Here is a 72,089-nt window from a genome sequence, read left to right as displayed (position 1 = left end):
CACCTTCCCCAACTATACAGACAGCCCCCCCAACACACCATATCTCCTGAAACACCTTCCCCAACTATACAGACAGCCCCCCCAACACACCATATCTCCTGAAACACCTTCCCCAACTATACAGACATTCCCCCAACAAACCATATATCCTGAAACACCTTCCCCAACTATACAGACAGCCCCCCCAACACACCATATCTCCTGAAACACCTTCCCCAACTATACAGACAGCCCCCCCAACACACCATATCTCCTGAAACACCTTCCCCAACTATACAGACAGCCCCCCCAACACACCATATCTCCTGAAACACCTTCCCCAACTATACAGACAGCCCCCCCAACACACCGTATCTCCTGAAACACCTTCCCCAACTATACAGACAGCCCCCCCCAACACACCGTATCTCCTGAAACACCTTCCCCAACTATACAGACAGCCCCCCCAACACACCGTATCTCCTGAAACACCTTCCCCAACTATACAGACAGTCCCCCCCAACACACCGTATCTCCTGAAACACCTTCCCCAACTATACAGACAGCCCCCCCCAACACACCGTATCTCCTGAAACACCTTCCCCAACTATATAGACAGCCCCCCAACACACCATATCTCCTGAAACACCTTCCCCAACTATACAGACAGCCCCCCCAACACACCGTATCTCCTGAAACACCTTCCCCAACTATACAGACAGCCCCCCCCAACACACCGTATCTCCTGAAACACCTTCCCCAACTATACAGACAGCCCCCCCAACACACCGTATCTCCTGAAACACCTTCCCCAACTATACAGACAGCCCCCCCCCAACACACCATATCTCCTGAAACACCTTCCCCAACTATAGAGACAGCCCCCCCAACACACCATATCTCCTGAAACACCTTCCCCATCTATACAGACAGCCCCCCCAACACACCATATCTCCTGAAACACCTTCCCCAACTATACAGACAGCCCCCCCAACACACCATATCTCCTGAAACACCTTCCCCAACTATACAGACAGCCCCCCCAACACACCATATCTCCTAAAACACCTTCCCCATCTATACAGACAGCCCCCCAACACACCATATCTCCTGAAACACCTTCCCCAACTATACAGACAGCCCCCGCAACACACCATATCGCCTGAAACACCTTCCCCAACTATACAGACATTCCCCCAACACACCATATCTCCTGAAACACCTTCCCCAACTATACAGACAGCCCCCCCAACACACCATATCTCCTGAAACACCTTCCCCAACTATACAGACAGCCCCCCCAGCACACCATATCTCCTGAAACACCTTCCCCAACTATACAGACAGCCCCCCCAACACACCATATCTCCTGAAACACCTTCCCCAACTATACAGACAGCCCCCCCCAACACACCATATCTCCTGAAACACCTTCCCCAACTATACAGACAGCCCCCCCCAACACACCATATCTCCTGAAACACCTTCCCCAACTATACAGACAGCCCCCCCAACACACCATATCTCCTGAAACACCTTCCCCAACTATACAGACAGCCCCCCCAACACACCATATCTCCTGAAACACCTTCCCCAACTATACAGACATTCCCCCAACAAACCATATATCCTGAAACACCTTCCCCAACTATACAGACAGCCCCCCCAACACACCATATCTCCTGAAACACCTTCCCCATCTATACAGACAGCCCCCCCAACACACCATATCTCCTGAAACACCTTCCCCAACTATACAGACAGCCCCCCCAACACACCATATCTCCTGAAACACCTTCCCCAACTATACAGACAGCCCCCCCAACACACCATATCTCCTGAAACACCTTCCCCAACTATACAGACAGCCCCCCCAACACACCATATCTCCTCAAACACCTTCCCCAACTATACAGACATCCCCCCCAACACACCATATCTCCTGAAACACCTTCCCCAACTATACAGACAGCCCCCCAACACACCATATCTCCTGAAACACCTTCCCCATATATACAGACAGCCCCCCCAACACACCATATCTCCTGAAACACCTTCCCCAACTATACAGACATTCCCCCAACACACCATATCTCCTGAAACACCTTCCCCAACTATACAGACAGCCTCCAACACACCACATCTCCTGAAGCATTTCCACACATTTTATGATTCTATAGAACTCAAACTCAACCCTGAGGCGCGCAGAGACCATCCCATTAAACAATAGTAAAGGGTCTGTTATCCCCCCACCTTTGACCCTGTTCTTCCTTGTTAGCCAAATAGCCAACTTCGCCTGAGCAAACAGATAATTCAACAAAACACATTTGGCCTTCTCCTTATTTGAATACCTGTATCCCAGTATAAACACCCCAACAGTAAAAACCACCCCAACCTCTCACACAGGCATTCCAACAGAGACATTAATGGCATTAACCTGACGCACACAGAAAACACATGAATCACAATTTCTTTCATTACACCGAAAGGACACCCCTGCCCGATTCCCGGTTCAACCCGTACCAACCAGCTGTTAGTGACCAGTGCTCCATGTAGAACCCTCCACTGGAGGTCCCCTGAGCTCTTTGGTACTGGGTGTTTGTAGAACCCCCTCCATCTAAAACCTACCATACTCTCTGCCCCACATACCTACTGTCACTGATGTGCCTTCACTCCTGTTAGGCTCCTAATGTTCCTCACCTTAACGCAGAGGTTGTAGAGGGCTTTACCTCCCACCCCCTCAAACTCCCCCAGGCTCCTAATGTTCCTCACCTTAACACAGAGGTTGTAGAGGGCTTTACCTCCCACATCCTCAAACTACCTCAGGTTCGGAGTGTTAAAATCTAACAAGTCCTCCAGACCCCCTTGCCAGTCTCCAGTCTCTGCCGTCACCTGCAGTGGCAGAAATGTTGGTGGCCCCTCCCCTTAGGCCGCTCAAAGATTCCCCTTACCGGCTCAGACAGTACCTCCTGTACCTCCTCCAGGAATCTCTCCAGCAGCCTAAGATACGTTATTCCTGTTTGTTTTGCCAGGACTTCCAGGGATTTTGCACCCCTCTCCCAGCAGTCGCAGGTCACCCAGCCTTAGTGAACCCGCTGCCATCAGTTGCCTCTGCAGGGTGGCCGACTGAACCAATCTCAAAGGGATGGCTGGGTTGTGGAAGATAGGCTCCTCCCACATCCCAGGCTCCACCCCCCTTCTCGAATGGGCCTTAGCAGCTGCCAGGCCCTCAGCACTGCAGAGTAAAAATCAGAGAGACCTGCTGTACTCAGCCTCTCCAGCTTCATGAGGAACAGCTGCCGGTCCAACCCTAATCCACCAGCTCTCCTTAGCAGCGCGCATGCTGGTTCCCTCCAGCCAACATCAGCATGGTACAGCAGTCTCTGCACCGCCTTTAGCCTGAAAGCAGCCACCCTTCTCTCCAGTTCCACCAGGCCCTGTCCTCCTTCGTGAATGGTCATGTACAACACTGCCACCCTCAGCCAGTGATGGCCCAACCAGAAAAGTCCACCAGCTTGCAATGCAGGTCTGCGAGCAGCTGGGGGTTGATGACAAGCCAGTTTATTATCGGCACCCTCCCTCTATATGACACTTGGGACAGGAGCCACCTCCACCTGGCCAGTCTTGACACCACTGCCTGTGACAGGCCCTCCCAGTTCTTCCTGACCCACCACTCTGAGCCCAGGTACACCCCCAACACTTTAAGCCCTTCACAACCCCCTGGAAGCAGAGGAGGGGCACTATCCCCCCATGCCCCATATAACAGAGATTTGCTCTTTCCCCAGTTTACCTTAGCTGACGAAGCTCCCTCGTACACCTACAAACTGGTCTCTAGTGCCTGCATATCCTGACCATTGCTGACCATCACAGAAACGTCATATGCTGACACTGCTATGCCTGTCACCACACCCATGCCTGTCCAGCACACTCCCTGCAGTCTCCTACGTAGCGGTCTCAAAAAAGGCTCAATGGCTAGTGTATATAACTGCCCAGATAGAGGGCATCCTTGTCTAATGCCCCGTCTCACCCAGACTGACCTACTGAGCCCCCCTCCCACCTTGACCATACATGACACCCCAGCATACAACAGCTTCACACAGGTCAAAAACCTCTCCCCAAACCCAAACACAGACGTCACATTAAACAGATACTCATGGTCCACTCTATCAAAAGCCTTGTCTTGATCTAAAGAGACCAGTCCGCAGTTCACATTAGAACCTCTCGACAAGTCCAACATGTCCCTGATTAAGAACAAGTTGTCCGTGATTGAGCGTCCCGGTACACAACATGTTTGGTCCTTATGTACTATCGAGTCCAGGTGGGACTTCAGTCTGTTAGAGAGGACTTTGGCAAATATCTTGTAGTCCGCACAGAGCAATGCCACAGGTCTCCAGTTCTTAAGTTCACACAAGTCCCCTTTTTTTGGGCAACAAACCTGTTCTACTAACACACTGAAGCCTCAGGACTAGAACATCCAATCAATCAGGATAAACCAAATTACAACACAGTCAAAACAAAACTACATTGCTTATTGGGAAACACAAACACAAAGCAAAATGCAGTGCTATCTGGCCCTAAATCGACAGTACACCATAGCTAACTATTTGACCATGGTTACTGATCAAAACCTTAGAAAAACCTTGACAAAGTACAGGCTCAGTGAGCACAGCCTTGCCATTAAGAAGGGTAGACAGGAAAACCTGGCTCCCTGTAGAGGAAAGGCTGTGCAACCATTACACAACAGCAGAACCTGAGGCAGAGCTGCATTTCCTGACAAAATGTACAAAATATAAAACAACTAGTGTAATTTCCCAAAATGCAAAACTCTTATTCAAGGTTTCAAAGACCTCTCTGATGAGAGTAGGCTACCCGTCCTGTTGGGGGAGAATATAGAGAACTGTGGGTAGGCAGTGCACTACATTGGTGCCTGCCTTAAGATGAGGGACAGTGTCTGACAGACCAGCCAACCTGTACATGTCCTCTATGCTTATTGTTATTGGTCAATGTACAGTTGTTTTGACCCTTGGTTATTGTCTTACTGTTGTCCTGTTGACAATTTTGATTCTTATTATTTTAATATTGTAAATATCCAAAGTAAGCTTTGGCAATATGTACATTATTACGTCATGCCAATAAAGAGAATTGGAGAGAGAACGAGAACTGCTGATAACTCAGAGATGGTGAATATTTTTATTGGGGAACGAACAGGAAAATGGCTTCTATGCCTAATTATACATTCCCATTAATCATTTCTCGTGATATTCAGAGTTGTGATGAATTACATTTGGGTGCATTAATAGAAAACCAGACACTCTCCTTTTTCTTTTCTCTCATTTTCTCTCTCTCTCTCTCTCTCTCTCTCTCTCTCGCTCTTCCTCCTAATCTCTCTCTCTCTCTCTTCCTCCTAATCTCTCTCTTTCTCTCTCTCTCTCTCTCTCTCTCTCTTCATCTCTCTCTCTTTATCTCTCTATATACTGTATATCCCCCCTCTCTCTCTATCTCTCTCTCTATCTACCCCTCTCTCTATCTAACCCTCTCTCTCTCTCTCTTTATCTATCTCTCTATATCTCTCTCTGTCTCTCTCTCTCTATCTACCCCTCTCTCTCTCTCTTTATCTATCTCTCTATATCTCTGTCTCTCTCTCTCTCTCTCTCGCACTATCTATCTCTCTCTCTACATCTCTCTCGCTCTCTCTCTCTTTATATACCTCTCTCTCTCTCTCTCTTTTTTGCATGTTTTTATGTCGGCGTGTCATTAACGATGAGGCACAGCATAGATCTTTATCACACACACACACACACCACAGGCAGACACACCATGATCAAAGAGAAACCTGAAAAGCAGCTCATCCAGAGGATATTCATTTTCCCTCTTCCTGTTAAAAAGGGAAGCTACACTAGCGGTCAAATGTTTTAGAACACCTACTCATTCAAGGGTTTTTCTTTATGTGTACTATTTTCTACATTATGGAATCATGTAGTAACCAAAAAAGTGTTTAACAAATCAAAATACATTTTAGATGTTAGATTCTTTAAAGTAGCCACCCTTGATGACAGCATTGCACACTCTTGGCATTCTCTCAATCAGCTTCATGATTAATGCTTTTCAAATAGCAACCCTTTGCCTTGATGACCCTACTTTTGACCAGATCCCATTCAAATGGAAACACTCTCAGGATATACTGTCCTCGTTCATACAGCCAGCTGGGTTCTCAGCACATCGCGCAGACAGGAATAATGAACTCTCCTGGAAGAAGAAAGGCACCACTACTCATGATGTGATTGTGATAACATACAGCAACTCAAGTCCTTTTGTTCACCCAACCTAGTATACCTCACAATCAAATGTTGAGCGTATTACCTTCCAATATAATTATCTTCGGTTATTGTCACAGCCATGTATATTCCCCATCGAGTCGATACCACGATGGCCCTCAAAGGACTACCCTGGACTTTATGCAAACTGGAAGCCATATATCCTGAGGCAACATTTATTGTAGCTGGGGATTTTAAACAAAGCAAATTTGAGGAAAACACTATCTAAGTTCTACCAACACATTGACTGTGGTACTCGCTCTGGAAAAACATTGGACCACTGCTACTCAACTCTTCGAAATGCCTATAAGGCCCTCCCCTGCCCTCCCTTCGGCAAATCAGATCACGACTCCATTTTGCTCCTCCCTTCCTATAGGCAGAAACTCAAACAAGACGTACCTGTACTAAGGACTATTCAACTCTGTTCTAACCAATCGGAATCCATGTTTCAAGATTGTTATTGATCACGTGGACTGGGATATGTTCCGGGTAGCCTGAGAATAATACCAACAAATACATGGATCCGGTGACTGAGTTCATCCGGAAGTGTATGGGAGATGGTTTACCCACTGTGACTATTATAACCTACAGAAACTGTGAAGAAGATGCAAAACTAAAAGCGCGAACCACCACATTTAACCATGGCGAGGTGAGTGGGAATATGGTCGACAACAAACACTGTAGTTACCCGGCAAAACGTCAGTACAGACAAAGAGTCGCAATTTGACGAAACGGACACGAGACGTATGTGACAGGGCATACAGACAATCACGGATTATAAAAGGAAAACCAGCCACGTCGCGGACACCAACGTCTTGCTTCCGGACAAACGAATCACCTTCTTTGCCCGCTTTGAGGATAACACTGTGCCACCGACGCGGCCCGCTACCAAGGACTGTGGGTTCTCGTTCTCCGTGGCAAACATGAATAAGACATTTTAAACACCTTAGCAGGGCTGCCGTCCCAGACGGAATCCCTAGCCGCGGCCTCAGAGCATGCGCAGACCAGCTGGCTGGTGTGTTTACGGACATATTCAATCCCTCCCTATCCCAGTCTGCTGTCCCCACATGCTTCAAGATGGCCACCATTCTTGTACCCAAGAATGCAAAGGTAACGGAACTAAATTACTGTCGCCCCGTTGCACTCACTTCTGTCATCATGAAGTTCTTTGAGAGGCTAGGTTTTTTTTCACCTTTATTTAACCAGGTAGCCAAGTTGAGAACAAGTTCTCATTTACAATTGCGACCTGGCCAAGAAAAAGCAAAGCAGTTCGACACATACAACGACACAGAGTTACACATGGAGTAAAACAAACATACAGTCAATAATACAGTAGAAACAAGTCTATATACGATGTGAGCAAATGAGGTGAGATAAGGGAGGTAAAGGCAAAAAAAGGCCATGGTGGCGAAGTAAATACAATATAGCAAGTTAAACACTGGAATGGTAGATTTGCAGTGGAAAAATGTGCAAAGTAGAATTAAAAATATTGGGGTGCAAAATAAATAAATAAATACAGTAGGGAAGAGGTAGTTGTTTGGCCTAAATTATAGATGGGCTATGTACAGGTGCAGTGCTCTGTGAGCTGCTCTGACAGCTGGTGCTTAAAGCTAGTGAGGGAGATAAGTGTTTCCAGTTTCAGAGATTTTTGTAATTCGTTCCAGTCATTGGCAGCAGAGAACTAGAAGGAGAGGCGGCCGAAGAAATAATTGGTTTTGGGGGTGACCAGAGAGATATACCTGCTGGAGCGCATGCTACAGGTGGGTGCTGCTATGGTGACCAGCGAGCAGAGATAAAGGGGGACTTTACCTAGCAGGGTCTTGTAGATGACATGGAGCCAGTGGGTTTGGGGACGAGTATGAAGCGAGGGCCAGCCAATGAGAGCGTACAGGTCGCAATGGTGGGTAGTATATGGGGCTTTGGTGACAAAACGGATGGCACTGTGATAGACTGCATCCAATTTGTTGAGTAGGGCATTGGAGGCTATTTTGTAAATGACATCGCCAAAGTCGAGGATTGGTAGGATGGTCAGTTTTACAAGGGTATGTTTGGCAGCATGAGTGAAGGATGCTTTGTTTGTCGAAATAGGAAGGCAATTCTAGATTTAACTTTAGATTAGAGATGTTTGATGTGGGTCTGGAAGGAGAGTTTACAGTCTAACCAGACACCTAGGTATTTGTAGTTGTCCACGTATTCTATGTCAGAGCCGTCCAGAGTAGTGATGTTGGACAGGCGGGCAGGTGCAGGCAGCGATCGGTTGAAGAGCATGCATTTAGTTTTACTTGTATTTAAGAGCAGTTGGAGGCCATGGAAGGAGAGTTGTATGGCATTGAAGCTTGCCTGGAGGGTTGTTAACACAGTGTCCAAAGAAGGGCCAGAAGTATACAGAATGGTGTCGTCTGCGTAGAAGTTGATCAGAGACTCACCAGCAGCAAGAGCGACATCATTGATGTATACAGAGAAGAGAGTTAAGTTAAATTAAGTTAGTTAAGGATCAGCAGGGTAGCCTAGTGGTTAGAGCGTTGGACTAATCAAATCAAATCAAATGTTATTTGTCACATACACATGGTTAGCAGATGTTAATGCGAGTGTAGCGAAATGCTTGTGCATCTAGTTCCGACAATGCAGTAATAACCAACAAGTAATCTAACTAACAATTCCAAAACTACTGTCTTGTACACAGTGTAAGGGGATAAAGAATATGTACATAAGGATATATGAATGAGTGATGGTACAGAGCAGCATAGGCAAGATACAGTAGATGGTATCGAGTACAGTATATACATATGAGATGAGTATGTAAACAAAGTGGCATAGTTAAAGTGGCTAGTGATACATGTATTACATAAGGATACAGTCGATGATATAGAGTACAGTATATACGTATGCATATGAGATGAATAATGTAGGGTAAGTAACATTATATAAGGTAGCATTGTTTAAAGTGGCTAGTGATATATTTACATCATTTCCCATCAATTCCCATTATTAAAGTGGCTGGAGTTGAGTCAGTGTCAGTGTGTTGGCAGCAGCCACTCAATGTTAGTGGTGGCTGTTTAACAGTCTGATGGCCTTGAGATAGAAGCTGTTTTTCAGTCTCTCGGTCCCAGCTTTGATGCACCTGTACTGACCTCGCCTTCTGGATGATAGCGGGGTGAACAGGCAGTGGCTCAGCTGGTGGTTGATGTCCTTGATGATCTTTATGGCCTTCCTGTGACATCGGGTGGTGTAGGTGTCCTGGAGGGCAGGTAGTTTGCCCCCGGTGATGCGTTGTGCAGACCTCACCACCCTCTGGAGAGCCTTACGGTTGAGGGCGGAGCAGTTGCCGTACCAGGCGGTGATACAGCCCGCCAGGATGCTCTCGATTGTGCATCTGTAGAAGTTTGTGAGTGCTTTTGGTGACAAGCCGAATTTCTTCAGCCTCCTGAGGTTGAAGAGGCGCTGCTGCGCCTTCTTCACAATGCTGTCTGTGTGAGTGGACCAATTCAGTTTGTTTGTGATGTGTATGCCGAGGAACTTAAAACTTGCTACCCTCTCCACTACTGTTCCATCGATGTGGATAGGGGGGTGTTCCCTCTGCTGTTTCCTGAAGTCCACAATCATCTCCTTAGTTTTGTTGACGTTGAGTGTGAGGTTATTTTCCTGACACCACACTCCGAGGGCCCTCACCTCCTCCCTGTAGGCCGTCTCGTCGTTGTTGGTAATCAAGCCTACCATTGTTGTGTCGTCCGCAAACTTGATGATTGAGTTGGAGGCGTGCGTGGCCACGCAGTCGTGGGTGAACAGGGAGTACAGGAGAGGGCTCAGAACGCACCCTTGTGGGGCCCCAGTGTTGAGGATCAGCGGGGAGGAGATGTTGTTGCCTACCCTCACCACCTGGGGGCGGCCCGTCAGGAAGTCCAGTACCCAGTTGCACAGGGCGGGGTCGAGACCCAGGGTCTCGAGCTTGATGACGAGCTTGGAGGGTACTATGGTGTTGAATGCCGAGCTGTAGTCAATGAACAGCATTCTCACATAGGTATTCCTCTTGTCCAGATGGGTTAGGGCGGTGTGCAGTTTTGTTGAGATTGCATCGTCTGTGGACCTATTTGGGCGGTAAGCAAATTGGAGTGGGTCTAGGGTGTCAGGTAGGGTGGAGGTGATATGGTCCTTGACTAGTCTCTCAAAGCACTTCATGATGACGGAAGTGAGTGCTACGGGGCGGTAGTCGTTTAGCTCAGTTACCTTAGCTTTCTTGGGAACAGGAACAATGGTGGCCCTCTTGAAGCATGTGGGAACAGCAGACTGGTATAGGGATTGATTGAATATGTCCGTAAACACACCGGCCAGCTGGTCTGCGCATGCTCTGAGGGCGCGGCTGGGGATGCCGTCTGGGCCTGCAGCCTTGCGAGGGTTAATACGTTTAAATGTCTTACTCACCTCGGCTGCAGTGAAGGAGAGACCGCATGTTTTCGTTGCAGGCCGTGTCAGTGGCACTGTATTGTCCTCAAAGCGGGCAAAAAAGTTATTTAGTCTGCCTGGGAGCAGGACATCCTGGTCCGTGACTGGGCTGGATTTCTTCCTGTAGTCCGTGATTGACTGTAGACCCTGCCACATGCCTCTTGTGTCTGAGCCGTTGAATTGAGATTCTACTTTGTCTCTGTACTGACGCTTAGCTTGTTTGATAGCCTTGCGGAGGGAATAGCTGCACTGTTTGTATTCGGTCATGTTACCAGACACCTTGCCCTGATTAAAAGCAGTGGTTCGCGCTTTCAGTTTCACGCGAATGCTGCCATCAATCCACGGTTTCTGGTTAGGGAATGTTTTAATCGTTGCTATGGGAACGACATCTTCAATGCACGTTCTAATGAACTCGCTCACCGAATCAGCGTATTCGTCAATGTTGTTGTCTGACGCAATACGAAACATGTCCCAGTCCACGTGGTGGAAGCAGTCTTGGAGTGTGGAGTCAGCTTGGTCGGACCAGCGTTGGACAGACCTCAGCGTGGGAGCCTCTTGTTTTAGTTTCTGTCTGTAGGCAGGGATCAACAAAATGGAGTCGTGGTCAGCTTTTCCGAAAGGGGGGCGGGGCAGGGCCTTATATGCGTCGCGGAAGTTAGAGTAACAATGATCCAAGGTCTTTCCACCCCTGGTTGCGCAATCAATATGCTGATAAAATTGAGGGAGTCTTGTTTTCAGATTAGCCTTGTTAAAATCCCCAGCTACAATGAATGCAGCCTCCGGATGAATGGTTTCCAGTTTGCAAAGAGTTAAATGAAGTTCGTTCAGAGCCATCGATGTGTCTGCTTGGGGGGGGATATATACGGCTGTGATTATAATCGAAGAGAATTCTCTTGGTAGATAATGCGGTCTACATTTGATTGTGAGGAATTCTAAATCAGGTGAACAGAAGGATTTGAGTTCCTGTATGTTTCTTTCATCACACCATGTCACGTTAGTCATAAGGCATACGCCCCCGCCCCTCTTCTTACCAGAAAGATGTTTGTTTCTGTCTGCGCGATGTGTGGAGAAACCCGTTGGCTGCACCGCTTCGGATAGAGTCTCTCCAGTGAGCCACGTTTCCGTGAAGCAAAGAACGTTACAGTCTCTGATGTCCCTCTGGAATGCTACCCTTGCTCGGATTTCATCAACCTTGTTGTCAAGAGACTGGACATTGGCAAGAAGAATGCTAGGGAGTGGTGCACGGTGTGCCCGTCTCCGGAGTCTGACCAGAAGACCGCCTCGTTTCCCTCTTTTTCGGAGTTGTTTTTTTTGTTGGGTCGCTGCATGGAATCCACTCCGTTGTCCTGTTTGTAAGGCAGAACACAGGATCCGCGTCGCGAAAAACATATTCTTGGTAGTACTGATGGTGAGTTGATGCTGATCTTATATTCAGTAGTTCTTCTCGACTGTATGTAATGAAACCTAAGATGACCTGGGGTACTAATGTAAGAAATAACACGTAAAAAAACAAAATACTGCATAGTTTCCTAGGAACGCGAAGCGAGGCGGCCATCTCTGTCGGCGCCGGAAGTCGAAGTCTAGTAACTAGTAACCGAAATGTTGCAAGTTTGAATCCCCGAGCTGACAAGGTACAAATCTGTTGTTCTGCCCTGAACAGGCAGTTAACCCACTGTTCCTAGGCCGTCATTGAAAATAAGAATTTGTTCTTAACTGACTTGCCTAGTAAAATAATGTATTTCATTTTAATATCACCTCTACCTTACCTGACACCCTAGAACCACTTCAATTTTCTTACCGCCCCAATAGACTCACAGGCGTTGCAATCGCCGTCACACGTCACACTGCCCTATCCCATCTGGACAAGAGGAATACCTATGTAAGAATGCTGTTCATTGACTATAGCTCAGCATTCAACACCATAGTACCCTCCAAGCTCATCATTAACTTTGGGTCCCTGGGTCTGAATCCCGCCCTGTGCAACTGGGTCCTGAACTTCCTGTCGGTCCATTCCCAGGTGGTGAAGGGAGGAAACAACACCTCCACTTCACTGATCCTCAACACAGCGGCCCCACAATGGTGCATGCTCAGCCCCCTTCTGTACTCCCTGTTCACCCATGACTGCGTGGCCACGCACGCCTCCAACTCAATCATCAAGTTTGCAGATGACACAACAGTACACAACAGGTCTGCCCAACCGGGGGCAAACTACCTCCCTTCCAGAACACTTACAGCACCCAATGTCACATGAAGGTCAAAAAGATCATCAAGGAGAGGACATCAACCACCCAAGCCACGGTCTGTTCACCCCACTATCGTCCAGAAGGCGAGGTCAGTACAGGTGCATCAAAGGTGGGACATCAGACTGTTAAACAGCCAACACTTCCACCTGGTTACTCAACCCTGCACCTTAGAGGTTGCTGCCCTATAAACATAGACTTGGAATCACTGGCCACTTCAACAATCGATCACTAGTCACTTTACGTGAGAGTACCCCCTCCCTGACATGTGGCTCCAGCCGTAGGACACAGACCAGAGGGACGATCCCGGGGACCAGGAGCAGGTCGATTGCTTCTGCTGAGGCGCGGGAACCTGACGAACCTGCCAAAGTGCGGGAGCCTGATGAGCCGGCTGAGACCTGGGAGCCTGATGAGCCGGCGGAGGCCTGGGAGCCTGATGAGCCGGCTGAGGCCTGGGAGCCTGTCTAATCAACCGAGTCTTGTGAACCTGACGAACCTGACGAACCTGCCAGTGCGAGAGCCTGATGAGCCGGCTGAGGCCTGGGAGCCTGATGAGCCGGCGGAGGCCTGGGAGCCTGATGAGCCGGCTGAGGCCTGGGAGCCTGTCTAATCAACCGAGTCTTGTGAACCTGATGAACCAGCTGAAGCATGACAAGCTAGCTTAAATATCCTCGGTAGACTCCGCAATGGACTCTTGATGGGGGAACCGAGTCTTGTAAACCTGACGAGCCAGCTGAGGCATGGAAGCATGATGAGCTAAGGCATCCCTGGTTGCTCCGGTAGCGGTACCCGGACCTGACGTCACCTACACTCACACTTTTTTTTAAAACTCCCTGATGCTCCCCTTTGGTGAGGGAGCATTTTCTGTAATGTGTACGCTGGGAGTCGGGAAGCAAGTACAGGGAGTGAATCATTTAATAAATTAACACGGAATGAAACACGAAAGCGTACAGACATGAAACACAGAGTCAATAACTCCTGAGAAAATAACCAAAGGGAGTGACAGATATGGGGAAGGTAATCATGCAGGTGTTTGAGTCCAGGTGAGTCTGACGAGATGCTGATGCACGTAACGATGGTGACAGGTGTGCGTAATAATGAGCAGCCTGACGACCTCAAGCGCCGGAGAGGGAGTGTACATGACAGTATTGATGTGAATTGTTAGTAACCACTGCACTGTTGGAGCTAGGAACACAAGCATTTCGCTACACCCACTCCTGACCAATTCTGCTACTTTTCTATTCCTTTTCGCTGATCTTGACTTTTTTGAACAAGCAAAAACTCAAACAGAAAGTGGTCTGATGAAGAGGATGGTAAGCTACAGGACTGTTTCGCTATCACAGACTGAAATATGTTCCAGGATTCATCCGATGGCATTGAGGAATCAGTCACCGGCTTCATTAATAAGTGAATTGAAGACGTTGTCCCCACAATGACCGTACGTACATATCCCAACCAGAAGCCATGGATTACAGGTAACATCTGCACTGTTCCAAAGGCTAGAGCTACAAGTAAGCAACACTGAACCACACATGAGAGCAAAAGCTGTTCCGGAGGACTGTGTGATCACGCTCTCCGTAGCCAATGTGAGTAAGACCATTAAACAGGTTAACATTCACAAGGCTTTAGGGCCAGACGTATTACTAGGACGTGTACTCGGAGCATGCGCTGACCAGCTGGCAAGTGTCTTCACTGACATTTTCACACTCTCCCTGACCCAGTCTGTAATACCTACATGTTTCAATCAGATCCCCACATTCGCTGTGCTCAAGAACAGCAAGGTAACATGTCTAAATGACTATCGAAGGTAATTAAATAACTTTACGAGAACATGTTTCAATGACACTTCTAATAACACTACTATCTTAGTTTGGGTTAACTGTTTTGAACTCCTAACACCGATAAACACATGGAAATTAATTTGCTTAGGCACTAATCATGCAAAACAATTTTTTTTTTGTACACCGTAAGCTAAACATTCCCTTCCGTTCACAGAACGTTTTAGAAAGCTTTCGATTTGGATGAGGACGTCAGGCTTGGTTCCCAGAATCAATGGGAAACCAGGAAAAACGTACATTCCTTCATCTTACAAGGAACCAACTGTACTAGCTGGGACACACATACACACGCCAATACACACATCATAATCAGAGGAAACAAAGCATCCTAGATCTGGGTGAGCCCCGGTGAAAAGACGAGAGAGCATGCGATAAGCCCTCAGGGTGGCTGTCCCAGTTTCTAATACTGCAGCAGATTCATCATACACACACACACACACACACACACACACACACACACACACACACACACACACACACAGACATTCATCATACCAGAGAAGGAGGAATATGATAATTCATGGAATGAAATGATCGTATCGCGTTGAAGATGACAGATCATGGATTACCGGCAACCGCTGAAGAAGAACATTAATTTACTAGTGTCACTGCCAACACTGGCTCCATATACCGGCTACAGTACGTGTGTTTCATTCAGAACTCGTGGTCTGGTTTTTTCATACTCTACTTTCCTAGACTCATGGTCTGGTGATTTCATATTCTACTTTCCTAGACTCGTGGTCTGGTGATTTCATATTCTACTTTCCTAGACTCGTGGTCTGGTGATTTCATATTCTACTTTCCTAGACTCGTGGTCTGGTGTTTTGATATTCTGCTTTCCCCACTTATTCATTCTACCACTTATTCACCCTGTCACTTTTTTACTTATTCACTTATTCACTCATTCACTCATTCACTCAATCACTTATTCACTTATTGACTCTAACACTTATTCACCTAATCACTTATTCACTCATTCACTTATTCACATATTCACTCTATCACTCTCACTTATTCACTATTTAACTTATTCACTTATTCACTATATAACTTATTCACTTATTCACTATCACTTGTTTACTACATCACTTATTCACTCTATTTTTAACAAGTTCTTAGTTTATATGGGGCGCTGCCAACTCATCTTAGGTACAGCAAGGCCCTGTTTTCATGTTCACAGGTGGGCGTGTCCTTAGGGATACCTGAGTAAAACTCTAGTCTCCAAGCAATGGAAAGTTAGGACCCCTGCTAGTTTTTCATACATTAATTCATGATGAACGACGAGTGATTCTTCTTTCTTCAAACGTATTTTGGGAGATCTTAAAAGTGACACATGCTAACCAAACTTTGTGCTTGCATCAACATCGTTTTTTTACCCGAAAAAACTATTCAGACAACCTTTATGTAAAACCAGGAAAGTCTAAAATTATTCTCCCTCTGTCATCAGTAATAGCTGCCTCTGACTCCTCAGCATCGTTACACAAACCAAAGAACACTCATATTCAGAGAGGGAGAGACAGAGGGAGGGAGAGAGAGAGAGAGACAGAATACCTAACCACTGTGACTGACCCAAAATTAAGGAAAGCTTTGACTATGTACAGACTCAGTGAGCATAGCCTTGCTATTGAGAAAGGCTGTCGTAGGCAGACCTGGCTCTGAAGAGAAGACAGGCTATGTGCACACTGCCCACAAAATGAGGTGGAAACTGAGCTGCACTTCCTGATCAACTGCCAAACGTATGACCATATTAGAGACACATATTTCCCTCAGATTACACAGACCCATAAAGAATTCGAAAACAAACCCAATTTTTATTAACTCCCATATCTACTGGGTGAAATACCACAGTGTGACATCACAGCAGCAAGATTTGTGACCTGTTGCCACAAGAAAAGGGCAACCAGTGAAGAACAAACACCATTGAAAATACAAAACATATTTATGTTAACATATGTTTCCCATGCCAATATAGCTCCTGAAATTGATAGAGAGAGAGAGAGAGAGAGAGAGAGATGTGCAAAACAGAAGACATAGAAGAAAGTAGAGAGAGAGTGAGGTATGCAAAACAGGAGAGAGAGAGAGATGCAGAGAGCAGTAGAAAGAGAGATGCAGAGAAAGAGAAGAGATGCAGACAGACAGATGTAGAGAGAGAGAGAAAACAGAGAGAGCGAGGGTAGAGAGAGAGATGCAGAGAGAGAGAGAGGGTAGAGAGAGAGAGAGGGTAGAGAGAGAGATGCAGAGAGAGAGGGTAGAGAGAGAGAGATGCAGAGAGAGAGAGGGTAGAGAAAGAGATGCAGAGAGAGAGGGTAGAGAGAGAGAGATGCAGAGAGAGAGGGTAGAGAGAGAGAGATAATCGAGGGATAGAAGCTGGGGGGGGGGGGGTAGTGTGGGTGTTAAAGAGCTAAACAGGTGTGACAGAACAGAAAGGTTCCTGTGTCCTCGTGGCGATGCTAAACTGAGCATGACCCCTCTCCTGACCCTGGCTAGTGCTCTCACCACTATGCCTTTTTGTCCTTTAATGGGAGGTGAAGGGGAAGACTGTGCTTATTCTTTATTTTTCATACAAATGTCAAATTCAAGAACATTAACTTTTCAAGTCTGCCCTTGTTGACTTCTAGCACCCTTGCTGACTTCTCTGTGAGGACCTAATTTACAGAGTGAAAGGGAGTGAAAGAGGATTATTAAGGGCAAGACTGAAGGCAAAGGAGAGATTTATCTGATTTGGGACTGTACCCACCAGCCAAGGAAAAAGTAATTCCTCGTTTTATGAGCCAATTGAAATTCAGTTCCATGCAGGCCACCCGTGATACACTGAAGACCGGACTAATAAATCATAACCCCCCCCTTCACGGCACACCATGACATTCTGTAAACAAATCTGTGCACCAAAATGTATTTCGATATGTAGTAAAGCCCCTTTATAATAAAACAATACTTTTTTATTTTACTAGGCAAGTGAACAAATTCTTATTTTCAATGACGGCCTAGGAACAGTGGGCAAACTGCCTGTTCAGGGGCAGAACGACATTTTGTACCTTGTCAGCTGGTTGGTTTGAACTTGCCGGTTGCTAGTCCAACGCTCTAACCACTAGGCTACCCTGCCACCTCTACACTCTAACCACTAGGCTACCTGCCACCTCTACACTCTAACCACTAGGCTACCCTGCCACCTTTACACTCTAACCACTAGGCTACCCTGCCGCCTCTCCACTCTAACCACTAGGCTACCCTGCCGCCCCTCCACTCTAACCACTAGGCTACCTGCCACCTCTACACTCTAACCAGTAGGCTACCTGCCACCTCTACACTCTAACCACTAGGATACCTGCCACCTCTACACTCTAACCACTAGGCTACCTGCCACCTCTACACTCTAACCACTAGGCTACCTGCCACCTCTACACTCTAACCACTAGGCTACCTGCCACCTCTACACTCTAACCACTAGGCTACCCTGCCACCTCTACACTCTAACCACTAGGCTACCTGCCACCTCTACACTCTAACCACTAGGCTACCTGCCACCTCTACACTCTAACCACTAGGCTACCCTGCCACCTCTACACTCTAACCACTAGGCTACCCTGCCGCCTCTCCACTCTAACCACTAGGCTACCCTGCCGCCCCTCCACTCTAACCACTAGGCTACCCTGCCGCCCTTCCACTCTAACCACTAGTCTACCTGCCGCCCCTACACTCTAACCACTAGGCTACCTGCCGCCCCTACACTCTAACCACTAGGCTACCTGCCACCCCTACACTCTAACCACTAGGCTACCTGCCACCCCATTATACTGCTCCCCAATAGGCTACCTGCCGCCCCTACACTCTAACCACTAGTCTACCTGCCACCCCATTATACTGCTCCCCAATAGGCTACCTGCCGCCCCTACTCTCTAACCAATAGGCTACTTGCCACCCCTACACTCTAACCACTAGGCTACCTGCCGCCCCTACACTCTAACCACTAGGCTACCTGCTGCCCCTACACTCTAACCACATTGCTACCTGCCGCCCCTACACTTTAACCACTAGGCTACCTGCCGCCCCTACACTCTAACCACTAGGCTACCTGCCGCCCCTACACTCTAACCACTAGGCTACCTGCCGCCCCTACACTCTAACCACTCGGCTACCCTGCCGCCCCTACACTCTAACCACTAGTCTACCTGCCGCCCCTACATTCTAACCACTAGGCTACCTGCCGCCCCTACACTCTAACCACTAGGCTACCTGCCGCCCCTACACTCTAACCACTAGGCTACCTGCCGCCCCTACACTCTAACCACTAGGCTACCTGCCACCCCATTATACAGCTCCCCAATAATGTTATAAACATAATTAGAATCATCTTACAGATCAGATCACATTTACACATCTCCGTACGTTGCATTGCAAGCGCTCTACGGACGTTGTCACCAGGAAGGTGAATCATTCTAATTGCTAATTGGTGTTGGAATTCCCTCCAAGCAGACCTAAAACTACAGGACCTGGTGTCCCTAGACGAGGTCAAAGGACAAATACATGAAGAGGTTGTTGAGACATGTAGCTGTCACTAGTTTGTGTTGCCTTATGTAAGGAAGCGTGTTGTTTTACTTCACACACACACACACACACACACAAACACACACACACACACACACACACACACACTGTTTGTTTCCTGTAGTATTTGTGCGGTTGTCTTCTGTCTGTCTTGTCCATTTGTCTTACGTTGTTTGTGTTTTTTATTGTTGTTGTTTTTAAATCCCAGCCCCCCCGGTCCCCACAGGAGATGTTTTGCCTCTTGCCAGGCCGTCATCCTAAATAAGAATGTGTTTTTTAATCGACTAGCCTGCTATAATAAAGATTACGTTAAAATAAGTGTAACTGGGGAGTAATGACTGTTTTGACCACACAGCGGCAGCTTGCATTCTAATATGCATTTTGTCTGAGGCTTCCTGGTCAGGCCCCCAGTCATACTGTAGCCTACCTTGACAACACGCTAGGGTTTAAATCCTGGGGGCGCCGAGGGTTGTTCAGTCATACTGTAGCCTACCTTGACAACACGCTAGGGTTTAAATCCTGGGGGCGCCGAGGGTTGTTCAGTCATACTGTAGCCTACCTTGACAACACGCTAGGGTTTAAATCCTGGGGGCGCCGAGGGTTGTTCAGTCATACTGTAGCCTACCTTGACAACACGCCAGGGTTTAAATCCTGGGGGCACCGAGGGTTGTTCAGTCATACTGTAGCCTACCTTGACAACACGCCAGGGTTTAAATCCTGGGGGCGCCGAGGGTTGTTCAGTCATACTGTAGCCTACCTTGACAACACGCTAGGGTTTAAATCCTGGGGGCGCCGAGGGTTGTTCAGTCATACTGTAGCTTACCTTGACAACACGCTAGGGTTTAAATCCTGGGGGCACCGAGGGTTGCCCAGTCATACTGTAGCCTACCTTGACAACACGCTAGGGTTTAAATCCTGGGGGCGCCGAGGGTTGTTCAGTCATACTGTAGCCAACCTTGACAACACGCTAGGGTTTAAATCCTGGGGGCGCCGAGGGTTGTTCAGTCATACTGTAGCCTACCTTGACAACACGCTAGGGTTTAAATCCTGGGGGCGCCGAGGGTTGTTCAGTCATACTGTAGCCTACCTTGACAACACGCTAGGGTTTAAATCCTGGGGGCGCCGAGGGTTGTTCAGTCATACTGTAGCCTACCTTGACAACACGCTAGGGTTTAAATCCTGGGGGCGCCGAGGGTTGTTCAGTCATACTGTAGCCTACCTTGACAACACGCCAGGGTTTAAATCCTGGGGGCGCCGAGGGTTGTTCAGTCATACTGTAGCCAACCTTGACAACACGCTAGGGTTTAAACCCTGGGGGCGCCGAGGGTTGTTCAGTCATACTGTAGCCTACCTTGACAACACGCTAGGGTTTAAATCCTGGGGGCACCGAGGGTTGTTCAGTCATACTGTAGCCAACCTTGACAACACGCTAAGGTTTAAACCCTGGGGGCGCCGAGGGTTGTTCAGTCATACTGTAGCCTACCTTGACAACACGCTAGGTTTTAAATCCTGGGGGCGCCGAGGGTTGTTCAGTCATACTGTAGCCTACCTTGACAACACGCTAGGGTTTAAATCCTGGGGGCGCCGAGGGTTGTTCAGTCATACTGTAGCCTACCTTGACAACACGCTAGGGTTTAAACCCTGGGGGCGCCGAGGGTTGTTCAGTCATACTGTAGCCTACCTTGACAACACGCTAGGGTTTAAATCCTGGGGGCGCCGAGGGTTGTTCAGTCATACTGTAGCCAACCTTGACAACACGCTAGGGTTTAAATCCTGGGGGCACCGAGGGTTGTTCAGTCATACTGTAGCCAACCTTGACAACACGCTAGGGTTTAAATCCTGGGGGTGCCAAGGGTTGTTCAGTCATACTGTAGCCTACCTTGACAACACGCTAGGGTTTAAATCCTGGGGGCGCCGAGGGTTGTTCAGTCATACTGTAGCCTACCTTGACAACACGCTAGGGTTTAAATCCTGGGGGCGCCGAGGGTTGTTCAGTCATACTGTAGCCTACCTTGACAACACGCTAGGGTTTAAATCCTGGGGGCGCCGAGGGTTGTTCAGTCATACTGTAGCCAACCTTGACAACACACCAGGGTTTAAATCCTGGGGGTTGTTGGATATTCCCGTTACATATCAGGGGTATATTTAGATGGGGAGCAACATTACAGATCATTCAGATAGAAGTGTATTAAAAGGTAGAGACAAATTTGTGTAGGAAATGGAATCTTGTCAGCTATGTACATCACATACTAGATACAGAGAGAGAGAGGAGCGAGAGAGAGGAGAGAGAGAGAGAGAGAGAGGGAAGAGGATAGAGAGAGAGGAGAGAGAGAGAGAGAGGGGGCAGAGGATAGAGAGCAACACAATTTGTTACCTGTTGCCACAAGAAAAGGGTCAACCAGTGAAGAACAAACACCATTATGAATACAACCCATATTTATGCTTATTTATTTTCCCTTTTGTACATTAACCATTTGCACATTATTATAACACTGTACATAGCCATAATATGACATTTGCAATGTCTGTATTCCATTTAAACTGTTGTATGTGTAATGTTTACTGTTAGTATTTAATTGTTTATTTCACTTTTGTTTATTAGTTATTTCACTTGCTTTGACAATGTTAACGTATGTTTCCCATGCTAATAAAGCCCATTGAATTGAATTGAGAGAGAGGGAGTGAGAGAGAGAGAGATTGAAAGAGAGAGAGAGAGAGAGAATTGTTCTGAGAGAAGGAAATATTTTAAATGTTCTAGATGGTGCACATACCTAAACACACCCCAAGGCATTCAGGGCCCTGTATACAATCATTGTTTGACTTGAGCTGAGGAGCTGCTCTCTGGGAATTCCCTGGACATTACTGTGACATTAGAGTTGACCAGTGGCTTAGAGGTAGAGTTGACCAGTGGCTTGGAGGTAGAGTTGACCAGTGGCTTGGAGGTAGAGTTGACCAGTGGCTTAGAGGTAGAGTTGACCAGTGGCTTGGAGGTAGAGTTGACCAGTGGCTTAGTGGTAGAGTTGACCAGTGGCTTGGAGGTAGAATTAACAAGTAGCTTGGCGGTAGAGTTGACCAGTGGCTTGGAGGTAGATTTGACCAGTGGCTTGGAGGTAGAATTAACAAGTAGCTTGGCGGTAGAGTTGACCAGTGGCTTAGAGGTAGAGATGACCAGTGGCCCATCCTCGGATGGGGCCACAGTGTCTCCTGACCCCTCCTGTCTCAGCCTCCAGTATTTATGCTGCAGTAGTTTATGTGTCGGGGGGCTAGGGTCAGTTTGTTATATCTGGAGTACTTCTCCTGTCCTATTCGGTGTCCTGTGTGAATTTAAGTGTGCGTTCTCTAATTCTCTCCTTCTCTCTCTCGGAGGACCTGAGCCCTAGGACCATGTCTCAGGACTACCTGACATGATGACTCCTTGCTGTCCCCAGTCCACCTGGCCATGCTGCTGCTCCAGTTTCAACTGTTCTGCCTTATTATTATTCGACCATGCTGGTCATTTATGAACATTTGAACATCTTGGCCATGTTATGTTATAATCTCCACCCGGCACAGCCAGAAGAGGACTGGCCACCCCACATAGCCTGTTTCCTCTCTAGGTTTCTTCCTAGGTTTTGGCCTTTCTAGGGAGTTTTTCCTAGCCACCGTGCTTCTACACCTGCATTGCTTGCTGTTTGGGGTTTTAGGCTGGGTTTCTGTACAGCACTTTGAGATATCAGCTGATGTACGAAGGGCTATATAAATACATTTGATTTGATTTGATTTGATTTGCTTAGAGGTAGAGTTGACCAGTAGCTTAGAGGTAGAGTTGACCAGGGGCTTGGAGGTAGAGTTGACCAGTGGCTTGGAAGTAGAATTGACCAGTGGCTTAGAGGTAGAGTTGACCAGTGGCTTGGAGGTAGAGTTGACCAATGGCTTAGAAGTAGAGTTGACCAGTGGCTTGGAGGTAGAGTTGACCAGTAGCTTAGAGATAGAGTTGACCAGTGGCTTAGAGGTAGAGTTGACCAATGGCTTAGAAGTAGAGTTGACCAGTGGCTTGGAGGTAGAGTTGACCAGTGGCTTGGAGGTGGAGTTGACCAGTAGCTTGGAGGTAGAGTTGACCAGTGGCTTGGCGGTAGAGTTGACCAGTGGTTTGGAGGTAGAGTTGACCAGTGGCTTAGAGGTAGAGTTGACCAGTGGCTTGGAAGTAGAGTTGACCAATGGCTTAGAGGTAGAATTAACAAGTAGCTTGGCGGTAGAGTTGACCAGTGGCTTAGAGGTAGAATTAACAAGTAGCTTGGCAGTAGAGTTGACCAGTGGCTTGGAAGTAGAGTTGACCAATGGCTTAGAGGTAAAATTAACAAGTAGCTTGGCGGTAGAGTTGACGAGTAGCTTGGCGGTAGAGTTGACCAGTAGCTTGGCGGTAGAATTAACAAGTAGCTTGGTGGTAGAATTAACAAGTAGGTTGGTGGTAGAGTTGACCAGTGGCTTGGAGGTAGAATTAACAAGTAGCTTGGCGGTAGAATTAACAAGTAATTACGAAAGTATTCGGCCCTCTTGAACTTTGCGACCTTTTGCCACATTTCAGGCTTCAAACATAAAGATATAAAGCTGTATTTTTTTGTGAAGAATCAACAACAAGTGGGACACAATCATGAAGTGGAACGACATTTATTGGATATTTCAAACTTTTTTAACAAATCAAAAACTGAAAAATTGGGCGTGCAAAATTATTCAGCCCCCTTAAGCTAATACTTTGTAGCGCCACCTTTTGCTGCGATTACAGCTGTAAGTCGCTTGGGGTATGTCTCTATCAGTTTTGCACATCGAGAGACTGAATTTTTTTCCCATTCCTCCTTGCAAAACAGCTCGAGCTCAGTGAGGTTGGATGGAGAGCATTTGTGAACAGCAGTTTTCAGTTCTTTCTACAGATTCTCGATTGGATTCAGGTCTGGACTTTGACTTGGCCATTCTAACACCTGGATATGTTTATTTTTGAACCATTCCATTGTAGATTTTGCTTTATGTTTTGGATCATTGTCTTGTTGGAAGACAAATCTCCGTCCCAGTCTCAGGTCTTTTGCAGACTCCATCAGGTTTTCTTCCAGAATGGTCCTGTATTTGGCTCCATCCATCTTCCCATCAATTTTAACCATCTTCCTTGTCCCTGCTGAAGAAAAGCAGGCCCAAACCATGATGCTGCCACCACCATGTTTGACAGTGGGGATGGTGTGTTCAGCTGTGTTGCTTTTACGCCAAACATAACGCTTTGCATTGTTGCCAAAAAGTTCAATTTTGGTTTCATCTGACCAGAGCACCTTCTTCCACATGTTTGGTGTGTCTCCCAGGTGGCTTGTGGCAAACTTTAAACAACACTTTTTATGGATATCTTTAAGAAATGGCTTTCTTCTTGCCACTCTTCCATAAAGGCCAGATTTGTGCAATATACGACTGATTGTTGTCCTATGGATAGAGTCTCCCACCTCAGCTGTAGATCTCTGCAGTTCATCCAGAGTGATCATGGGCCTCTTGGCTGCATCTCTGATCAGTCTTCTCCTTGTATGAGCTGAAAGTTTAGAGGGACGGCCAGGTCTTGGTAGATTTGCAGTGGTCTGATACTCCTTCCATTTCAATATTATCGCTTGCACAGTGCTCCTTGGGATGTTTAAAGCTTGGGAAATATTTTTGTATCCAAATCCGGCTTTAAACTTCTTCACAACAGTATCTCGGACCTGCCTGGTGTGTTCCTTGTTCTTCATGATGCTCTCTGCGCTTTTAACGGACCTCTGAGACTATCACAGTGCAGGTGCATTTATACGGAGACTTGATTACACACAGGTGGATTGTATTTATCATCATTAGTCATTTAGGTCAACATTGGATCATTCAGAGATCCTCACTGAACTTCTGGAGAGAGTTTGCTGCACTGAAAGTAAAGGGGCTGAATAATTTTGCACGCCCAATTTTTCAGTTTTTGATTTGTTAAAAAAGTTTGAAATATCCAATAAATGTCGTTCCACTTCATGATTGTGTCCCACTTGTTGTTGATTCTTCACAAAAAAATACAGTTTTATATCTTTATCTTCGAAGCCTGAAATCTGGCAAAAGGTCGCAAAGTTCAAGAGGGCCGAATACTTTCGCAAGGCACTGTAGCTTCGCGGTAGAGTTGACCAGTGGCTTAGAGGTAGAATTAACAAGTAGCTTGGCAGTAGAGTTGACCAGTAGCTTGGCAGTAGAGTTGACCAGTAGCTTGGCAGTAGAGTTGACCAGTGGCTTGGCAGTAGAGTTGACCAATGGCGTGTATTCATGCTTTCCCCAACAACAACAACAAAAATTGTGTTTTTATCATTTTCCTTTCATTCACAACAAGCTCAATGTATCTCACCAAAGAATGCATCCGAGCGAACGAGACAGCGCCCCTCTCTCTGTATGTGTAGCCCATCTATCTGATGCTGTCTGGTCAAAAAGAGTATGACACTGTTGCTGCCCGTAGCGTTGAATTTAAGGGAAGCAAGCAAGCTTTTGGTCTCCCTTGATTAAAAAATGTATATTTAAATAATAGCCAACTAGCATTGAGCTCAACTGAATGAGAATGTGAATGGTCCTGGAGCACACAAAAAAAGTGTAAAGCCAGTTTAAATTTGGCTTCACTCCTATCGCATCTAGAGAAATAGTCTGAAAATGTCAGAAACTTGCTCGACCGTGCTGTAGGTCATGTAACTGTTTGTTACAGGCAATATTATTTCTGGACTTCCCTGGACAGATGTCGCTCTCCGGTTTTCTGATGAAACAAAGGTGTGGTTGAATTTATTCGGCCACTTTTGTCTTCTTCATTGTCTCATGGTGTGAGGACAGACGCTGGGAGACAAGAAGCAAGGACAGGGAGTGAACATTTAATGGATAATAGACAAGACACAAACAAGGACAGCGTATAGGCCAGGGGAAAACATAACGACATCAATGCTGACACAGGGATGAAACACAGGAAAGGACAGATATATGGAAGGCAATCAAAACGTGAAGGAGTCCAGGTGAGTCCAATGAAGCGCCGATGCGTGTAATGAATGGGACAGGTGTGCGTAATGATGGGCAGTCTCATTCAAGTTATTTGTATTTTATTTTTATTTTTTACTATTTTCCCCATTGTAGAATAATATTGAAGACGAGGCAAAGGGTGGCTACTTTAATGAATATAAAATATATTTTGATTTGTTTGAGAGAGAAAGAGAGACTCTTCTTCTTCCCACCCACCTCCCTATAGGTAGACCATGAACTATATAGACTACGACTAGGCTACCTGACCATCTCCACTGTAGGTTGTACCAGACTCTGAAGCCATAAATAACCATTATCCCAAAAGCTCTGTGCAGAAATGAGCTTTAAAAATGGCCATGTTTAATCTAATACAGATTCCCGAGTGGCACATGGGGTCTAAGGCACTGCATCTCAGTGCTAGAGGCATCACTACAGACCCTGGTTTGATTCCAGGCTGTATCACAACCAGCTGTGATTGGGAGTCCCATAGGACGGTGCACAATTGGCCCAGTGTTGTACGTGTTAAGGTTTGGCTGGGTATGCTGTCATTGTAAATAAGATGTTTTTCTTAATAACTCACTTTCCTAGTTAAATAAACGTTAATAAAATATTTTAAATTAACATACTTTGAAATTGTATCAGGCTATGTAAGCTAAATGTACCAACAAAAAATATATTAAACAAATATCCTAAAGTATAATATTTTCGAAAGTACTAATATTACTGTCCCCACTACAACATAAATACATGTAATTTTGTCCTTGAAACATATAAATTAAGCACTTTCGAAGTCCATTCATTCCTATGGGACTGTGTTTCAGAGGAGTGCCAATATGGCCGTCGAGTGGGTTTTACAGCCTCTCATTGGCCAATACATAGCATCAGCGATCCATGGTTTATATACATCATTGGCTGCATCGCGCTGAGCTCACTTCCGTGTATTCTTTATTCGACGGACGCATGCTTCCGTCTCCATTTTCATAAAGTCAAGGCGCCGCGACAGGAGCACCTATCCGCAGTTGTCAGTAGCCGTGCGCTATAGCAGCGAGAGCTCTACATGCGAAGAAGTGGAAATTAAACTGGACTATTTCCCCTTCTGTTTATTTATTTTTTTCTACCCACTCAAAGCTTGATTTTTAATTGCACATTTTGCATTACGAACTGATTTAAACTCAAAAATGGAGAATCAAGAAAGCGAGTATCTCCCGGAGCTTCTCGCGGAGAAGGACAGTATGGATGTCTCGTTTACGCACGCTATGAAACTTTTATCTACAGGTAAAAACACATTTTATTGGCAAATGTCCTGCCTCGGGTAAAATGATTTATATTTTAGCCATTGCGTTAAGATCTATATATATTATTATTTTTTTAAATGGTGCGTTTTGACAACGACGCACCTTGACTAGACGGGACTGCTAACGTGGGTCTGCAAACAGTAGACTCTTTCTTTTCATGGTCTGTGCTACGACCCGTTATCCCACTGCACTTACAGGGTAACACGGTCTAGACACGGTTTAACAACCCGGTTGAATGATAAACGCTATATTTCACGGTATCGAGTTTGTGAATTTCCATGCGCACATGGTAACCTATCCGAAATCTCTCCCTATCGCATGCTCAAAGATGCATCTCTATTTCCACAGTGGTCTTTCTGTGCCCTCAAACCAGAGACCGTGGTGGGACGTTCTGGCGTCTTTGTGTGGCAGATAACTCCCTTATTGTGTGGTCGTTGCCCACAGCAAACAATCACAAAATACTATGTTTTCTGCCCCAGAAACGTTTTGTATTTCTAATGTGGGTGATTGCACAGATAAACAATTCATAGTTGCATGTCGCTTTAAAACGTTTTTATAAATCGCATAGTACCCTTTGTGGTGGTTCATTTTGAGTAGCCTACTATTGAAGCAAAGTGTATGTGTGTGGCGAAACAGGCACGTTTTGTTCTGACTCATGGTTTAACTAGCAAACAAACCGCACAAGGGCTGATTTATTGAAGTTTTAAGAGAACAATAAACATTTAAAATATATTTCTGGAATGTATTTTACATTTGCCAAATACATTTAAAAATGCATAAGAAACGCATGTTAATACGTGAGGTACATCTGTAAATGTATTTGTAATTTTTTGTAAATATATATTTTTTACAACTGGGTCAGTTTGATACAGTGTAACTGTGTGACGATAGCAGTGTAACAATTAAGCAGTTTGTCTGCCTAAACACGGTGGAAGTTATTCGGTCAGTTTCGAGATGCTACCATTTGTGGGTTTATGTCTTAATATTTTTGTGTGTTTGGGGGGGGGGCTGGTTTCACGAACACATTTTAAGACTAGTCCTGGACCCAAATGGCAGGCTCAGTGGGGATTCTCCAAGGAAATAACGGTTACTCTGTCCGGGAAACGGGCCCTTTCAGTTCAGCTGTAATATTTTACACATTTGACTGAACTCTATTTTGAAAGGCTGAAATCCGGAGAAGCACAGCAATGAGTGGTTAAACATGGCTGAAACGTGGTGTTCCAGCTGGATCTGACAGTTTTCCATGGGGAAATTGAGTTTTTCCCTCTGTCCTTTCCACCCATGTGTTTTGCGTTATTAATCCAGACCTCCTGGAATGGACATCTAGTGCAGTACCGTAACCTACCACTTGGTGGCGGTAGTTTATAGATTGTTTAGCCTTATGACCTTATCAAGACCCTCTGGTGGCTGTCTGTCAGTACCTTTTGAGTTCACAGATGAAGGAATGATGGTTCATTGTTGCTCGAGAAGTGTCTTGGTTGATTGTCTCGTAAAATACTGTATACTCAAAACATACTGTATACTCAAAACGTTTCAGGTGGGTTGCCACCAGGTCTATCAGTGAGTCACAATGCAACAAAAAAAAATCTTCTGTATATCTCACTTTGCCCCCCCCCATAGAACTTTTGTCCAGTACTGCTAATAATTACCATTGTAAAACGTATTCTCTTTATAGTGCTAGATAGTGGCTAGCCTGTTAGATAAGTGGCTAGCCTGTTAGATAAGTGGCTAGCCTGTTAGATAAGTGGCTAGCCTGTTAGATAAGTGGCTAGCCTGTTAGATAAGTGGCTAGCCTGTTAGATAAGTGGCTAGCCTGTTAGATAAGTGGCTAGCCTGTTAGATAAGTGGCTAGCCTGTTAGATAAGTGGCTAGCCTGTTAGATAAGTGGCTAGCCTGTTAGATAAGTGGCTAGCCTGTTAGATAAGTGGCTAGCCTGTTAGATAAGTGGCTAGCCTGTTAGATAAGTGGCTAGCCTGTTAGATAAGTGGCTAGCCTGTTAGATAAGTGGCTAGCCTGTTAGATAAGTGGCTAGCCTGTTAGAGTGCCTTTAGGCAATGCAACGCGTCAGTGTGTCACTGGCTGGTCAAAGGATAGTATATAACAATATATGCCTAGGTGCCTTTGAGTGGTACAGTACCTGTGTGTCAGTGTGTGGCAGGTCCATGAAGTTTAGATCAGTACAGAAGACACCGCTGCTAGCGAACCTCTGGCTGCTAGCGACCCTCTGGCTGCTAGCGAACCTCTGGCTGCTAGCGAACCTCTGGCTCCCAGCTGCTAGTGTAGTTGACACGTTTGCGCGTGGCATACTGAGACGCTGTCATGACTTGAGGCTCTTTCACGTGTATTTATTTTTATTTCACCTTTATTTAACCAGGTAGGCAAGTTGAGAACAAGTTCTCATTTACAACTGCGACCTGGTTTTAAATTCTAACGGCAACTGCATCGTTATAACATAGTAAGATTTCGTGGTTTTGAATTCTCCCTTGTAGAAATCGAGAGAATCCAGAAAGGCGAACCCAAGAAGGAAGGAGGAGACTCGTATCTGGACCTTTTCACCGTCAAGAATATCAAACTGAAGGAACGCGTGCTCATACCCGTCAAACAGTATCCGAGGGTAAGCCTGCCACCTCTCTCGTCTCCTGACCCTCATTCAGCAGCAGGAGCCTGGGAGTATGCCAGCTCTCAGCCATGCTCTAAGGGGGGGACTCCAAATCAAACGTTATTTGCCACGTGAGACGAGTATAAATGTAGACATTACCCGGGAAACGCTTATTTACAAGCTCTTATCCAACAGCTCTTTTTATTTTTAAGGAGAGTTAAGAAACTGCACTGTTGGGTTAAGGCCTTGTAAGGAAGCGTTTCAGCGGGAGGTAACACATGTCACAGTAAATGTTTCTCCCCAAGGGACTTTAAAAAAAAAAAAATAATAATTTCCTCCACCCTCATTATTTAAAGTGATACTAAACCTCTGTTTCCATGGTGATTACATGGCTGGCGGACGCTTTACAGTGTGACCACTGTGTGTGTGTGTGTCCACAACCCTTCGACCAGTCTGGCGGCTTGCACAATTGTTTCCGTTATAGTTGTTTCAAATATGTTTCAAATACTTTTGATTGTCTAATCCCTTACACCTGGTGAAGGTCTTCCGCAAGTTGTATTGGAAAAGGTTGTATGACCCACTCTGAAACCCTGCTTTATGCAACAGGTACAGAACACACAGCCTCTTTTTGACACACAGCCTCTTTTTGACACACAGCCTCTTTTTGACACACAGCCTCTTTTTGACACACAGCCTCTTTTTGACACACAGCCTCTTTTTGACACACAGCCTCTTTTTGACACACAGCCTCTTTTTGACACACAGCCTCTTTTTGACACACAGCCTCTTTTCGACACACAGCCTCTTTTCGACACACAGCCTCTTTTCGACACACAGCCTCTTTTCCACACTCTAAAAGCCTTATTCACAGTGACCCATCCGCTGCCCCCCCCCCCCCCCCAAAAAAATGGTTGAATCAACGTTGTTTCCATGTCATTTCAACAAAAACGTTCAATGTGCTGACGTTGAATCGATTTGGAAAACTGATTTTAGATTTGAAGAAAGTCATCAAACTAAGGGAATTTAGTCTTGTTTTTCAGCCAAGTTTTAACTATAAAATCCAATGACGTGAAATGTCCTGTTGATTTCATGCTAGTTAACAACCAAATGTGTAAAAAAATATATATATATTTGTTTTAAACATTTGTTAGTGACGTCTGTGCCCAAAATCACATTGTTTGATTATTTTGTTGATATCCTGTAATGTTTAAACGGGTTTCATTTGTTTGTTCTGTCTCAAGTAACATACCAGCACCTCAGACTTTTGAAGCCATATGCTTCTCCGCATGCTGTTACACAAGGAATCATCTTCTGTAGTCTAAAGCTGTCTTGTTTGTCCTGTTTCCAGTTCAACTTTGTGGGGAAGATTCTTGGCCCTCAGGGCAACACAATCAAACGCCTTCAGGAAGAGACTGGGGCCAAGATCTCTGTACTTGGCAAAGGCTCCATGAGGGACAAAGCCAAGGTGAGAGAGCTGACATGTATACTTCACACCTGCTATCCACCTGTTACACACACCTGTTACACACACACACACACACACACACACGTTATCCACCTGTTACGCACACAGCGGAGGGAGTCTGGCCACAGCTGTCCGAGGGAGGGAGGGAGTCTGGCCACAGCTGTCCGAGGGAGGGAGGGAGTCTGGCCACAGCTGTCCGAGGGAGGGAGGGAGTCTGGCCACAGCTGTCCGAGGGAGGGAGGGAGTCTGGCCACAGCTGTCCGAGGGAGGGAGGGAGTCTGGCCACAGCTGTCCGAGGGAGGGAGGGAGTCTGGCCACAGCTGTCCTTCAGGACAGGGAGGGAATCTGGCCACAGCTGTGCTTCAGGACAGGGAGGGAATCTGGCCACAGCTGTGCTTCAGGACAGGGAGGGAATCTGGCCACAGCTGTGCTTCAGGACAGGGAGGGAATCTGGCCACAGCTGTGCTTCAGGACAGGGAGGGAATCTGGCCACAGCTGTGCTTCAGGACAGGGAGGGAATCTGGCCACAGCTGTGCTTCAGGACAGGGAGGGAATCTGGCCACAGCTGTGCTTCAGGACAGGGAGGGAATCTGGCCACAGCTGTCCTTCAGGATAGGGAGGGAATCTGGCCACAGCTATAAAAGGATTGTTAGTTGCACCTGCCTAGCCCTGAAAGTGAGGGTAGATGTATCTCACCTGGTTAACACCTTTTTTTTTTTTTTTAAAGGTTATGAACTGTCCGGGGTCACCTGATAAAGGCCATGTTGTCTAAAAGACTGTGGCATAGGTTACATAGACCTGGACCGAGGTGGCTTGTGTTCCTCAACGAGCTCTGGAACTGTCTTGTGTTTTCAGGAGGAGGGTCTGAGGAAAGGTGGCGAGGCCAAGTACGCACACCTGTGTATGGAGCTGCATGTCTTCATCGAGGTGTTTGCCCCCGTGCCCGAGGCTTACCTACGCATGGCACACGCCATGGAGGAAGTCAAGAAGTTCCTGTTTCCTGTGAGTGGATTCGATTCTTAAGTGTGGTGGTTCTGTAAGCTGCTGTTTTTGTTTGTCACCTTTAATTTCCTTGTTCCGACCCTGCAGTACACTCTTACACAAATAAATTAACAAAATAAAGGTGCGAGTTGAAACCAAATAAGGGCGTTGAGAGGGATGCCACAGGGAACCATTTTGAGGCCCCTCCGAAGAACCATAAATGGGATGTTTCTTTTTGAAGAATCATAAAATAAATGATATATATAATAGCCCTGCTGTAGGGTTTTTAGTCTTATTTGCATATTTCCCAGTGTGCCTTTGGAGTGAATTTGAGGTACCAGCCTCGACTGTGTTTGCTAGTAACACGTGTTCGTAGAATTCATTCATTTTCAGTCCAGGTGCTTCCCCAAATAAGTTCCTAAGTGAATGTTATTATTAAACTGGCATTCTTTGAGATGTACTGTATCATCTCATAAGGCCCTCTTTTTCTTTTTTTGGTGGTGTAGTTTTACCCTAATACAGTGGCATAAAACGGATAGTTTTACAGGCCACGTCAAACTACATGTCCCATCATGCTGGCTTTCAGTGCTCTGTGATTCCTGTTGGAATCCAGCCACACTGGGGATATTTAACTTTTAGCCTTTTCATTCACCCGCATTCAGAATGACTGCCGGGATCAGGAAGACTAATGTATGAAACTACCTAAACCATATCCTCTGGAACAAACATTTCAGAATGATCTAGAAAATTGTGTTTTATTTATATTTGAGTAGCACACGATGAATTTAGCAATCAATTTCCATGCAAATAAAATAAAATAGATATTGAAACAAACAATTCCAAATATCTACCTGCAATAGATAATGCTGGGAAATATAATAATGCTGGGTTTTGGTTTAGTTTGACCACTGGTTATCAACATCAACACTGGAGCGTTTTTACACCACTGAGTGTAACCTGAATTCACACTAGAGAAGTTACACAGAAAAATCAACAATATTTTACACGGACCAATGTGCTATGAAAGGGGACATATCTCCATACTTCTGAAGAACCGTAGATTCCACGTCAAGAACCTCACACCTAAGAGGTTCTTTATCTGGCAAGAATTTTCGAAGGAACCTTTAAGAGCTAAAGAACCATTTAAGAACCTTTATTTTTTTTTAAGTGTACCTTGTCACGGTTGTGATCAGTTGAGGACACTAAGTTAGTATATTTAGTTGTTTTTTGTTTGAATATTTCTAAAGTGAAATATTTGAGAACTCGTAATTCTGTCTCCGTGGAATTATTCTAATTGCTATACTAGCCACTCCCTCAGATGTCTGGTTGTTAACGGCAACAATGGCTGACTGTAAAATACTATTGAGGTTGTGCACTGCAACATGCCACACCATCTCGCTAGCGGTTCTGCCGTACTTCCATTTATTATGGATCCACGTTAGGTGATGCCAAGGCATCATCTACTCTTCCTGGGGTTTATTATGGATCCACATTTGGTCCTGCCAAGGCATCATCTACTCTTCCTGGGGTTTATTATGGATCCACATTTGGTCCTGCCAAGGCATCATCTACTCTTCCTGGGGTTTATTATGGATCCACATTTGGTCCTGCCAAGGCATCATCTACTCTTCCTGGGGTTTATTATGGATCCACGTTAGGTGATGCCAAGGTATATCTAGTCTTCCTGGGGTTTATTATGGATCCACATTTGGTCCTGCCAAGGCATCATCTACTCTTCCTGGGGTTTATTATGGATCCACATTTGGTCCTGCCAAGGCATCATCTACTCTTCCTGGGGTTTATTATGGATCCACATTTGGTCCTGCCAAGGCATCATCTACTCTTCCTGGGGTTTATTATGGATCCACGTTAGGTGATGCCAAGGTATATCTAGTCTTCCTGGGGTTTATTATGGATCCACATTTGGTCCTGCCAAGGCATCATCTACTCTTCCTGGGGTTTATTATGGATCCACATTTGGTCCTGCCAAGGCATCATCTACTCTTCCTGGGGTCCGGTAATATTAAGGCAATTTATTATTATTTTCTTTTTAACATGACTTTCATAAGATTTCACAACACACTTAGTATGACGCACCTTTTTAAACGAGGACCCACTGCATGCAGTATTTCCATAAACTGTATGCGGTGGGTTACCTACAGTACTATATAATCGGCAGGACTTGTTTGGTTGTTGCTAGTCTAGCTATGACGTAATTGCAGAACTTAATTTCCCTGGAAAGACTACGCATGAATCATGGAGGTTAGACAAGTTTGTTTGGTTCCTATGGGTGAATGTAAACCGGTGATTTGGTGTGTGATTTTCACCAGACGACCCTGTTTTAGAAGTTATTGTAGTGCTCTGTATTTACAGCCATTTTCCCTCTGAAAATACTTCTAGGTTAGTGAGCTTCATTTGTCTGGGGAATGTGTTTTGATATGGCTGTTGCTCTGCAAGGCAGTCTGTTCTCCCTGGCCCCCCCCCCAAAAAAAATCTTTCCATGTTTAGTTGGCTTAGGTAGGAACGGTTGAATGTTTAGGGAGCATATTAACGGTCTATCTTGTTAAACGAAGGCGACGCCGTGGTGCTCTTGCTGATGGATTAATTATGAAATCAGACAAAAGGTTGTTTTCTGCGAGTTGTCAATCTAGAGATGAATGGAGCGCAGCCAAGCCTGCCTGCGCTGCAAATTATAGTATCACAATTGCGTCCCAAATGACTCCCTATATGGTGCACTACTTTTGACCAGGGCCCAATGGAACCCTATTCCCTATGTAGTGCACTACTTTAGACCAGAGCCCTATGAAACCTATATAGTCCACTACTTTTGACCTGAGCTCTATGGAGAATAGGGTGCCATTTGGGACAGACCACTGAATATTTCCTTTTGGCTGTCAGGATCACTAGAGGAGAGTCAGGCTCTCAAAAAGCACCTGATTCCCCATTAAATAGTGCACTACTTTAACCCAGTGGCCTCTGCATGGGAACAGATTCATGAAAAGCATTGATGGGGGGGGGTCATGGTTTAGCATCCAGGCTGTATCACGTCCGGCTGTGATTGAGAGTCCCATAGGCTGGCATACAATTGGCCCAGTGTTGTCCGGGTTTGGCCATGATAGGCCGTCATTGTAAAATAAGAATTTGTTCTTTAACTGACTTGCCTAGTTTACTTAAAGAAATAAAATAAAAATAATGTATCCACAAAGGGAGAAATACTGTTTGTTGCTGGTAGTGAATCTCTACTGCAGGAGTCTGTCGTTATGTATCTGTCAGGTCCAACCTCTCCACTAAACTGAGGAAGATTTACCATTAGGGTACGTGCACTAGGTATTTTACCTGCTTGCATAAGTGAAGACTAGGGAGACGCGCACACACACACTGTTTTAAGGGCTTTTTGAGACCGGCTCTCATTGCCTTGCTCTTATAGTCATTAGTGGAATGCGTTGTGGCTCGGGTATACTTGTCACGACTTCCGCCGAAGTCGGTCCCTCTCCTTGTTCGTTCGGCGGTCGACGTCACCGGCCTTCTAGCCATCGCCGATCCACTTTTCATTTTCCATTTGTTTTGTCTTACATACCTAGTTTCAATTCCCCAATTACTTGTTCATTATGTAACCCTCTGTTCCCCCATGTTTGTTTGAGTAATTTGTTGATTGTATTGCGGTCCGTATTTGTGGCCTTGTATTTGTACGACGTGTATTGTTATATATATTTGAGTAAAATTGCATTCATTACTCATATCTGCTGTCCTGCGCCTGACTCATCTCACCAGCGACACACAGACACATAATACTGAACACAGGGCTGTGGGGTGACAGGGGTGCAGCTTGAGCCCCACCCTCTTATATTTATAGATAGATAGATCATGTAAAGTGAGCAAAAATATAAACACAACATGTAAAGTGTTGGTTTCATGAGCTGAAATAAAAGATCCCAGAAATGTTCTGTGTACACAGAGCGTATTCTCTCATTTTCTGCACGCAATTGTTTTCCTCCCTGTTAGTGAGCATTGTCATGCAACACAATGTCACAGATATCTCAAGTTTTGAGGGAGTTGGCATGGTGACTGTTGCCAGCTCTGGTCACTGATGTACGGAAGTCGGAAATTTACATACACGTAGGTTGGAGTCATTTAAAACTCGTTTTTCAACTACTACACAAATTTCTTGTTAAAACCTCTTAGGGCTCCCCCTGCATTTTTTTCAACATTTTGTTAAAAATCGCGCAACATTTCAACGTCCTGCTACTCATGCCAGGAATATAGTAAATGCTTAGTATGTGTGGATAGAAAACACTCTGAAGTTTCTAAAACTGGTTAAATCATGTCTGTGACTATAACAGAACGTGAAAAGCAAGCAAAATCCCAAGAAAAACCTGGTCACAAAAAAAAATAAAAAATATTTATCCGCCAGTCTCTGAATTGTCTATGGTAAGAGAAAATAGATGGCGATCAGTTGACAGTTCCTACAGCTTCCACACGATGTCGCCAGTACTGTCAATTTCATGGGATTTAATCCTAGGTGGAATGAGAAATAGACCCTTCCTGTCGTCCAGTATACAGGAAGAGGCTTATGGGAGAGAGACAATGGACGATGATTTCAAGAGTAGCTGCTATTGAATACAGATCACCCCATGATCAAATACCTAAAGTTGGGTTACAAAAGTAGTTTGAATTCATAGGCAACTTTTTTTAGTTTTAAAAAATGACGTGTTTTGGAACGGTGCTTTTCCATGGATCAGACGGGCTATATAAATGGACATTTTGGGTATACATGGACGGATTTAATCGGGGGAAAAAAGACCCAATTGTGATGTTTATGGGACATATAGGAGTGCCAACAAAGAAGCTTGTCAAAGGTAATGAATATTTTATATCTGCGTTTTGTGTAGCGCCGGCTATGCTAATTCTTTTGTTTACGCCCCCTTCAGGTATTTCGGGGTGTTGCATGCTATCAGATAATAGCTTCTCATGCTTTCGCCGAAAAGCATTTAAAAAAATCTGACATGTTGGCTAGATTCACAACGAGTGTAGCTTTAATTCAATACCCTGCATGTGTGTTTTAATGAACGTTTGAGTTTTATCGAGTGCTATTAGCATTTGGCACTTCCATTTCCTGTTGTACCACGTTCATCTGTACAAACAATAGTACCAAAGTATAAACAAAATGGGACCACGCAGCCGTCATACCGCTCAGGAAGGAGACTCATTCTGTCTCCTAGAGATGAATGTACGTTGGTGCGAAAAGTGCAAATCAATCCCAGAACAACAGCAAAGGACCTTGTGAAGATGCTGGAGGAAACAGGTACAAAAGTATCTATATTCAGAGTAAAATGAGTCCAAATCGACGTAACCTGAGGCAACTCAGCAAGGAAGACGCCACTGCTCCAAAACCGCCATTAAAAAAAGCCAGACTATGGTTTGCAACTGCACATGGGGACAAAGATGGTACTTTTTGGAGGAATGTCCTCTGATCCGATGAAACAAATATAACTGTTTGGCCATAATGACCATTGTGTTTGGACGAAAAACGGGGAGGCGTACAAGCCGAAGAACACCATCCCAACCATGAAGCGCGGGGGTGGCAGCATCATGTTGTGGGGGTGCTTTGCTGCAGGAGGGACAGGTGCACTTCACAAAATAGATTGCATCATGAGGCAGAAACATTATGTGGATATATTGAAGCAACATCTCAAGACATAAGTCAGGAATTTAAAGCTTGGCCGCAAATGAGTTTTCCAAATGGACAATGACCCCAAGCATACTTCCAAAGTTGTGGAAAATGGCTTAAGGACAACAAAGTCAAGTAAGTTATTGGAGTGGCCATCACAAAGCCCTGACCTCAATCCTATAGAAAGTTTGTGGGCATAACTGAAAAAGCGTGTGTGAACAAGGAGGCCTACAAACCTGACTCCGTTACATGAGCTCTGTCAGGAGGAATGGTCCAAAATTCACCCAAATAATTGTGGGAAGCTCGTGGAAGGCTTCCTGAAACGTTTGACCCAAGTTAAACAGTTTAAAGAAAATGCTACCAAATACTAATTGAGTGTATGTAAACTTCTGACCCACTGGGAATGTGATGAAAGAAATCAAAGCTGAAATAAATAATTCTCTCTTATTATTCTGACATTTCACATTAAAATAAAGTGGTGATCCTAACTGACCTAAAACAGGGACATTTTACTAGGATTAAATATCAGGAATTGTGAAACTGAGTTTTTAAATGTATTTGCTGACGTGTATGTAAACTTCCGTCTTCAACTGTATGTTAATTTCTGTACCATAATCCAAAACATTTTAGAGAAATTGGCAGTACATCCAACCGGCCTCGCAAACCACTTGTAACCTCGCCAGCTCAGGACCTCCACATCCTGCTTCTTCACCTGTGCGATCGTCTGAGACCAGCATCCAAGACGGCTGATGAAACTGATGCTTATTTCTGTCTGTAATAGAGCCCTTTTGTGAGGAAGCACTCATTCTGATTGGCTGGGCCTTGCTCCCCACTGGGTGGGCCTATGCCCTCCCAGGCCCACCCATGGCTGTGCCCCTACCCAGTTATTTGAAATCCATAGATTAGGGTCTAATGAATTTATTTCCTTTATGAACTAACTCAGTCAAATTTGACCATGTTGCATTTTATATTTGTTCAGTATAATGACCTTTTCCCTCCTTCCCGATCCTCCCATCTTTACTACCAACCCTCATCCTTTTTGTCTGTCCTCTGTCTCTCTCTCTCAGGATATGATGGATGACATCTGTCAGGAACAGTTCATGGAGATGGGTTATTTGAACGGGGGCCAGGAGCACGGGCCAGGGGTCCCACGAGGCAGAGGAGGACCACCGGGCCCAAGGAGCCGAGGAGGGCCTCTGGGACAACCAGGGGCACCCAGGTAAACAGACTCAGGATGAAATTAATATAGGTGGCTGATGAGAAGTTATTGTCTGGTCTGTCTACAGTATGTCTGTTCAAATAACACTTCATCCTCTGTCTCGTTCCTCTTTTCTGTCTGCATTATCTTCACCCTCTGTCTCCTTTCTGTCTACATTCTCCTTCTCTACTCTCTCTCGCTTGCTCGCTCTCTCTTCCTCCATCTTTCCAGGGGTAGGGGTATGCCCCAACGTGGAGGTACCACCAGGGGAGGTCCAGCCAGAGGCGGGGTAGCGAGGGGGGCACCAGCAGGAAGGGGAACCCCTGCCAGAGGGGCAACAGCACCCCGAGCCAGACTCACTGCCCCTGGTGGGCCTCCAAGAACCCTTCCTCCCCCCCACCAACACGCCCCAGCACCGGAACAATATGAGGAATATGTAAGATGAAATAACTTTATTATTCCGTGACATTTTAACATTTTTTTTTATTTTTATGATCTCTAACATCCTCTTACATGTTTAATATTATCCAGCTGATTTGAGTTATGTTAAAGTGATCAAGTTACATTGTAACAATGCACATATTGCAATTCAGAGAACACGTAGGGTCAAACCGGCATCGTGTAACGCTTTGAAGCCTGTAATTAACAATTTAAGAGTCCAATCTGGTTATTTATTTAACCTTTTAATTTATCCCGGTTAGTTCTCTACTTCACCAGGGAGATCAGATCTAGGTCAAGACAGCAGTAGTAGCTGGAGCCGACTAGTAATGTGTTATTGTAGAGAGCAACAGCGTTGCTAGGTCTGCCTTTTTCATAAGACATCTGTACAAAGGCAATGTTAATTACATTTTTAAGAACTACCCCTGGTTTATAATTGGATTCACCTTTTATTTTATTGGGTTTAGGGTTGGTGGCTCGTGGTCCCTCCTGGGTTATGGGTTGGTAACGGTCCCTCCTGGGTTATGGGTTGGTAACGGTCCCTCCTGGGTTATGGGTTGGTAACGGTCCCTCCTGGGTTTAGGGTTGGTAACGGTGGCTCGTGGTCCCTCCTGGGTTATGGGTTGATAACGGTCCTTCCTGGGTTATGGGTTGGTAACGGTCCCTCCTGGGTTATGGGTTGGTAACGGTCCCTCCTGGGTTTAGGGTTGGTAACGGTCCCTCCTGGGTTTAGGGTTGGTAACGGTCCCTCCTGGGTTTAGGGTTGGTAACGGTCCCTCCTGGGTTTAGGGTTGGTAACGGTCCCTCCTGGGTTTAGGGTTGGTAACGGTCCTTCCTGGGTTTAGGGTTGGTAACGGTCCCTCCTGGGTTTAGGGTTGGTAACGGGGGCTCGTGGTCCACAGCATTGCAGCAGTTAATGAAAGCGCTTCCTTTTTTGCCAACTTATTTACAGTCTAGATCTCACACATCAACTGGTGAATGAAATTCACTTCACAAGCTTAGGATGACTTCTCACATGTTTATTTTGTTCTCTCTCTCTGCTCCTACTTCTGACCCCCACCCTATTCTCCCTCTCTCTTCTCCCTTTCTCTCGCTCTCTCCCCTTCTCACTAGGCCTATGATGAGAGCTACACTGAGCCAGCGTACGAGTCATACAACAGTTACTACAGTCAGCCACAGGCGTGAGTCACCCATCTCTCCCATCTATTGGCAACAAACCACACACACACCACGCATTGGCTGTCACATCCTTGCTCTTCACGGTTACACACACACACACCACGCCATCGCCACGGTTACACACACCACGCCATCGCCACGGTTACACACACCACGCCATCGCCACGGTTACACACACCACGCCATCGTTTGATGGCTAGGGAGGTTTTTCTGGTTGGCTTGGTTTGATGGCTAGGTAGGTTTTTCTGGTTGGCTTGGTTTGATGGCTAGGTAGGTTTTTCTGGTTGGCTTGGTTTATGGCTAGGGAGGTTTTTCTGGTTGGCTTGGTTTGATGGCTAGGGAGGTTTTTCTGGTTGGCTTGGTTTGATGGCTAGGGAGGTTTTTCACTGAGTTACAGTTCATATAAGGAAATCAGTCTACTTACATTCATTAGGTCCTAATCTATGGATGGGTTGTCCTGGGAGGGCATAGGTCCACCCACGTTTTCCCCCACAAAAGGGCTTTATTACAGACAAAAATACTCCTTAGTTTCATCAGCTGTACAGGTGGCTGGTCTCCGACGATCCCTCAGGCAAAGAAGCCGGATGTGGAGGTCCTGGCCTGGCATGGTTACATGTGGTCAGCAGTTGTAAGGCCAGTTGGACGTACTGCCAAATTCTCTAAAACGACATTGGAGGCGGCTTGTAGTAGAGAAATTAACATTCAATTCTATGGCAACAGCTCTGCTGCACATTCCTGCAGTCAGCATGCCAATTGCACGCTCCCTCAAAACTTGAACGATCTGTGGCATTGTGGTGTGTGACAAGTGCACATTTTAGTGGCCTTTTATTGTCCCAAGGACAAGGTGCACCTGTGTAATGATCGTGCGGTTTATTCAGCTTGTTGATATGTCACACCTGTCAGGTGGATGGATTATCTTGGCAAAGGAGAAATGCTCTCTAAAATGGATATGAACAAATTGGTGCACAACATTTGAGAGAATTAAGCTTTTTGTGCGAATGAAACATTTCTGGGATCTTTTGTTTCAGCTCATGAACCATTGGACCAACACTTTACATGTTGCATTTATATATTTTTTTCATTATATATTCGTCTTTTATCAGACGCTCTTATCCAGAGCGACTTACAGTAGTGAGTGCAGACATTTTCATACTTGTTTTCGTACTTGGTTAGCTTGTTCTGCTTCTAATTTGAATTGTTCTTTCTCCTCTGTTCTGCTCTTAGAGAGCCAGAGTACTACGACTACGGACATGGAGAAACACAGGAAGCATACGAACCCTATGGTAAGACATCAATAGTCCACTCTCAAGCCAAACCTCTCATCCCAGCGCTCACCCTTTATGGGATATCATCTTACTGTCTATTATTGGTTCTGTAATTGGTCAATTACATGAATAATGCTGATGGCAACGTGCCTCACAATACATCCTTGTTGAAATGCTTGGGAAACAGAATGAGTTTCAAATGGAAAATTGTGTTGGTTAGAGATTTCTACTTGTCATCCAAGCTCATTTTGTAAGGACATTTTACGGTTGTCTGATCTGTTCTGTCCGTCTCTGTCGTGTGTGTTTCACCCTTCTAGCCCAGGACGACTGGAACGGGACCCAGAGAGTGGCGCCGGGGGGTAAGGCCCCCACTGCCAGAGCGGCTAAGGGCCCTTACCGAGAACACCCCTATAGACAATACTGAACTCATCACCATGCCAACGCCTAGCGACCAACCGTTAACGCGTTGCCCCGACAACCAACCATCAACCTGTCTACCACGGCAGCTCTTGCTCTAAGCAACCCTCGACAAAAGTAATTGTCCGTTTTGTTTTTGGTTTGGAATTTTCTACACTGGACTTTTATGAGCCGAAAATCAGGATCATAACTGATCGAAGCTGATTTGATATTTAATTCAGACCGTAAAAGTTTTTTTATTTTTTTTATTTTTTTTTTGGATGGGGGGGGGGGATTTGAAGTTTTAGTTGATTTCTGTTTTTCTCTCTGACCCTGTCTCCCTCTTGGCTTTTCTTTTGCACTGTTGACTTCTAGTGGAGTTAGACGACTTATCCACTTGTTGTCGTCTTTAAAGGGACATTTAAAAAACACTCTACTTCATATTCATTATCTCCAGTTCAACAACAACATATGTGGTACGTTTCTACGTTTTTGTAGTTTAAAAAACAAAACTGTTTCCGATGACGACGTCAGTGTGCGACTAATTGACTAATTGACTAATTGACTAATTGACTAATTGACTAATTGACTAATTGACTAATTGACTAATTGACTAATTGACTAATGTTATTGGAAACAGTTATCTTCATATTTTCACAAGTATTGATGTTGGATCTGGAGATGACGAATATGAAGTAGAACCATTCATTATTTTGTTTAAAACTATACTTTGAGGGACAGTTGCAGATTCCCATTTAGGCTACATTCCAATTTTTTTTACTTTTTTTTTTTTTTTTTTATAAAATAAAGTTAAGAAACTTAAACACTGTTTCAATTATGTAATATAGACCAAACAAAAAACGCCAAGTCAAATGGAAACAGGGAAAAAACAAACAAATGTTAATGGGATTTGATTTAATATTCCCATTTGTTTTAAATAGTTTTTAATTAAAAGTTGTCAATGTAGACTTTTTTTTTTTTATATAATGACATTTTCTCATTGTACATTTAGAGTTTTTGAAATATAGGCCTGATTATCCCCTGTTGAGATGGACTGTCCTCACATACTACTTTTTGTTATTAAAGTTGGTTCAACAGTAAGTTCATTTTTATTATTTTTATTATGTCTCTACAGTCGATGTCTTTTTTTACAAGTAGAATACGGCCTTAGATCGGCCTCATGTCGTGATAAATAATATCACGTGTCAGTACAGGATCTTATTGGTTGAATCTGATTCTATAAAACTGCATGTAAAAAAAACGATGCAATGAAGGATTGGGACAAAAAAAATCTCCACATGACGGGAGATCCTGCAGCTTTTCAATCTGAGCTCTTGTGCATACTTTAAATCGTCCAAATCCACTATTCTGCCACTGGTATATGCATTATGCTCTATGTGTAAGGCTTGCCTAAATAGGTAACTACTAAATCTGTCCAAAATATGTTTTTTTTTGCAGCAGCAATTTGTCAATAAAGACTAGTTTGTTTTTCTATGTAACTTCCTGCAACTTGGTTTATTTCTACTTCCTGTCCAAGTCAAAATTTTGAAATGTCATTTTTAAATAGCATTTAACAGCCTGGCAGCTAGTTGGTGTTTTTCTTGTTATTTCTCTTCAAAAACACATTTAAAATTTTTAAATGAATTGTATTGTAGTCTGAGGACGTTAACGTATACTAAATGATGTCTTGATTTGTTTTTTTAAATTTATTATTTAAATTTATTATTTAAAAAACAGCACGACTTATTCTTTCTCTCTCTTTCTATACTTTTTTTAAAAAGGAACCAGAGGTAAAACCTGTAAAATAACCTGGATAGCTTCCTAATGTGTTTAAAGCTCTTAAGCATTGAGTGCCTTGGGTATGTATAACGACTTTTTCAATCCATCTTACCTGTGGTCGTAGAACAACTTTAATGAGAAATGCATTGCTAGACTCTTTGTTAGTAAAATTGAACTGAACTCCACGACCATTTTTTTTAAGTCTTTTAGGTTTCAGGGTTTGACCTCGATGTTCATGTCATGTGTAGTGGCCGACGCGGTGGCTTCTTTAGGAAAGAGAGTAATGGCAGTGCAATGGAGAGGATGGTTTAAACCGTAATCCTTCCACTATAAAGGTAACCTTAACCCTAAAATGAGTCATTTTTGATAGTGTGTTTACACAGTGAATTAAACTGCTGGTAAATGCGTGCAATTTAGTAAAAGAAGAATTCTAGTCATGCAAAATTTTAAAACGACCAAAAGTACGGAAAATAATGTAACTTCAAATATATTATTGCAGTTGTAAGATTTTTTAATTTACTAAAATAACATTGCTGTGTACTTGACAAAATATCCTATAATAGTTTTTTTTTTTAATTAGTTTTTATTAATGCTAAAATGAAAATCTGCAAAGCCGAAACTCTTAATCTTCTGAACCAGTTGAGCTCGTGCTACTTTTTCTTTGGTAATATGTTTGTAAACGTTTTATATTACTGTAATGGTGAACGTGTTACGACTTCTCGTAGAAAGTAATGGACAAAAAGCTTGAGTTGCACAACTACAACTACTCTCTAGACTTTTTGCATGATTTTTTTTGTATTTGTTTTTTAAACTGAACTATCCACTAGTGTTTTTTTTCATTGGTTATTGATTTTAATATCTCTTCCATCAGGTCCAGCTATTAGTCAGTGAAGAACCAATCAGAGGTCGGCTTACTGGAGAGATGAAACCATGCGTACCTCAGGTAGGAATTTGTATTATTTTTTTGCTTAAGGGGGGTTTTGCAACCATGTTTGCCAAAGCCGATATTCATAAACCATCGCAGAGTACAATTGCTGATCTAAGATCAGTTGTACCTTTTAAAAACATGTGATTTTATACGGACAGGAAGGACCTGATCCTAGATCAGTACTCCTACTCTTAGACACTTCATGAATACAGGTCCAGATGTATAGCCATACTGGAAATCCACATTCCAGGACTGTGTGGCTGATAAACCATTCGTCAAGTTACTACTTATGTAGAACCATACACACGGGCCAGAACCATACACACGGGCCAGAACCATACACACGGGCCAGAACCACACACACGGGCCAGAACCACTGGCCAGGACCATACACACGGGCCAGAACCACTGGCCAGGACCATACACACGGGCCAGAACCACTGGCCAGGACCATACACACGGGCCAGGACCACTGGCCAGGACCATACCCACTGGCCAGGACCATACCCACGGGCCAGGACCATACCCACGGGCCAGGACCATACCCACGGGCCAGAACCATACCCACGGGCCAGAACCATACCCACGGGCCAGAACCATACCCACGGGCCAGAACCACTGGCCAGGGACAGAACCACTGGCCAGGGCCATACACACTGGTCAGAACCATACAGACTGGCTGTCAGACTTTCTTTTATAAGGCTCTTTTATAAGCCCCAGAGGGTTGTGAAAGGACGGTAACCGTGGAGCCCCAGAGGGTTGTGACAGGACAGTAACCGTGGAGCCCCAGAGGGTTGTGACAGGACTGTAACCGTGGAGCCCCCGGTTGTGGGTCGTGACAGGACGGGAACCGTGGAGCCCCAGAGGGTCGTGACAGGACGGTAACCGTGGAGCCCCCGCGGGGTGGGTCGTGGCAGGACGGTAACCGTGGAGCCCCCAGTCGATTGTGAAATAGAACCTGCAGGAAGTGAAGGGCTACTAGGTGATAACATCAGAGCTGATGTTGAGAAGCTAGTTTTTGGGGGTGTGGAGATTTTAAATGAGCTCTACTTCAGTCCTTCCCAGTACAGCCAGGTAGATGGCTGTTAGGGGAGGAGTGACCAACCATCCTCCTGGCGAGACACAAGCTTTCCTTCCAGCCCTGATCCAATGCTCATTTATACTGTCAATAAAGATCCTGGTCAGCTAGTAGTATAAAACTTGAGTGGAGGGAATGTTGACTATATCACGTTGAAATTATAAATGGAGGTTTAGGACAGCAACTTATTTCTCTTTAGTTATATGTATTACTGATGTATTTTGGAGCTAACTCCTTCCTCAAGGCATGTTAAATATACCAATGCAGATTGGTTTTGGTTCTCCTTCCTCAAAGTGTGTTGAATATACCAATGCAGATTGGTTTTGGTTCTCCTTCCTCAGTGTGTTGAATATACCAATGCAGATTTGGTTCTTGTAAAAATGAGTGCTAAGGTGATTGGTTGTGTTTTCTGTGTTCCCCCTCTGCAGCGAGGTGGTGTGGCAAGGTCCTACAGGACCGAGTCCCGTTAGGCTTCACAGTGAAGGACCGACCCAGTGGAGAGCACCAATCCTGGGGGAGGGCAGGCTGCCAAGAGGAGCAGAGAACAGAAAGAGCCTACTAGGGAGCGAGAAGGCACCGGTGGAACAAGAGGGGTGGATTCTAGCTACAGGCTCTGTATGAGGGGGAAAATAGTCAGGCTCAAATGACAGGAATGTGGACTATGACACTAGCTGTGAGACTGTGAGACTGTGACACTAGCTGTGAGACACTGACACTAGCTGTGAGACACTGACACTAGCTGTGAGACACTGACACTAGCTGTGAGACACTGACACTAGCTGTGAGACACTGACACTAGCTGTGAGACACTGACACTAGCCGTGAGACTGTGACACTAGCCGTGAGACTGTGACACTAGCCGTGAGACTGTGACACTAGCCGTGAGACTGTGACACTAGCCGTGAGACTGTGACACTAGCCGTGAGACTGTGACACTAGCCGTGAGACTGTGACACTAGCCGTGAGACTGTGACACTAGCCGTGAGACTGTGACACTAGCCGTGAGACTGTGACACTAGCCGTGAGACTGTGACACTAGCCGTGAGACTGTGACACTAGCCGTGAGACTGTGACACTAGCCGTGAGACTGTGACACTAGCCGTGAGACTGTGACACTAGCCGTGAGACTGTGACACTAGCCGTGAGACTGTGACACTAGCCGTGAGACTGTGACACTAGCCGTGAGACTGTGACACTAGCCGTGAGACTGTGACACTAGCCGTGAGACTGTGACACTAGCCGTGAGACTGTGACACTAGCCGTGAGACTGTGACACTAGCCGTGAGACTGTGACACTAGCCGTGAGACTGTGACACTAGCCGTGAGACTGTGACACTAGCCGTGAGACTGTGACACTAGCCGTGAGACTGTGACACTAGCCGTGAGACTGTGACACTAGCCGTGAGACTGTGACACTAGCCGTGAGACTGTGACACTAGCCGTGAGACTGTGACACTAGCCGTGAGACTGTGACACTAGCCGTGAGACTGTGACACTAGCCGTGAGACTGTGACACTAGCCGTGAGACTGTGACACTAGCCGTGAGACTGTGACACTAGCCGTGAGACTGTGACACTAGCCGTGAGACTGTGACACTAGCCGTGAGACTGTGACACTAGCCGTGAGACTGTGACACTAGCCGTGAGACTGTGACACTAGCCGTGAGACTGTGACACTAGCCGTGAGACTGTGACACTAGCCGTGAGACTGTGACACTAGCCGTGAGACTGTGACACTAGCCGTGAGACTGTGACACTAGCCGTGAGACTGTGACACTAGCCGTGAGACTGTGACACTAGCCGTGAGACTGTGACACTAGCCGTGAGACTGTGACACTAGCCGTGAGACTGTGACACTAGCCGTGAGACACTGACACTAGCTGTGAGACTATGACACTAGTCAGGCTATCTGTCTGTGTGTTTAACTGTGGCGTTGTCATATTGCGCTGCTTTATGTATTGTATATAACTTGTTTTGCTTTTCTAATGTGAACCAACGAACGTTAGTTTGTGAATCTATATGGTTATGAAAGTACCCACCCAGGCCGTAAGGAGCTGTGAAATTTAACGTCTTATGGGTTTTTGTTTTTTTTGAGGTGTTGAGCACATTTGTACTCTCTGCAAGGCAAAACTGTATTTCTTATCACCCTCATAGACATACATTGGTTAATGCAGTCTGCAGAATGTTCATTATACTCTTTAACAAATACAGCCGGTGTCCATGTCTTTGTTCCTGCGTCTTCATGGTGAATTATGTTCTGTATCTGTTCTGCTAGAGTCCTCTGCTGCTAGCCACATCGTTCACACACTGAATATCACACACACACACACACACACACACACACACCCTGGCATAACCCAGTCTATTTTGCTCTGAGGAGATGAAATGCTAATGTGAAATGCATTTGCATGTACTTTTCCCCCTAAATGTGCAAAGCTTTCGCAACAAATGTTGGCTTGCTCACCTCAGTTTAACGTCCAAGTATGATAATGCTGTGAGGGAAGTGTGTCTGAAAGCGAGTGCCAGCATCTGCTCCTCTGCTCCTCCCCCGTCTCTCCTCCCCCGTCTCTCCTCCCCCGTCCCTTCCCCCCCCGTCTCTTCCCCCCCGTCTCTTCCCCCCCCGTCTCTTCCCCCCCCGTCTCTTCCCCCCCCGTCTCTTTCCCCCCCCCGTCTCTTTCCCCCCCCCGTCTCTTTCCCCCCCCCGTCTCTTTCCCCCCCCCGTCTCTTTCCCCCCCCCGTCTCTTTCCCCCCCCCGTCTCTTTCCCCCCCCGTCTCTTCCCCCCCCCCGTCTCTTTCCCCCCCCCGTCTCTTTCCCCCCCCCGTCTCTTTCCCCCCCCCGTCTCTTTCCCCCCCCCGTCTCTTTCCCCCCCCCGTCTCTTTCCCCCCCCCGTCTCTTTCCCCCCCCCGTCTCTTTCCCCCCCCCGTCTCTTCCCCCCCGTCTCTTCCCCCCCCGTCTCTTCCCCCCCGTCTCTTCCCCCCCCGTCTCTTCCCCCCCGTCTCTTCCCCCCCCGTCTCTTCCCCCCCCGTCTCTTCCCCCCCCGTCTCTTCCCCCCCGTCTCTTCCCCCCCCCCCGTCTCTTCCCCCCCCCCCGTCTCTTCTCCCCCCCCCGTCTCTTCCCCCCCCCCGTCTCTTCCCCCCCCCGTCTCTTCCCCCCCCCCGTCTCTTCCCCCCCCCCGTCTCTTCCCCCCCCCCCGTCTCTTCCCCCCCCCCCGTCTCTTCCCCCCCCCCCGTCTCTTCCCCCCCCCCCCCCGTCTCTTCCCCCCCCCCCCCGTCTCTTCCCCCCCCCCCCCGTCTCTTTCCCCCCCCCCCCCGTCTCTTTCCCCCCCCCCCGTCTCTTTCCCCCCCCCCCCCCGTCTCTTTCCCCCTCGAGTCCCTCCAGCTCTAGCAAGACCGAAATTTGACGATCTGACTTGTTGGAAAGGTGACATCCTATGATGCCACGTTGAACGCCACTGAGCTTTTCACTAAGGCCATTCTACTGCCAATGTTTGTCTATGGAGATTGCATGGCTGTGTGCTTGATTGTATATACCTGTTAGCAATGGGTGTGGCTGAAGTAGCCAAATCCACTCATTTGAAGGGGTGTCCATGTGCTTTTGGCCATGTAGTGTATTTTTTAAATGATACAAGTTAGTTGTGCCTTTTGTCTTTTCTCCCGTGAGTCCTGCCTTTGCTCTTGTGAGTCCTGCCTTTGCTCCCGTGAGTCCTGCCTTTGCTCCCGTGAGTCCTGCCTTTGCTCCCGTGAGTCCTGCCTTTGCTCCCGCCTTTACTCATTGCTGTGGGTTGGAGCATTTTCCGTCTTCTCACCCCCTGGTTGTCAGCTAGTAGTGGCACGGCCCCCATGTTTTCACACTCTGACGGGTGATAATAATGGGGGGGGGGTTTGGAACTAGAGGTGTCTGTGTGGGAAGAGATGGAGACCAGTGGGACTGGGTGAAAGACATTAACTTCAGAAGGTATGTTAAAAGGAGTGGATGTGATGGTGTGGGGCCAAGTCAACAAGTTGCTCCAAATTGTCAAATTTCTAAGGGTAAAATAATAGTTTTCACCACAGGGATAGAACACGCAACCTTCTGATCCAGTGTCAAACGCCCATCTGTCACCGTGTGCAAAACCCAAGACTACTTGATTGTAGTAGCGCTCACTGTTGCCCCTAGTGACCAGTTTTGAATGCATTTCCTGACCACCAGACATGGATAGACATTCAATTTCGAAGTCACTCTTGAGCGATCTGTCTGAGCTCTGTCAGGGTGGAATAGTCCAACTCTGTCAGGGTGGAATAGTCCAACTCTGTCAGGGTGGAATAGTCCAACTCTGTCTGGGTGGAATAGTCCAACTCTGTCTGGGCCGGGCATCTGGCTGTGTGCGTTGGTCAGTGGTTTGGAGGCCCCGCTCTGAAAGCTCTTCATTGTTGCAGCTTCATTTCAATGAAAGTCACGTTTGAGTAAAAACAATGTCCGGGTGGAATAGTCCATTATTATAAGCCAGTCTGGGGGTGATTAATGACACTTGTTTCTGCTATTAGGAGAAACACTTGGATTATATTAATATAGATATGAAATATATGTATATAAATAATACATGTGAATTATTATTCGGCTGTATGGATTAATTAATTCACTTTTCTTGGAGGCCTTTTTTGTCAACAATGTGGCCTCATTAACCTGGGCCAGTCAACCCCCCCCCCCCCCATGTCCTTTGGAACCTCCTGCAGATTTTGCTCCTCAAGCGAGGATAAGTGTATATATTTTTTAATTATGCTCAGCTCACGAGGCCCCTTCTCAATGTGAGGCCTGAGGCCATTGCCTGTCTTGCATAATGGTAAATCTGCCACTGGGGTTGGCGATAGAATGGTGCAATTTATGCCATTATTCCACATTCACAGCTTGATATTACACTGAGGAAGAGGACGATGAAGATGTTTCAAAGTCGCATCTGTTCAGCTCCTCTTCCTCATGCCTTTTTACTCTAGATAAAAAAACCTACCCTGATCTAAGATCGGCGAACCTATTAAAATCCTAACCCTAATCCTTGAGGGAGGAAATTACAAAACTGGCCTTAGATCAGGGACTAGGACACACCTCATTCTACTCTGTTTTAAAAGTTAGCAACAACCTCACCAGAAACTAAAAGCAGCACGACTTCCACCCAAAGTTACACATGATAGAGCAGCGTTTAGATAGTTGTCTTAATGATGTATTGTATAGAACAGGAAAAAAATAGCACCTTGCCAAGCTACATCTATCAATCATAAACACCATAGATGACATTTGTATCGCTCTTCGCTGTCTCAACGCGAAGAGAGAATGCCCTTAAGCTAATAGTCATCTTTTAATTAGGTAAGTCAAATGGAGGCAATGAAGACGTGGAGTCATCTACAGTATTCACAGAATGTCATCTCTCTACAGTATTCACAGTCATCTCTCTACAGTATTCAGGGTCATCTCTCTACAGTATTCACAGAGTCATCTCTCTACAGTATTCACAGAGTCATCTCTCTACAGTATTCAGGGTCATCTCTCTACAGTATTCAGGGTCATCTCTCTACAGTATTCAGTCATCTCTCTACAGTATTCAGTCATCTCTCTACAGTATTCACAGAATGTCATCTCTCTACAGTATTCACAGAATGTCATCTCTCTACAGTATTCACAGAATGTCATCTCTCTACAGTATTCACAGTCATCTCTCTACAGTATTCACAGTCATCTCTCTACAGTATTCAGAGTCATCTCTCTACAGTATTCAGAGTCATCTCTCTACAGTATTCAGAGTCATCTCTCTACAGTATTCAGAGTCATCTCTCTACAGTATTCAGAGTCATCTCTCTACAGTATTCAGAGTCATCTCTCTACAGTATTCAGAGTCATCTCTCTACAGTATTCAGAGTCATCTCTCTACAGTATTCAGAGTCATCTCTCTACAGTATTCACAGAGTCATCTCTCTACAGTATTCACAGAATGTCATCTCTCTACAGTATTCACAGAATGTCATCTCTAAAATATACACACACAATGCCTTGCAGAAGTAATCACCCCCCTTGGCATTTTTCCTATTTTTTTTCCTATCTTAAGCTAATAGTCATCTTTTAATTAGGTAAGTCAAATGGAGGCAATGAAGACGTGGAGTCATCTACAGTATTCACAGAATGTCATCTCTCTACAGTATTCACAGAGTCATCTCTCTACAGTATTCACAGAGTCATCTCTCTACAGTATTCACAGAGTCATCTCTCTACAGTATTCACAGAGTCATCTCTCTACAGTATTCACAGAGTCATCTCTCTACAGTATTCACAGAGTCATCTCTCTACAGTATTCACAGAGTCATCTCTCTACAGTATTCACAGAGTCATCTCTCTACAGTATTCACAGAATGTCATCTCTCTACAGTATTCACAGTCATCTCTCTACAGTATTCACAGTCATCTCTCTACAGTATTCACAGAATGTCATCTCTAAAATATACACACACAATGCCTTGCAGAAGTAATCACCCCCCTTGGCATTTTTCCTATTTTGTTGCATCACAAACTAATTTAAATAGATTTTTGGGGGGGGATTCCATGCAATGGACATACACAAAATAGTCAAAATTGGTGAAGTGAAAAAAATGACTTGTTTCAAAAAATAAAAAATGTAAAAGTGGTGCGTACATATGTATTCTCCCCTTTGCTATGAAAAAAAAAGCAATTTCTTAAAGGAAAAAAATAAGCAAACGTTTGCTGTTCGCCAAAAGGCATATGGGAGACTCCCCAAACATATGGAAGAACATACTCTGGTTAGATTAGACAATCTAGTTTTTTGCCCGTAAAGGAAAACCCTATGTCTGGCGCAAACCCAACAACTCTCATCACCCCGAGAAAATCATCCCCACAGTGATGCATGGTGGTGGCAGCATCATGCTGTGGGGATGTTTTTCATCGGCAGGGACTGGGAAAATGGTCAGAATTGAAGAAATTGTGGATGGCGCTAAATACAGGGAAATTCTTGAGGGAAACCTGTTTCAGTCTTCCAGAGATTTGAGACTGGGACGGAGGTTCAGCTTCCAGCAGGACAATGAGCCTAAGCATACTGCTAAAGCAACACTCGAGTGGCTTAAGGGGAAACATTTAAATGCCTAGTCAAATCCCAGACCTCAATCCAATTGAGAATCTGTGATATGTGTTAAAGATTGCTGTACACCTGCGGAACCCATCCAACTTGAAGGAGCTGAAGCCAGTTTTGCCTTGAAGTGTCTCATAGTAGGAGTGCTGATCTAGGGCAATCATTGCCTTTTAGATCACAACAAATAGGATTGCATGATAGAGGGGGTCTGATCCTGTCTGCACTCATAATATTCTTAAACCCTTTGGATCCATGCCTTATCAATGCCGATAGCCCAGTCTGGTAGTAGCCTAGTAGTAGTCTAGCACTATTCTAGTATCCTGGCAGTAGTCTAATTGTAGCCTAGTAGTCTATTTGTAGTCTAGTTGCAGTCTAGTAGTGGTCTAGTTTTAGCCTATTAGTCTATTTGTAGTCTAGTAGTAGTCTAGTTTTAGCCTAATAGTCTAGTCTAGTTTTAGTGTAGTAGTAGTCTAGTTTTAGCCTAGTAGTCTAGTTGTAGTCTAGTAGTAGTCTAGTTTTAACCTAATAGTCTAGTAGTAGTTTAGTTTTAGCCTATTAGTCTACAAGTAGTCTAGTAGTAGTCTAGTTGTTGTCTAGTAGTAGTTTAGTTGTAGTCTAGTTTTAGCCTAGTAGTCTAGTAGTAGTCTAGTGGTAGTTTAGTAGCCTTGTTGTTTTCTAGTTGAGATATGTGAAGACAGACTCTTATTCAGAACAAATAAAACAAGGTGCTAAATATAATAACAAGATGCAATCATTTTCTATTGTTAAGGAAAATAAAATAAATAGATTATCTTTGCATTTTAATATACATATTGTATCATTAGAAATAGGCATATTTTTTATTGTTTATTTAATTTCCATGATCATTGCACAAATAAATTCCTCCTTTTCTGGCCATGATGTTCATATTCCCCAAGTAGCCATACAACAAATTAGCATGCGCATCTCATTTAATTGGGCCTATTGGAGAGGCTATTAGAATTAAAATTTTTGCTCTATGCATCCGACAGGCAGAACAGTTTAAAACAGACAGTAGAATTGAACAGGTGAACAGTTTATTTTGCAGTGAAGTGTAGGAGGTTACTGTAAGTACTGTAGTACAATGTTTAATCGTTCAGGTGCAGTGCAGCATATTTTAGTTTCGGTATAAAAGTGAATGCAAAAAACATTATTGTGTTCAAACCCATCTGTTTACAGGTCACCAACGACTTACCATCTGTTTACAGGTCACCAACGACTTACCATCTGTTTACAGATCACCAACGACTTACCATCTGTTTACAGGTCACCAACGACTTACCATCTGTTTACAGGTCACCAACGACTTACCATCTGTTTACAGGTCACCAACGACTTACCATCTGTTTACAGGTCACCAACGACTTAACATCTGTTTACAGGTCACCAACGACTTACCATCTGTTTACAGGTCACCAACGACTTACCATCTGTTTACAGGTCACCAACGACTTACCATCTGTTTACAGGTCACCAACGACTTACCATCTGTTTACAGGTCACCAACGACTTACCATCTGTTTACAGGTCACCAACGACTTACCATCTGTTTACAGGTCACCAACGACTTACCATCTGTTTACAGATCACCAACGACTTACCATCTGTTTACAGGTCACCAACGACTTACCATCTGTTTACAGGTCACCAACGACTTACCATCTGTTTACAGGTCACCAACGACTTACCATCTGTTTACAGATCACCAACGACTTACCATCTGTTTACAGATCACCAACGACTTACCATCTGTTTACAGGTCACCAACGACTTACCATCTGTTTACAGGTCACCAACGACTTACCATCTGTTTACAGATCACCAACGACTTACCATCTGTTTACAGGTCACCAACGACTTACCATCTGTTTACAGGTCACCAACGACTTACCATCTGTTTACAGGTCACCAACGACTTACCATCTGTTTACAGGTCACCAACGACTTACCATCTGTTTACAGGTCACCAACGACTTACCATCTGTTTACAGGTCACCAACGACTTACCATCTGTTTACAACGTCACCAACGACTTACCATCTGTTTACAGGTCACCAACGACTTACCATCTGTTTTGTTTTCAGAAACGGTCAGATACAGCAAGAGGAAACGTTATGCCAAGTTGGCCATTGCTATTTCCTTTAAGCTTGATACTGTCTTGACCTTTATAAGGGCGTTATTGTCACAATGAAAGGTGCATGATGGGTGTTTTTCAGTTCTAATGCTTGTTCACGGGAGCACAGTAATACCACAGGTCTGATTTTAAAATGGGATACGTGGTATGTCTTTTCAGAAATAGTGCAAGTAGATATTTTGTTGTAAATGTATGCAACGATTATAAATGAGATACCTGCTGTTGATGGACCCAAGGCTAGCCTAAAGCCCAGAGCCATGTTAGAGATACTAGGATAGCCCAGAGCCATGTTAGACTCTAGGATAGCCCAGAGCCATGAACCATGTTAGAGACACTAGGATAACCCAGAGCACTGAACCATGTTAGAGACACTAGGATAACCCAGAGCCATGTTAGAGACACTAGGATAACCCAGAGCCATGTTAGAGACACTAGGATAACCCAGAGCCATGTTAGAGACACTAGGATAACCCAGAGCCATGTTAGAGACACTAGGATAACCCAGAGCCATGTTAGACTCTAGGATAGCCCAGAGCCATGTTAGAGACACTAGGATAACCCAGAGCCATGTTAGACTCTAGGATAGCCCAGAGCCATGTTAGACACTAGGATAGCCCAGAGCAATGTTAGACACTAGGATAGCCCAGAGCCATGTTAGACACTAGGATAGCCCAGAGCAATGTTAGACACTAGGATAGCCCAGAGCCATGTTAGACTCTAGGATAGCCCAGAGCCATGTTAGAGACACTAGGATAACCCAGAGCCATGTTAGACTCTAGGATAACCCAGAGCCATGTTAGACTCTAGGATAGCCCAGAGCCATGTTAGAGACACTAGGATAACCCAGAGCCATGTTAGACTCTAGGATAGCCCAGAGCCATGTTAGAGACACTAGGATAACCCAGAGCCATGTTAGAGACACTAGGATAACCCAGAGCCATGTTAGACTCTAGGATAGCCCAGAGCCATGTTAGACACTAGGATAGCCCAGAGCCATGTTAGACACTAGGATAACCCAGAGCCATGTTAGAGACACTAGGATAACCCAGAGCCATGTTAGACTCTAGGATAGCCCAGAGCCATGTTAGACACTAGGATAACCCAGAGCCATGTTAGAGACACTAGGATAACCCAGAGCCATGTTAGACTCTAGGATAGCCCAGAGCCATGTTAGACACTAGGATAGCCCAGAGCAATGTTAGACTCTAGGATAGCCCAGAGCCATGTTAGAGACACTAGGATATCCCAGAGCCCTGTTAGAGACACTAGGATAGCCCAGAGCCATGAACCATGTTAGACACTAGGATAGCCCAGAGCCATGAACTATGTTAGACACCAGGATAGCCCTGAACCATGTTAGACACTAGGATAGCCCAGAGCCATGAACCATGTTAGACACTAGGATAGCCCAGAGCCATGAACCATGTTAGAGACACTAGGATAGCCCAGAGCCATGAACCATGTTAGAGACACTAGGATAGCCCAGAGCCAAGAACCATGTTAGACACTAGGATAGCCCAGAGCACTGAACCATGTTAGAGATACTAGGATAGTCCAGAGCCATGTTAGAGACACTAGGATAGCCCAGAGCCATGAACCATGTTAGAGACACTAGGATAGCCCAGAGCCATGTTAGACTCTAGGATAGCCCAGAGCCATGTTAGAGACACTAGGATAGCCCAGAGCCATGTTAGACACTAGGATAGCCCAGAACCCTGAACCATGTCAGAGATACTAGGATAGCCCAGTGCCCTGAACCATGTCAGAGATACTAGGATAGCCCAGTGCCCTGAACCATGTTAGAGATACTAGAATAGCCCAGACCACTAACCATGTTAGAGATACTAGGATAGCCCAGACCACTAACCATGTCAGAGATACTAGGATAGCCCAGAGCACTAACCATGTTAGAGATACTAGGATAGCCCAGACCACTAACCATGTTAGAGATACTAGGATAGCCCAGAGCCTTGAACCATGTTAGAGATACTAGGATAGCCCAGACCACTAACCATGTTAGATACTAGGATAGCCCAGCGCCCTGTTAGATACTAGGATAACCCAGAGCCCTGTTAGATGCTAGGATAGCCCAGAGCCCTGTTAGACGCTAGGATAGCCCAGCGCCCTGTTAGATACTAGGATAGCCCAGCGCCCTGTTAGATACTAGGATAGCCCAGAGCCCTGTTAGATACTAGGATAGCCCAGAGCCCTGTTAGATACTAGGATAGCCCAGAGCCCTGTTAGATACTAGGATAGCCCAGAGCCCTGTTAGATACTAGGATAGCCCAGAGCCCTGTTAGATGCTAGGATAGCCCAGAACCCTGTTAGATACTAGGATAGCCCAGAACCCTGTTAGACATTTGGATAGCCCAGAACCCTGTTAGACATTTGGATATCCCAGAACCATGTTAGACATTTGGATAGCCCAGAGCCATGTTAGACATTTGGATAGCTTTAGAAAGCAGAAATAATTTGATTGACAGTATGGCATACACTCAAAATAGCAACCTTCCTTTCCTCATTCCTAGCCTTTGACTAGAACAAGGAAGAAAGCCCAGCGGTAGAACATCAAATTAATGGAGCCACTTCACTGCACGAGGGTTAACCTGTTGATGTGACGAAAGGTAATAATGGTAAGAGAGTTTAAGACTCTCGTAGAATGATGTGATTACCTCTTTGTTTTGGGCGGAAAGCCAGGGCTTACCTTGCATACATAGGCTAGGTTCGCTCCTAGCAGAACTCGGCTAGGCGAAATGAACATCTGTGGTCGCTTGAAAATGAGAATAAATCAGGCTTATTACTTCGTCCCTGAAGACGCTGTAGTCAGTCCACTTCCTTAGAATAGTCTGAATTTATCTAACATAATAGTCTGAATTTATCTAACATAATAGTCTGAATTTATCTAACATAATAGTCTGAATTTATCTAACATAATAGTCTGAATTTATCTAACATAATAGTCTGAATTTATCTAACATAATAGTCTGAATTTATCTAACATAATAGTCTGAATTTATCTAACATAATAGTCTGAATTTATCTAACATAATAGTCTGAATTTATCTAACATAATAGTCTGAATTTATCTAACATAAGAGTCTGAATTTATCTAACATAAGAGTCTGAATTTATCTAACATAAGAGTCTGAATTTATCTAACATAATAGTCTGAATTTATCTAACATAATAGTCTGAATTTATCTAACATAATAGTCTGAATTTATCTAACATAATAGTCTGAATTTATCTAACATAATAGTCTGAATTTATCTAACATAATAGTCTGAATTTATCTAACATAATAGTCTGAATTTATCTAACATAATAGTCTGAATTTATCTAACATAATAGTCTGAATTTATCTAACATAATAGTCTGAATTTATCTAACATAATAGTCTGAATTTATCTAACATAACTCAAGAAACCTGTCATTAATTTAGACTCGTAAAATAAAAAAATAAACAACATCTGAGATTGTTTAGTGCAGTATTTCTCCAGTGAAAACGATTAGCATGAAAACTAGTCACCTGTCGTTGAATGACAACAGATATTTAGTGGAAGAAACACTACTGTTGACCAATCACAGACGAGAAAGGGCGTATAGAACTTCCACAACCCGCAAGAAAATATTTTGTGTGTTCGAACAGCCGAAAACAACCGAACACCAAAACGGATGAGATCTAAATCACGCTCTGTTCACTATTTCACTAGTTCGGCTTCTCGCCATCTGACGAACATAACGCAGTGGTGAAGAGTAGTGAATAGAGGTTAAGCTGGCCCCCCTGAAGGGTGGGGTAGTTCCTGGTAGTGAGGTTGAGAGTAGGGGTAGTTCCTGGTAGGGAGGTTGAGCTGGCCCCCCTGAGGGGAGGGGTAGTTACTGGTAGTGAGGTTGAGAGTAGGGGTAGTTCCTGGTAGGGAGGTTGAGCTGGCCCCCCTGAGGGGAGGGGTAGTTACTGGTAGTGGGGTTGAGGGTAGGGGTAGTTCCTGGTAGTGGGGTTGAGGGTAGGGGTAGTTCCTGGTAGTGGGGTTGAGGGTAGGGGTAGTTCCTGGTAGTGGGGTTGAGGGTAGGGGTAGTTCCTGGTAGTGGGGTTGAGGGTAGGGGTAGTTCCTGGTAGTGGGGTTGAGGGTAGGGGTAGTTCCTGGTAGTGGGGTTGAGGGTAGGGGTAGTTCCTGGTAGTGGGGTTGAGGGTAGGGGTAGTTCCTGGTAGTGGGGTTGAGGGTAGTGAGGTAGTTCCTGGTAGTGAGGTTGAGGGTAGGGTAGTTCCTGGTATTGGGGTTCAGGTAGGGTAGTTCCTGGTAGTGAGGTTGAGGGTAGGGGTAGTTCCTAGTAGTGGGGTTGAGGGTAGGGGTAGTTCCTGGTAGTGGGGGTTGATGGTAGGGGTAGATCCTGGTAGTGGGGTTGAGGGTAGGGGTAGTTCCTGGTAGTGGGGTTGAAGGTAGTGAGGTAGTTCCTGGTAGTGAGGTTGAGGGTAGTGAGGTAGTTCCTGGTGTTGAGGTAGGGTAGTTCCTGGTAGTGAGGTTGAGGGTAGGGGTAGTTCCTAGTAGTGGGGTTGAGGGTAGGGGTAGTTCCTGGTAGTGGGGTTGAGGGTAGGGGTAGTTCCTGGTAGTGGGGTTGAGGGTAGGGGTAGTTCCTGGTAGTGGGGTTGAGGGTAGTGAGGTAGTTCCTGGTAGTGGGGTTGAGGGTAGTGAGGTAGTTCCTGGTAGTGGGGTTGAGGGTAGTGAGGTAGTTCCTGGTAGTGAGGTTGAGGGTAGTGAGGTAGTTCCTGGTAGTGAGGTTGAGGGTAGTGAGGTAGTTCCTGGTAGTGAGGTTGAGGGTAGGGTTAGTTCCTGGTAGTGAGGTTGAGGGTAGGGTTAGTTCCTGGTATTGGGGTTGAGGGTAGGGTAGTTCCTGGTAGTGAGGTTGAGGGTAGTGAGGTAGTTCCTGGTAGTGAGGTTGAGGGTAGTTCCTGGTAGTGAGGTTGAGGGTAGTGAGGTATAGTTTGTGATCTTCAATGTGACAGGAGGGATCCCCTTTTGTTTGCCGTGTGTGTCGGTTTGTCTGCGTTGTGTGTGCTGGTTTGTGTGTGTGTGTGTGTTGGTTTGTCTGTGTCGGCTTGTGAGTGTGTGTGAGAGATGAGCCAAGAAAGAAGGTCTTGCACATTACTTGATCTTTTTTTATGTATTGTGTAAAGTTCTCCCTCTCATCTCCTCTCCTCTCTCCTCTCCCTTTCTTCTCCTATCCTCTCTCCCTCCTTCTCCTTTCCCTCTCCCCTCTCCTCTCCTCTCTCCTCTCCTCTCTCTCCTCTACCTTTCTTCTCCTATCCTTTCTCTCTTCCTCTCCTCTCTTCCTGTCTCTGAGCTGTCAGACAGAATAGAGTTTCATCTGTTCCCCTCATCCTTTTCTAGTTGTATTGAGACTGTGTGTGTTAGGTGTGTGTGTGTTAGGTGTGTGTGTGTTAGGTGTGTGTGTGTGTTAGGAGGTGTGTGTGTGTGTGTTAGGAGTTGTTTGGAGGTGAGCGAGAAGAAGTAGAGAGAGAGATGTAGAGAGATGTGGACAGAGAGAGATGTGGACAGAGAGAGATGTGGACAGAGAGAGATGTGGACAGAGAGAGATGTGGACAGAGAGAGATGTGGACAGAGAGAGATGTGGACAGAGAGAGATGTGGACAGAGAGAGATGTGGAGAGAGATGTAGAGAGAGATGTAGACAGAGAGAGATGTAGAGAGAGAGAGAGAGAGAGAGAGAGAGAGAGAGAGAGAGAGAGAGAGAGAGAGAGAGAGAGAGAGAGAGAGAGAGAGAGAGAGAGAGAGAGAGAGAGAGAGAGAGAGAGAGAGAGAGAGAGAGAGAGAGAGAGAGAGAGAGAGAGAGAGAGAGAGAGAGAGAGAGAGAGAGAGAGAGAGAGAGAGAGAGAGAGAGAGAGAGAGAGAGAGAAAAGACACCCCCCCCCCCACGGAGACACACCCGTCAAGGTGATCCTAGGTAAGGAATGTATAAGAACAACTGTTCTCTTGACGAGAGAGAGATTCCAAAACACAGCAGCTGCTCTCCTCTCTCTTCTCCTCGCCGATCCCATCCTCCCTCGTCTTCAGCAGCCTCTCAGCATGTGGCAGGCTCCAGTTATCTTGTTTCATCCCTCTGAAAGCCCCGGTACGAGATACAATGAGTGTTAGTAAGCCCACGGACAATACAGCATCATAAATTAATCATTCCTGTCTTGTCTCGCTACAGAGCTGAGAAGGGGTTGAAGGGGAGATGAACACAGAGAGAGAGAAGAGAAATAGGAGGGAGAGAGAGCGAGGGGATAGGAATTAAAATCAAATCAAAATTCATTGGTCCCCGAGAGAGAGAGGAGTGTTCAAAGACAGAGAGAGAGAGAAGAGTGTTCAAAGACAGACAGGGAGAGAGGGAAGAGTGTTCAAAGACACAGGGAGAGAGGGAAGAGTGTTCAAAGACAGACAGGGAGAGAGAGAAGAGTGTTCAAAGACAGACAGGGAGAGAGGGAAGAGTGTTCAAAGACACAGGGAGAGAGAGAAGAGTGTTTGAAGACAGACAGGGATAGAGAGGGAAGAGTGTTCAAAGACAGAATTGCAGTTGTTATCACAGGCGCAGCTAAATGTTTCTGTCTCCAACAGTGCAGTAATATCAATAACAATATATATATTATAAAACGCAAATAATCCAGAAAAGTCAGGGTACTGGTAGGACGACCGGCTAGTCATGATTGTGTGGCTTGAAGATAGAAGCTGTTTCTCAGTCTCTCTGATGCACCTGTACTGTCTCTGCCTTCTAGATGGTAGCAGGGTGAACAGGCCGGACAGCGACGGGGGGTGGACAGGGGGGAGGTGGGGAGGGCGTGCTCTGTTTCCTGAAATCCACAGCTCCTTGGTTTTGTAGACGTTGAGAGAGAAGTTGGTTTTCCTGGCACCACTTCACGAGGGGCCCTCACCTCCTCCCTGGAGGCTGTCTCATCACTGTTGGTCATCAGACCTACCACTGTTGTGTCTTCAGCAAACTTGATGAATGAGTTGGAGACGTGCAATCATGGGTGAACAGGGAGTACAGGAGGGGGCTGAGCACTCACCCTTGTGGGGCCCCCCCTGTGTTGAAAGGCATGATGGTGTTGAAGGCTGAGCTGTAGCTAATGAACAGCATTCTTACATAGGTATTCCTCTTGTCCAGATGGGATAGGGCACTGCGATGGCGATTGCGTCACCCGTGGATCTATCGGGGCGGTATGCGAATTGTAGTGGGTGTCGCCAGCTGGTTTGACAGGGGACTAGACAGGGGGCTAGATCCAGGGGACTAGACAGGGGTTTAGACAGGGGACTAGACAGGGGTTTAGACACGGGTTTAGACAGGGGGCTAGATCCAGGGGTTTAGACAGGGGGCTAGACAGGGGTTTAGACAGGGGTTTAGACAGGGGGCTAGATCCAGGGGTTTAGACAGGGGGCTAGACAGGGGTTTAGACAGGGGTTTAGACAAGGGTTTAGACAGGGGGCTAGATCCAGGGTTTAGACAGGGGGCTAGACAGGGGTTTAGACAGGGGTTTAGACAGGGGCTAGACAGGGGTTTAGACAGGGGTTTAGACAGGGGTTTAGACAGGGGTTTAGACAGGGGTTTAGACAGGGGGCTAGACAGGGGTTTAGACAGGGGTTTAGACAGGGGGCTAGACAGGGTATTCGGTATTTGGTATTTTATTAGGTTCCCCATTAGCTGTTGCAAAAACAGCAGTTACTCTTCCTGGGGTCCACACAGAACATGAAACATAATACAGAACATTAATAGACAAGAACAGCTCAAGGACAGAACTACATACATTATGTATTGTTTTACAAAAGGCACACGTAGCCTACATATCAATACACGCACACAAACTATCTAGGTCCAATAGGGGAGAGGCGTTGTGCCGTGAGGTGTTGCTTTTATCTGTTTTTTTGAAACCAGGTTTGCTGTTCACTTGAGCGATATGAGATGGAAGGAAGTTCCGTGCAATAATGACTCGTATGTAATACCGTTCACCTTCTGGAATTTGTTCTGGATTTGGGGACTGTGAAAAGACCCCTGGTGACATGTCTGGTGGGGTAAGTGTGTGTGTCAGAGATGTTTGTAAGCTGACTATGCAAACAATTGGGTATTTCCAACACAATGTTTCTTATAAAAAGAAGTGGCTTGCTTTTCGGAGTGTGGGGTCAAAAAAGCAGAGCGTCTCTTTACTTCGGACAGACCTCTCCCCGTCTTTACGACCATTGAATCTATATGCTTTGGCCATGACAGTTTACAATCTAAGGTAACGCCAAGTAATTTAGTTTCCTCAACTTGTTCAACAGCCACACCATTCCATACTAGATTCAGCTGAGTTCTAGAACTTCGGAAATGATTTGTACCAAATACAATGTTCTTAGTTGTAGAGATGTTCAAGGACCAGTTTATTACTGGCCACCCATTCCAAAACAGACTGCAACTCTTTGTTAAGGGTTTCAGTGACTTCATTAGCTGTGAAATCTATCAGTGCAGCTCCTACAGTCTTCTTCATATGAATTTATTTCGACCAATCGTCAGTCATTTGTGTCAGTGCAGTACATGTTGAGTACCCTTCTCTATAAGCATGCTGAAAGTCAGTTGTTAATTTGTTTACAGAGAAATAGCATTGTATTTGGTTAAACACAATTTTTCCCAACAATTTGCTAAGAGCTGTTAGGTCTGCTGATAGAACCAGTAAAGGCCGCTTTGCCACTCTTGGGTCTGGGTCTTTTTATGCGATGGCTCACTGTTCGTTGTTGGCATTTCCTGCTTAAGTTTGCCCAGTTTGCCAATGAAGTAATCATTAAAATAATTGGCAACATCAAATGGTTTTGTGATGAACAAGCCATCTGATTCGATGAAAGATGGAGTCAAATTTGTCTTTCTGCCCATAATTTAATTTAAAGTACGGCCAATGTTCGCAAAAGCCAAACGGCAAAAAACATGAATTCTATAATAATAAATAATATAAATAATATTTAACAAAAAATATATATTCTCCAATCAAGCATAGATTACTTGAAATGAAATACTGTACAGTTCCCGCGTCTAGCTAGGACTCCCGAAGGCACGACTTCCTGCCTTTTATCTTATCACTAAAAAACACTTTCCACTGTACAATGAATGGGCAAGAGGGGGAGCTAAACATCTAAGTTGTACTAATAACAAAGGAAAATGTCTCCATCATATTTAATGTGCAGAACAGCTGGCAGGCATATTCACGGTCATTTTCAATCTCTCCTTGTCCCACCCAGTCTGTAATCACCACGTGTTTTAAGATGACAACAATCATCTATGTTCATAAGAACTCTAAGGCTTCATGCCACAGTGATTACCATCCTGTAGCCCTCACTTCTGTGATCACGAAGTGTTGAGAGAGCATCAATACTATTGAAACTGGCATTCACGGACCTGCTGTTAGAGTGATGTCAGAATGACATAACCCTTCATGTAACTGGTATGAATCACTGCATATCTCCATAAAAGAGATCTGTCGTTAATATCCCTCTTTATAAAGCCAGGCCATGAACTTGGCTCATTGGGAGTCTTCATCCTCCTGTTCTGTCGCGTCTTTCTGTGCTGTTCAGTGTGAGAATTTCAGTTGTTCAGCTGTCATGTTGAGTTGTCGTCCTTCACTGGGTGCTAATGAAATACTTCCCACTGTGTCTGATGTGGAGAGGCCCAGACGGCATCGAGAGCTGGCTGAGGAACACCCACATTACACACTGAGCAAGCGCATGCACACACACACACACACACTCACACACTGAACACACACACACACACACACACTGAACACACACACTCCTCTCCTCTTTTTCTCATTACTCTTCTCTGAGGCGGCAGGTAACCTATTGGTTAGAGTGTTGGACTAGTAATCGGAAGGTTGCAAGATCGAATCCCTGAGCTGACAAGGTAAACATCTGTCGTTCTGCCACTGAACATGGCAGTTAACCCACTGTTCCTCTGAACAAGGCAGTTAACCCACTGTTCCCCTGAACAAGGCAGTTAACCCACTGTTCCCCTGAACAAGGCAGTTAACCCACTGTTACCCTGAACAAGGCAGTTAACCCACTGTTCCCCTGAACAAGGCAGTTAACCCACTGTTCCCCTGAACAAGGCAGTTAAACCCACTGTTCCCCTGAACAAGGCAGTTAAACCCACTGTTCCCCTGAACAAGGCAGTTAACCCACTGTTCCTCTGAACAAGGCAGTTAACCCACTGTTCCCCTGAACAAGGCAGTTAACCCACTGTTCCCCTGAACAAGGCAGTTAACCCACTGTTCCCCTGAACAAGGCAGTTAACCCACTGTTCCCCTGAACAAGGCAGTTAACCCACTGTTACCCTGAACAAGGCAGTTAACCCACTGTTCCCCTGAACAAGGCAGTTAACCCACTGTTCCCCTGAACAAGGCAGTTAAACCCACTGTTCCCCTGAACAAGGCAGTTAAACCCACTGTTCCCCTGAACAAGGCAGTTAAACCCACTGTTCCCCTGAACAAGGCAGTTAACCCACTGTTCCCCTGAACAAGGCAGTTAACCCACTGTTCCCCTGAACAAGGCAGTTAACCCACTGTTCCCCTGAACAAGGCAGTTCACCCACTGTTCCCCTGAACAAGGCAGTTAACCCACTGTTCCCCTGAACAAGGCAGTTAACCCACTGTTCCCCTGAACAAGGCAGTTAACCCACTGTTCCCCTGAACAAGGCAGTTAACCCACTGTTCCCCTGAACAAGGCAGTTAACCCACTGTTCCCCTGAACAAGGCAGTTAACCCACTGTTCCCCTGAACAAGGCAGTTCACCCACTGTTCCCCTGAACAAGGCAGTTAACCCACTGTTCCCCTGAACAAGGCAGTTAACCCACTGTTCCCCTGAACAAGGCAGTTAACCCACTGTTCCCCTGAACAAGGCAGTTAACCCACTGTTCCCCTGAACAAGGCAGTTAACCCACTGTTCCCCGGTAGACCGTCATTGTAAATAATAATTCGTTCTTATAACTGACTTGCCTAGTTAAATAAATAAAGAGACCTCATTAACACAGGTAGGTTTAGATGATTCGGAGCCAGGAAACAATGAACCAGGAAAAACACTCGGTCGCCGAACTCCAGTCTCAACGGGATATAAAATGTATTTATTGTGTTAATTAAGTTTATAATATTATAAGGTTGTTTTGTATATACAGTAGGCCTCTATGTAAATTGTTTCGTATGAAGATTGATCACTGTACGTGACACAAAATATGTCAGTAATAGTGATTGAATAGGCGCTTGTGTTTAAGTGTTCATTTCAAGTAAAACAGTGTAATTTGTTACAAGGAGATAATTAAAACTTGCCTGTGAATTTTCTCTATGTTCCAGTTTACATAATGGAAGTTGTGTGAAAGAACGCCTGGGGTGAAATGGTTAGATATGTGTCCCGAATGACACCCTATTCCCTATATAGTGCACTACTTTAGATCAGAGCCCTATGGAACCCTATTCCCTATATAGTGCACTACATTAGACCAGAGCCCTATGGAACCCTATTCCCCTTTTTAATGCACTACTTTAGACCAGAGACCTATAGAACCCTATTCCCTATTTACTACTTTAGACCAGAGCCCTATGGAACCCTATTCCCTATATAGTGCACTACTTTAGACCAGAGCCCTATAGAACCCTATTCCCTGCATAGTGCACTACTTTAGACCAGAACCCTATGGAACCCTATTCCCTATATAGTGCACTACTTTAGACCAGAGCCCTATGGAACCCTATTTCCTATATAGTGCACTACTTTAGACCAGAGCCCTATGGAACCCTATCCCCTATATAGTGCACTACTTTAGACCAGAGCCCTATAGAACCCTATTCCCTATATAGTGCACTACTTTAGACCAGAGCCCTATGGAACCCTATTTCCTATATAGTGCACTACTTTAGACCAGAGCCCTATGGAACCCTATTCCCTATATAGTGCACTACTTTAGACCAGAGCCCTATGGAACCCTATTCCCTATATAGTGCACTACTTTAGACCAGAGCCCTATGGAACCCTGTTCCCTATATAGTTTTCTACTTTAGACCAGAACCCTATGGAACCCTGTTCCCTATATAGTTTTCTACTTTAGACCAGAGCCCTATGGAACCCTGTTCCCTATATAGTTTTCTACTTTAGACCAGAACCCTATGGGACTTGGGTACCATTAGAATGTCAATTTAGAATGGAATTTTTATTTCTACTTTATTACGGGAAGTCACAATGTAATAAACTAGCTCGTCAGTTAACAGCCTCATAAAACTATAATACATTATCGCACACACACACACACACACACACACACACACACACACACACACACACACACACACGATAAAGTCACCAAATTATTAACAACACAGAGCTTTTCTTTATTCTCTCTCTCTCTCTCTCTCTCTCTCTCTCTCTCTCTCTCTCCCCTCCCTCCCTCCCCATGGCCCTGCTCTCCTGCTGTTGAGGGAGTTAGATGAATGTTTCATTCCTCGAGTCACAAAGAGATAATCTCTCCAACACGGCTATCTATGCCCTGCCAGACCTCCATCAACTCCATCTCCTGTCTCTCCTCTTCCCCTCCCTGCTTCTATCCATCCCCTGCCAGACATCCATCTCTCTCTCTCTCTTCCCCTCCACTTCCTCGTTCCCTTTATCCATCGCTTGTCATCCCTCTACTTCCATTGCTTTCCCCAAAAGCTGTATCCCATCTAGACAAAACCTCCTCTCCTTCACTTCTCTGTCTCACTCCCTGCATCCTTGTTTTATTTTAGGAGTTGGGCTAGAACTTAGGGATGTGTGTATGTGTTCAGGCTGGGTGGTGAGGATGTGTGTGTGTGTGTGTGTGTTTTCAGGCTGGGTGGTGAGGTGTGTGTGTGTGTGTAAGTAAAAGGGGTGGGGGTGATGTCACCCACATCCGACTTCATTTCCGTGCATCTGTCACTATGCCTACAGGCTCTGGTTGCCACAGGCGATGAGGAGAGGAGTTAAACACACTGGCAAGTCTCCCTTTCTCATCTCACACTCCCTCGCTCGCTCTCTCGCTCTCTCTCTTTCTTTCGCTCCCCATCACTCTCTCTCTCTCTCTCTCTCTTTCTTTCGCTCCCCATCACTCTCTCCCCCTCTCTCTCCCTCCTTCTCTTCCTTCCCCCCTCTCTTAAACCCCATCTCTCCCCCTCTCTCTCCCTCCTTCTCTTCCTTCCCCCCTCTCTTAAACCCCATCTCTCCCCCTCTCTCTCCCTCCTTCTCTTCCTTCCCCCTCTCTTAAACCCCATCTCTCCATCCCTCCCCTTTAAATACATCAGCATGTCCGTCATTGCTTGTCCCTCCAGCCTGTCAACACAGACAGAGCTGGAGACAAGGAAAGCACATGTTCACTTCTCTCACTTACTCTCTCTCTCTCTGCTCTCCGCTCTCCACTCTCTCTCTATCTCTCTCTCTCTCTCCACCCCTCTCTCTCTCTGCTCTCCACCCCCCTCTCTCTCTCTCTCTCTCTGCTCTCCGCTCTCTCTCTCTCTCTCTCTCTCTCTCTGCTCTCCGCTCTCTCTCTCTCTGCTCTCTGCTCTCTGCTCTCTGCTCTCTCTCTCTCTCTGCTCTCTCTCTCCCCATCTCACAGCACCTTGAGAAGGCATTAGCTGTCTCCCTCTTGATTCTGTCATTTCTTCACCTCCCACTTAGAGGTGTGTGTGTGTGTGTGTGTGTATGCAGTTTGAAAAATGGCCTGTGAGCCATCTCGTTATAGAAATCTACACCTCAACTTTTCTGAAGAGCAGGCAGGTTTAATATTTCCAACTGTCAATACTTTCCCAACTTTTTCCTCTGTGCGACATATCCCAGCTGTTATTTTCATCATTACACACATCTTTCACAATAGGCTTTAGGGTTTGTATAAAAAAAAAAAACATCCGGAAAGATAATCTTAAGAAAATATCACTTAGCATCATGGTTAATTTCAATTATGGTCACACACTCTTCAATCCCTCTGCTGTGGTTGACTGGTGGGACAGGGGGTGAGGTGGTTGACTGGATAGACAGGGGTGAGGTGGTTGACTGGATAGATGGGGGTGAGGTGGTTGACTGGATAGATGGGGGTGAGGTGGTTGACTGGATAGATGGGGGTGAGGTGGTTGACTGGATAGATGGGGGTGAGGTGGTTGACTGGATAGATGGGGGTGAGGTGGTTGACTGGATAGATGGGGGTGAGGTGGTTGACTGGATAGATAGGGGTGAGGTGGTTGACTGGATAGATGGGGGTGAGGTGGTTGACTGGATAGATGGGGGTGAGGTGGTTGACTGGATAGATGGGGGTGAGGTGGTTGACTGGATAGATGGGGGTGAGGTGGTTGACTGGATAGATGGGGGTGAGGTGGTTGACTGGATAGACGGGGGTGAGGTGGTTGACTGGATAGACGGGGGTGAGGTGGTTGACTGGATAGACAGGGGTGAGGTGGTTGACTGGATAGATGGGGGTGAGGTGGTTGACTGGTGGGACAGAGGGTGAGGTGGTTGACTGGATAGATGGGGGTGAGGTGGTTGACTGGATAGACAGGGGGTGAGGTGGTTGACTGGATAGATGGGGGTGAGGTGGTTGACTGGATAGATGGGGGTGAGGTGGTTGACTGGATAGACGGGGGTGAGGTGGTTGACTGGATAGATGGGGGTGAGGTGGTTGACTGGATAGATGGGGGTGAGGTGGTTGACTGGATAGATGGGGGTGAGGTGGTTGACTGGATAGATGGGGGTGAGGTGGTTGACTGGATAGATGGAGGTGAGGTGGTTGACTGGATAGATGGGGGTGAGGTGGTTGACTGGATAGACAGGGGTGAGGTGGTTGACTGGTGGGACAGTGGGTGAGGTGGTTGACTGGTGGGACAGTGGGTGAGGTGGTTGACTGGTGGGACAGTGGGTGAGGTGGTTGACTGGTGGGACAGTGGGTGAGGTGGTTGACTGGTGGGACAGTGGGTGAGGTGGTTGACTGGTGGGACAGTGGGTGAGGTGGTTGACTGGTGGGACAGTGGTTGAGGTGGTTGACTGGTGGGACAGTGGGTGAGGTGGTTGACTGGATGGATGGGGGTGAGGTGGTTGACTGGATGGATGGGGGTGAGGTGGTTGACTGGATGGATGGGGGTGAGGTGGTTGACTGGATAGATTGGGGTGAGGTGGTTGACTGGATAGATGGGCTGAGGGAAGCTGAGGGTTGGGATGTGATGGGCTGAGGGAAGCTGAGGGTTTGGGATGTGATGGGCTGAGGGAAGCTGAGGGTTGGGATGTGATGGGCTGAGGGAAGCTGAGGGTTGGGATGTGATGGGCTGAGGGAAGCTGAGGGTTGGGATGTGATAAGCTGAGGGAAGCTGAGGGTTTGGGATGTGATAAGCTGAGGGTTGGTATGTGGAATTGGAGACAAGTGGGAGTGGAGTTGAGAACACACACATACATGTAATAGTGCCAGACATGCACACAAACATATACAGTAGGCATTGCTGTTATGATTTCAGTTGTCCTTGTTGTCCTTGGTTTTAAATGTATTATTTTGTTGTATTGTTGTTTGCTGTTGTCTTCTGTCTTTTCCTTTTTTCTCTTTAGTTCTCTTGGTTGTTGGTGCATTGGGGGGGTTCTTGGGGGAATGGAATTAGTTAAATATGGGAAATGTGAGGGGATCTTGGAGTGTTCGGGTTCACGTTGTTTTGGCCTGGTGGTAGACCAGGTCAACATGCCCAAGAGGTTGTGAGTTCAAATCCCAAGTCATTCCAAAGCAATCAGCATATCCTTGCTGATACGTTTGCAAAAATATTCCCCATTTTTTAAAGATTAGCAGATAGATAGAAATAGTCTATCAACTGTCACAATGAAATGAGGATGTGTTACCACCAGTTCGTAGGGAAGGTATTAGTAACAGAGTAAAACTGACAACTGTCACACTGAATAAGGATGTATTACCCCCAGTGTGTAGGTACAGTATTAGTAACAGAGTAAAACTGACAACTGTCACACTGAATAAGGATGTATTACCCCCAGTGTGTAGGTACAGTATTAGTAACAGAGTAAAACTGACAACTGTCACACTGAATAAGGATGTATTACCACCAGTGTGTAGGTACAGTATTAGTAACAGAGTAAAACTGTCACACTGAATAAGGATGTATTACCACCAGTGTGTAGGTACAGTATTAGTAACAGAGTAAAACTG

The 72,089-nt window shown here is 45.6% G+C and overlaps 1 protein-coding gene across 2 annotated transcripts; it reads left to right on the top strand.

Moving 5' to 3' along the window:
- The first annotated feature begins 27,297 nt into the window (after positions 1–27,297).
- On the top strand, positions 27,298–48,511 carry khdrbs1b (KH RNA binding domain containing, signal transduction associated 1b). 2 transcript variants are annotated; one of them, XR_016488211.1, is made up of 11 exons: positions 27,301–27,642; positions 30,152–30,276; positions 31,610–31,726; positions 32,582–32,728; positions 39,443–39,594; positions 39,805–40,009; positions 41,125–41,192; positions 42,415–42,473; positions 42,773–42,989; positions 45,502–45,573; positions 47,065–48,511. XR_016488211.1 is itself a non-coding variant. In XM_036953593.2 (9 exons), the coding sequence occupies exons 1-9, from the start codon at positions 27,546–27,548 to the stop codon at positions 42,877–42,879; spliced, it is 1,077 nt and encodes a 358-aa protein (XP_036809488.2). In that variant the 5' UTR covers positions 27,298–27,545; the 3' UTR covers positions 42,880–44,350. The 2 variants fall into 2 exon arrangements, 1 of the variants encoding a protein (XP_036809488.2); XM_036953593.2 differs by lacking the exons at positions 45,502–45,573; positions 47,065–48,511 and having other exon boundaries at positions 27,298–27,642; positions 42,773–44,350.
- The last annotated feature ends 23,578 nt before the right edge of the window (positions 48,512–72,089 follow it).

This window comes from Oncorhynchus mykiss, chromosome 18, assembly GCF_057628025.1.
Source record: "Oncorhynchus mykiss isolate SJ-2025 chromosome 18, ASM5762802v1, whole genome shotgun sequence".
Taxonomy (NCBI): domain Eukaryota; kingdom Metazoa; phylum Chordata; class Actinopteri; order Salmoniformes; family Salmonidae; genus Oncorhynchus; species Oncorhynchus mykiss.
The sequence above is the reverse complement of the archived record's forward strand: the minus strand, read 5'-3'. Positions and strand labels throughout refer to the sequence as shown.

Bases quoted from the DNA above. Each gene is read 5' to 3' on its own strand.
- khdrbs1b (XM_036953593.2), top strand. From the start codon at position 27,546: ATGGAGAATCAAGAAAGCGAGTATCTCCCGGAGCTTCTCGCGGAGAAG. The intron at 31,727-32,581 runs GTGAGAGAGCTG...TTGTGTTTTCAG, and splicing joins CCATGAGGGACAAAGCCAAG to GAGGAGGGTCTGAGGAAAGG. The intron at 32,729-39,442 runs GTGAGTGGATTC...TCTCTCTCTCAG, and splicing joins TCAAGAAGTTCCTGTTTCCT to GATATGATGGATGACATCTG.